General features: G+C 32.7%; 1 protein-coding gene across 1 annotated transcript; it reads right to left on the reverse strand.

Moving 5' to 3' along the window:
• Window positions 1-18,440: 18,440 nt before the first annotated feature.
• LOC128190686 (uncharacterized) lies at window positions 18,441-41,451 on the reverse strand. Its single transcript, XM_052862818.1, has 6 exons — window positions 41,410-41,451; window positions 39,566-39,776; window positions 39,042-39,164; window positions 38,778-38,850; window positions 23,821-23,934; window positions 18,441-18,745 (listed from the first exon to the last, which is right to left on the reverse strand). Exons 1-5 carry the CDS (start codon window positions 41,449-41,451, stop codon window positions 23,859-23,861), a joined length of 525 nt encoding a protein of 174 aa, XP_052718778.1. The 3' UTR covers window positions 18,441-18,745; window positions 23,821-23,858.
• Window positions 41,452-72,089: the final 30,638 nt, after the last annotated feature.

The following is a 72,089-nucleotide window of genomic DNA, read 5'->3' on the forward strand; positions in this document are numbered from 1 at the left end:
TGTGCAACAGTTCGCGTATGAAGGGAAATTTTTGAAACATGAAAAATATATTGGTGCCGATTTTGTGAAGTAAACTGAGGCTAAATATTTCAATGCGTTGACAGTTTTCACACATGACGTTGATGTTAGCTTGTTCTGATTTTCGTTTAGTTTTCATTATTTATGCTTTGTAACCTGGAAACTGTCGTCTGTATTTCGTGATTTTTACGTATCAAATCAAACAGAGACTTCGGTAAATCAAACAGTTACGTTAACTGTTTACCTGCGCAAATTAAGCAAAATCTGATGTAGGAGTACTGAAATACAATTCATTCTATCGGTAATTCGGCATTATCTTTTGCGTAATGGTAGATTAATGCTATAGGTTTTTGTTGAGATGCTCGGCATTTTCTCTAGTTTATTCAGTTTAAATAGAGTTTGATATCGCTTACGGAAATATGTAGGTATATACATGTATATATATGATTCATTTCGAAGAAATAAATTGTGTTCTTTATTTGTTATACATGTAGTGCATGTTTCTTGTGTTTAATTGTTTACAATTTCTATTTACTAACCATATTTGAGCGTTAAGCTTCGAATTATAAGCAAGATACAGAGATTTGCTCACAATTCTATGTTTGTACACAGATCTTAAAAGCTAAAGATTAAATAAAAGTACTGATAGTACTGAAAAGCGCTAACCCAGCTTCTGTATGTATATAACAGATATATGTATATAGCATTTCAGCTTCTGTATACGCACTATATTTCCTCATCACTGCATGACAGTCCTTGCAATGATGTATGTAAGCCCCGTACATTAATTTCACAATAGCCCGTAAATTAGATTCACAATAGCCCGTGCAGTTATGTGCGTAAACCCCTGAAACTGGTTCCCTACCCAGTTTAAATGATGTATACTTTTGCTTATAGGGGGCGGTTATTCGATGCACCGTAAGTTGAAGTCTAACGACAATAAAGCGCTGAGCTATGCTTAGCGCTTTAAAAAGTAAAAAAAATTGTCAATATTTATTACGAAAATTTTCAAAATCTGTTCTTTCTTCCAGAAACCAACTTATTGAATTGTAAACTTAACCTTTTTAGCTCACCTGAGGATGGGGCCACAATGGGGGGTCGAAGTTTAACAAATGAATATATAGAGTAAATCTTTAGAAATCCTCTTCTCAGGTAGTGTAGATTCAAATTTGTGAAAATCATGACCCCTGGGGGTAGGTTTGGGCCACAATGGGGGATCGAAGTTAAACATAGGAATAAACAGAGTCATCTTTAAAAATCTTCTTCTCAGAAACTAATCAGTCAGGAAAGCTGGAATTTGTGTGAAAGCATCCTCAGGTAGTGTAGATTCAAAGTTGTGAAATTCATGACCCCTGGATGTGAATGGGGCCACAATGGGGGGGGGGGTCAAAGTTTAACAAAGGAATATATAGGGTTAATCTTTAAAAATCTTCTCAGAAACTAATCAGCCAGATGATTCTTTATAATTGTTAAGACTTTGGCCCCAGGACAATTCTTTGGCCTCACGAGAAGGTTTAGAGTTTGATGTACGTTTATATCCCATATATAAACTATTGTTAGGGATCTTTTTTAGAACTGCAATACTCAACATATGATATGACTATAAAATCATCCTGTTAGAAAAGGGACTAATGATTATAAACATAAGGATATCCAGTAAAAAATGGATTTTATTTATACAGGATTTACATGAATTATTGTACATTGTCCAGATAGTTTGTATTATGACTCCACTGAGCTGATTTTATCATACCTATTGTTCCTCAGGTGAGCGATGTGGCCCATGGGCCTCTTGTTTTTTTTTTTTTTGTTTTTTGTTTGTTGATTGAAAACATTATTTGTACAGTTTTTAAAACATTTAAGACTTACAAACCAACCATTCAAATATGTCTCATGAGTATTTCCGATTTGGAGTAATATCGCTTTTATTAATTTTCAGAACGACTTTTTAATTTACTCTCCAATGTTTAATTAAACTAAATACAAAATGAACAAACTTTTATAACATAAAATTAAAACAGTGTACAGTGTATTAACGGCTATATAAACTCAAACACGATCATATTCATGTAAGTGTGCGAATCTTGTGTATTAGATAACCGTTTACCGCTAGGTAGTGCAGCCGTGGATGATTTCCTCGGCCGCGGTCGAAGGATAGATTACATAAAGGTTTAACGCATACACACGCACAGCTCAGAACCTAGGAAGATTTGAAAAGTTTGCAATTTAATGACTAAATTCTATCAAATAGAAATTCTTTTTTTTACTTTAAACCCACAATTGATATATATGACTGATATTGCATTAGATTGAGAATGGCATTGCTTTTATTAATTAACTGAACGATTTCTTAATTGACACCCTATCGTTTAATCCAATTGAAGAATAAACCTTTATGTGTAATCAAAACTGAAATAATTCTTCAGTTCGCAGCTAAATAAACTCGTATATGAGAGACGCAACTCTCGTGTATTAGATAACCGCTGACCGCTAGGTAGTCCAGCCGCGACCATGGTGACCGATTTTCTCGGCCGTGGGCGAGGGATAGCTTACGTAATAATACACGGTGGATTTTAAATGCATGCAGTATGATAACTAAAATGTAATGCATAGAATTTTTTTCAATAAGTATTTTGTGTTTTACTAGAAAAGAAAAAGAATGTTTTGTTTTTCGATTCTCGTCTTTAAGGATTGTGCACTATAAGAACTAAACAAGTTGCTGTCCTTTAAAAAAGGACTACAATACGTGGACCATTTGCATGTGTTTCCAACGAAAACGTGAAAGTCTTAACAGTATTTCAAAACATGGCTAAGCCAAAATAATTCCCGAATTTTCCTTTGAATTCGGGGTGTTTCCGCACGCGACAGGAGCTGAATTTTTTAATGAGATGAAAAACAATGTGTAAGAGGTCTAACTATCCCATTTTTGTAATAATGCGAGGTCATTTGAATTTTTGATGCGTCTTGTTTCCGGAGGAGGGTGAAAAGGCCCGGGCTTGATTTTCAAGCAAATGTGTAACTTCGAGGTAACAAAGTCTCACGCCTTGCTGGATGCACGTGTGTATTTTGCTAGAAATTGTAAATGAAGCGTTGTTTAAAAAGATGTCAAGAGGATTTTTTCCAGAAGTTCGTTTTGAATTTTTAATCTGTATGTAAAGTTGTGCAATTTTGGTAAATTTAATACTGTAGTGATACCTTAAGATTATCAGAGATTCCACTGACTCTAGCCCTTTGCTTTTAACCACTAAATTTGTACGTTTTATTACGTATACATGTATGTATATATAGCCCTGACTTTTTATCTCAGAATTTAAAGGATTCAAACTTCTAAAATAGTTATGATCTATCTATGAATGAAGTTTGCATGTATAGTATCAGGCATTCGGTGAATTCTACTATTTGCGCACACATTACGATTCGCACTACTTTGTTAACTATGCAGTGACAGCTTTGTGTAAATTAAAAATTGTCTATCCGTGAATCTTGAATTTTACAGGTACTGTTCTAATCTAGCACATGGGTTAGAGGTTATATTTTGATGCATTTTTCTTGAGATTTTAACTTTTATACAGTGACATAATTATTCAATCATACTTAAACGCTTAAAAAAATTCTATGAATCTTACTTTTATTCTTATTATGCTTACTTCTTTATTCTTCTTTACATTTACACTTGCATGTCACTTTATTGTTATCATACTCATGCTTATCTAATTTCACTTTGATTCTCTTTGATCCTTCATTGTTTGCTTATTTCTATGTTGCAACATTCTCTTCTTATTCGTGTTAATTCTTTCTTCTATCTCTGTTACAAACGTGAATTCAAACACGCAAACCATAAAGCACTTTCAATAAAGACGAATACATGTTGCATGAATCGAATGCTGCATTATGACGCCAGGCGGCAGTGTGCGCGCTATACAATTGCTGCTCCCTGGAAAAAAAACAACGTTACGGTAGCTTGCTAAATGTGGGATGTTTCGCACCATGACATTTCGCTCCAATGTTTATATGTTCAGATCAAGAAATGGAGAAGAGGTTTTATGTACTAAGGGATAATTTATAATTTTGTTAGACGGGGAGGGGGTGGGCGGGGGGTTGGGTGGGTAGGTCGAGTTCTATTTTCAGTAGGTTTACCATGTGAATTTAAAAAAGTTTGAATTTTCAAGGGTGGTGGGGTGACTGGACCCCCCTCCTAAAATAAAATAAAATTCTAAGTCTGCGCATCAGTTATTTACATGAGACTATATACTAGTAATCTTACAGTTCTCATAATTAGCACCCGTATCATAATTATCATCATCGCAAGCTTGATATGGAAGTCGGTCAATTCAACTCTTCATTTAATCGAGACCAGTTGACAGGTAGACATGTATGAGGTTCATGTCTCTAAGTTACATGTATCATAGCTTATAAATATAAACACCTTCAAATCTAAACATGGACATTCAGTTACATGTACATGATTTATATTAAAATAAACAAAGTTAACCTACAATAAGCATGGCTGTGAATGATACAGACATATTTTTATCACTTAATTCGAAAATTTGTGTAAATAAGAAGCATACATTAAATATGTTTTGTATTTTGGAAAAAAAATATTTCATTCATTAACTTTATATAAGAATTTTTATTTAAGGAATGAATTCAATATTTATTTGTTTTATACGATATAAAATGGTTTGGGGCAGTTTACGCTTTATAAACCGCGAAGCGGTTTATAAAAAAGCGTAAACTGTTTCAAACCATTTTATATCGTATAAAACAAATAAATATTGAATTCGTTGCTTATAATTTATTTTTTTTACTCTTCATTGTAGATATAAACGGTCATTTGAACTTTAAAATGACGTAAATTTTCACAAAATTCAAACGTAACGTCAGGCGTATTGATTAGTCTCGTTCAACCAGACGCTCGGCTGTCTCCGTAAATCTCCGACGAGCTCGAGCAACATTCTTTATACGATATAAAATAATCTTTTTAGCCAATCAGAAAGCGCGTTACAACCAGAATTGAATTATTAAAGAGACAGTACAGCTGAAAACACATGTGTGAATAACTTCAGATTTACCTATTGTATAGTTAGGAAATAAGAAATAACGCTTATTGTAATAGTTGAAATAACGAAAATCCCTTTCACATACTTAATTAACGTAATTATGAGCTTCCGGAAATTCAAGGGTCGTACAAACCTGAATAATCTTATATCGTTTATTTGTACCACGTGGACTTTGAATGACAGTAATTGACACGTGCTGAAAACTACAAGATCTTCGTCCGTGAAAACGAGGTTAAAGCGATTCTCTAAATGAAACATATCATTACTTACTCGATAATTTACAAATGGTTTATTAATTTAGGTTCATTTTAAAGTGAATAGACATAAATATGTCAAATAACCCCTCAAGAGGCCTCATTTATAAAAATAGATTTAGGTTGTAGCAACTCCTATGATAAACACGGAAAATACATGCTTACAAAATAATAATTGTGGTTATTTTAAAAACTTTGAACAGTTATTACCTATGAGAAGTAGAAAAGACATATTTTTATCAACAAACCTGTCCAGGAGATTCTTCGCGAGCCCTGCATGTGTTTTGTTTACATTAAATACGCATGCGTAATAGTATAGAAGGCTGAACCCCGAACACGTTGCGATGTATTTATGTGATAGGTTATACGTAATTATTAATTTTAATGAAATAATTAGATTTATTGCATGGAGAACTTTGTAATTTTCTGAAAGTTTATACATTCATGAGTAGTACAAAAATACCGAACCCGATCGGAAAATTTTTTCAAGTCGGTTTTTTGATAAGATGCGCTGTAATGTCTCTTTAAGATTTGATTTAGATTTTAAACCAAAACGTATAAACAGTTATATCACATACTGTATTTTAATATCTTTGCCTGGTTTGTTTTCGTTTACTTATTGTGTAATTAAGTCACTGATAATTTAGAATCGTTAATTTTACCGCGTATACGTATATTTACTTCTGCGATTCCACCGTTCTGTGCCGAATCGCAAGAATATAAAATCGCGTCCAACAAACTTTGTTTTCATATCACAAGTTCAAAACTTTTAGAAAAATAAGTGAGCCATGATTTAAAAACCTGCAATTTTTAGTTTTTTAACCCGGAATTTCACGCGGATATTAATTCATCGCATTTAATCAGGGGTACACAGTACTGTAGCCTAACGAGAGGTACATAGTGATTCATGCAAGTGATAATTTATACACGTACTAGAGTACAGGAAAAGCTACTTCTAAGCATTTCGTACCCCAGTCCTTTTATTGTTTTTTAAAAACATCTTTAAATTTGGTTTAAATTTATTTCTTTTTCATCTACATGTTCCACGGGTACCTCTGGACAGAACCGTGCATCACCCCACCTCTTTTCACCTCAAATGAAAATAAAGTCCTGTCGACAAATACTAATGACATGTTCCTCTTCTAAAAATTAACCGTTCCTGTAAATAATTTGCAAAAAAATTGTTACTGCATACATATACAATACATTGCATTACGGATCTAGAATGAGTTCAGATCCACCCCCAATGGAAAATTCACACTTATTTAATCAACCAATAAAAAAATAATACAAAATTATCTCTCAGACCCCCCCCCCCCCCCACCCATGATTTTTTTAGAACCGCTCGGAGACATTTTACATGTATACAAAAAAAACCCGTATCTTTTTGAGTCTGCGTATATCGGGGCTTGTTAAAAGTTGACTATATTAACATGTATTTCATATTCCTATACTAAGCCCTTAATTTGAGATGTTTTTTTACGAATTTATTAAATTTATGCCATTTGTTAGTTTCGTTTTAATAAATCTTCGGGAGCAGCAATTGTAGCGCACACACTGCCGCCTGACGTCATAATGCAGCATTAAATTCATGCAACTTGTATTCGTCTTTATTGAAAGTGCCTTATGGTTTGCGTGTTTGAATTCACGTTTGTAACAGAGCTAGAAGAAAGTGGGGGGGGGGGGGGGGGCAGACCCATCCAAAAAATCTTGACAAGCAAAAAAAAAAAAAAAAAAAAAATAAATGGGCGGAATTTAAAGTTCCGAAAAATCTTCAAAATCCTATTCCGTGGGGGGGAGGGGGGGGGGGGACTCAATTATACTTCCCAAAAAAAAAATTTCCCTGCCAAAATTATTTCCCCTCCAAATCATGAAATTCCTAATCCGTGGGGGGGGGGGGGGGTTTAACTTCAATTACATTACTCATTTCCTTCTTTTCATATCAATTTTTTACTAACTTCCAAAAAAGTGGGGGGGGGGGGCCCAACTCCATTATAATTTATTTTTTTATCTGTAAATTTTAAAAAAATTATTGCGGCGAGAAAAAGTGGGGGGGGGGGGGGCAGGCCCCCTGGCCCCCCCTGATGCTACGTGCCTGTTAAGTTACATGTGTATTCGGAAAACAACAAAACATTGCAAATTATGCTAGTTGATGCATGTTGTAGTTTCGGCTTAACATTAACTTATTTCATAATACTGATAGTTCATATCACATGCCAATCATTTCTTTAAATGTATACTTTGTTTCTGTACTGTTTACCGACAACTTTACAATTACAGGCGCCTTTGAACTTATTAGGTCACATACCACTATTTTTACCCCGTGCTCATTGACCACGCAAGTAGTTCCAGTCTAATAATGTATGTATTATTTCAAAAATTCCTAGGGGTACTAAATGGTCGAATTTGGTTCCTTTTATGGCATGGATGGAAAGAAGAAGGTTTGAAAAAAATACAGGCAGGAAAAAATTTAGAAAAATTATCTTCACAGGCGCAGTAGAAAGGGTGTAAAAAGGCCAATGTTTACACAAATTCCAAAGTGAAAGTGAATTTTTCATGGTAGGGGTTTTTTTAGGGGCCATTTCTCAGTCCCCTCTCTATTGATTTTCCTGTAGTTTGGATATATTGTTGGACTAGTTTCATTCTATAGGTATGCTGTATTTGAACTCATTTGAGCCGGTGGGATTTTTTATATGATTCATTTTTGTATAAAGGAATAAGAGGGAAAAATAATTGTGGTCTGTGTCCTTATGTGTGCATATGGCACGGAATCCCGATCCCGATAAACGTGTGCTAGCCTGGTTCCCTGAGCTACCCATTACGCACAGGAACCAGGCTAGCTCATGCGCAGACTGAATTTTCCCATAGCATCCGGTTTAACCTCGCTTATATATTTTCTGCGTGGACCTCAGGGTCCACGCAATAACAATGACTTTAACTTCTATAAAAAAAAAAGCATGTGTTCTAATTTTTTTCTCATGAATTAAAGCCTCCTGTACAAACCATCATACTTTCTGTGGCAACTTTTTGCCAGTTTTACGCGCAAAGACTTTCGTTAACTTGCCAAATGAAAGCAGGTACACGTTAACATGTTAAGCTTTTTACACTCATACTACACAAATCACTTACAAAATAACATTGTGACGACCCCAACAAACAACCTTTAAAGCGACAGCAATATCGAAATCCTAACCGTTTTAGAGTTATTAAGCAAAATCTTTTGAGGGCTACTGGCCCTTAATTTAAGGGGCCAGCCCTTTTTATTGGTGTCAAATGAAAGCCCTTAACATTATGCACAACTTTTGTTCTATATGTATTTAAGAATATTTCAAACTAAAAGGTTACGAAGCTAAAACATGAGAAAAATTTTGCTATTTTTAAAACATAGATTTCGATTGAATAATTGGAAGAAACTAAAATCCAAAAATCAGAGGACAATATTCAAAGTGTCAATAATAAAGACGGACCATTTCGGAGCCTTTGTCTGGAAACTAACGCCCCTAAAATTTTAGAAAAAGAGGAATAACTCAAAACCGGAAGTTGCGATTTCAATTTATTTTGTGCTCTAGAAACCTAATGCAATTATCAATATACCGTGAAAATTTGAATGAAATCAGATGACAAACAAAAAAGTTATTGAGGATTTAAAAACGTCTAGAAGAAGAAAAATTATAATGAAGAAGAACCATCAGAATCAGTACAAGGTCTTCCGTTGGAAACGGAAGACCTTAATAATAAAATACTTTAAAAAGTGAAATACAATTTATTAATGGTAGTCGCACTAAATACGAGCAAAGCATTAAGGTTTCAGCAACAATTTAAAAAAATATTCCAGTCCAAATTTCCTCTATCAGTTTTCAAATCCCTACCCATTTTTGATCCTATGTTTTCAAAAAATTGAATGCTGATAATACAAAATACTTGTAGTATTGAACTACTGAGTGTATATCGACCTTATTCTGTATGCATAAAATTTATATGAGGTCAATGATCAACATTTTGAGATATGGTGTCTTTTATCGTTTTTAAGCATTTTTCAATATTTTTGCAATGTGTGCCATACGATTATTTAAATGAACAAGTGAGGTAAAACCAACAGAAAATATGCAAATTTATATAGACTAAAATATAAAATCTTAATTTTCAATATTACAGTACTGCCAAAAATGTTTTAGCAGAAAACAAAATCTGCAATATTTATTCCAAATACCAGGCTGAAGCTAGCAGCCACTAACAGCAGCCACTAAGCCCGTAGAAGCTAGCAGCCAATAAGGAAATTCATCAAAGTACTGAGAGTACTCGAACAGAAAAATTATATTTCACTTAATTATCGACATATTTTAATTAATATCAAACTTATTAATGCTCAATAATTTGTACGAGCATTGACGACTTCCAAAGCAGTAAAGCTCGCCTGGATAAGAGTTATAAATGCTTAGAACTATGTTGGATAGAAATGAAATACGTCTATACGGGTGATAAGTTATGAAAATAATGTTATCCTAAGTGTAGACTTATTGATACAAATAGAAAAACTATATGCATCGTATTGAGTGATATGCAAGCGTATTGTGATATAAAAGAAATGATAAATTAAAGTAAATTAAAAGGCATAAAACGATACAAATACAATAAAAACTCAAAGCCAACTCAGTGTGGCAAGATAATTTGTTTACATCGAAGTTGAACATGTGCGTGTTTAAAAATTTATCCTCGGGCCTTTTTACTTCTCCGGAAACAACATCTATCGAAAATTAAAAAGACATCGTATTATTACGAATATGAGACAGTAGAACATCCAGCATTGTGATTTTATTCTCATAAGAAAATTATTATATGTCGCAGTCAAAAACAGCGAAAATCATCAGGTGAAATTGGGATTATTTTGTCTCGGCCATGTTTTGACGTGAACCTTCGAATACAACATTGACAGTGAAAAGGGTTCGGTTAGCTCACCCGAACTTTGTCATATTTTAGCATTTCACAATGATATAGGGGTTAAAAGTGGTCCATTATCTTCCTTATCTTGAAGTGTGCATCAACCGAATAACAGGGTAGTGTAGGGGGAATATGGGGCTATTATTTCCCGGTCTCAGATTTGGGCTGTAGGGGTACCACCAAGTGGCTCCTAGGGGATCTGGCTCATTTCAGAGATTTATATCTCACTTGAGATTGGCCACAAGAACTTGCAAACACTTGGATTAAGTAAAGGACCTCAAGAGGTATTCATAATAATCGTTAGAGGGCACCTATGACCCCTACAAGGGTTCGGTTAGCTCACCCGAACTTTGTCATATTTTAGCATTTCACAATGATATAGGGGTTAAAAGTGGTCCATTATCTTCCTTATCTTGAAGTGTGCATCAAACGAATAACAGGGTAGTGTAGGGGGCATATGGGGCTATTATATCCCGGTCTCAGATTTGGGCTGTAGGGGTACCACCAAGTGGCTCCTAGGGGATCTGGCTCATTTCAGAGATTTATATCTCACTTGAGATTGGCCACAAGAACTTGCAAACACTTGGATTAAGTAAACGACCTCAAGAGGTATTCATAATAATCGTTAGAGGGCACCTATGACCCCTACAAGGGTTTGGTTAGCTCACCCGAACTTTGTCATTTTTTAGCATTTCACCCCTATAGCAGTGTGAAATGATAAAATATGATAAAGTTCGGGTGAGCTAACTGGACCCTTGCAGGGGTCATAGGTACCCTCTATCGTTTAAAATGAATACCTCTTGAGGCCCTCTACATAATCCTAGTGTAATCAAGTTCTTGTGGTCAATCTCAAGTGAGATATAAACCCCTGAAATGAACCAGAACCCCTGGGAGCCACTTGGTGGTACCCCTACAACCCAAATTTGAGACCGGGAAATAATAGCCCCATAGGTCCCCTAAACTGCCCTAGTATCCGTTTAATACACACTTCAAAGATAAAAGAGATAATGGCCCGCCTTTCACCCCTATAGCAGTGTGAAATGCTAAAATATGACAAAGTTCGGGTGAGCTAACTGGACCCTTGCAGGGGTCATAGGTACCCTCTATCGCTTATTATGAATACCTCTTGATGCCCTCTACATAATCCTAGTGTTATCAAGTTCTTGTGGTCAATCTCAAGTGAGAAATAAACCCCTGAAATGAACCAGAACCCATGGGAGCCACTTGGTGGTACCCCTACAACCCAAATTTGAGACCGGGAAATAATAGCCCCATAGGTCCCCTACACTGCCCTGGTATCTGTTTAATGCACACTTCAAAGATAAAAGAGATAATGGCCCGCCTTTCACCCCTATAGCAGTGTGAAATGCTAAAATATGACAAAGTTCGGGTGAGCTAAACCGACCCTTTTAATTGTCATTGTTGTATTCTTCGTAGGTTCACGTCAAAACATGGCTGAGACAAAATAATCCCAATTTCACCTGATGATTTTCGCTGTTTTTAACTGCGACATATGATAATTTTTTTAGGAGAATAAAATCACAATGCTTTATTGTCTCATATTCGTAATAATACGATGTCTTTTTTAATTTTCGATTGATGTTGTTTCCGGGGAATGAAAAGGCCAGAAGTTAAATTTTTAAAAACACATGTACAACTTTGATGTAAACTAATTATCTTGCCACAATGGGTTGGCTTTGGGTTTTTATTGTTTTTGTATCATTTTATGCCTTTTAATTTACTTTAATTTATCATGTCTTTTATATCATAATACGTAGGCATATCACTTTATACGATGAATATAGTTTTTCTATTTGTATCAATAAGACTACACTTAGGATAACATTATTTTCATGACTTATGACCCGTATAAACGCATTTCATTTCTATCCAACAAAGACGCATTTATAACTTTTATCCAGGCGAGCTTTACTGCTTTGGAAGTCGCCAATGCTCGTACAAATTATTGAGCATTAATCAGTTTGATATTAATTAAAATATGTCGATAATTAAGTAAAATAAAAAAAATTGTTCGAGTACTCTCAGTACTTTGATGAATTTCCTTATTGGCTGCTAGCTTCTACGGTCTTAGTGGCTGCTGTTAGTGGCTGCTAGCTTCAGCCTGGTATTCCAAATTCCTCTGTTTGGCCAAAAGTCTACTTTTGTTTGAGCCTAATTTCATAATAATTTAATTCTGGTTGTAACGCGCTTTCTGATTGGCTAAAAAATTAATTTATATCGTATAAAGAATGTTGCCTAAGTCATAGTAAGACTATGGGTGCTTTCCATTTAACCGGCATCGCCGGATTAGCCGGTGTTGCCTTCGTCGCCGAGTGCTTGAACGCGCGTCGCCGGCGAGCGATTGTGGCAACGCATTATACCGTTACCGATTAGGAAACAATATGGCGTCGAGGTTATCATATTCTACAAAACCAGTATTTCTAAAACTATAATTTGTCTTACTACATTGAAATACATTAAAACTGCAAACAGACAAAATTTCTGGACACGGCACATAGAAATTCAAATATTTCTGGATCGAATTTTATAACAAATATCAGTTTTAAGCTTTAATCGTCATCGTTGGATCATTGTGACGTTGCCAACCGTTCCATTAACGTCACCGTTTTCCGATAACATCGCCGGCGAGGCAACGTTAATGGAAAACGCCCAAAATATATATTAAACGTCCAAAACGTATTTTAATACGCCTGACGTTACGTTTGAATTTTGTACACTTTTACTTCATTTTAATGGTCAAATGACCGTTTTTATCTACAATGAAGAGTAAAAAAATTATAAGCATAATAATAATTTTAGATCGTATAAAACAAATAAATATTGAAGTAAAAATATCGAATGTTTTGTCAATAATAATTCATTTCATAAATACTAAGAACAAATTTTACTCTTTACATAATTGACTTTTATAACAATCCGAATTTGAGAACTCAACAGGGAAACAGAAGCTATTTTTTTTTATACAAGTTCGATCTATGGGTACTTAAATTTACACGTATGTTCATTCGGGTACATATGTGTAGAAATTCGTCATTACACAAACTGATGACATAATGCACATATTTTCCTTTCTACACATACGTGTACATGTCGGTTTTTGCTAAACCTCTCTAATGATTAATAAACCCCTCGTATTAGATATACTGTGGTATTCTAATGAATGTCAATAAAGACGTTCAATTATTATGTTTGAAGATGAAAGGCCCCAGAAGGAGCAATGTTCCTCGAGTGCGCTACATGAACAACAAGTCGGAGATCTCCATCAGTGTTCCAACAGGGATTCAGTTTCCCTTCCCTCCACAAAAAGCAACGTAAGTATATTTATGGTATTTCATACGTAAGTAATATCCAGGTTATAATGATCTCTCTTTGGTTTTGATTATCTTTACTGCAAGTCTCTCTGCCTGTAGAGTAGACACACCATCTTAGTTTACACAATAGCTAAATGCTCATCCAGATTTTTAACAAGTGTTTCAAGCTGTATTTCAAATAATCTACTTCACACAATATATCTAATAATTCAAGTGATTAAACTCTTTAAAATATGCAGTATTTTGAATCTACAGTATTTTGTGGAGTTGTTGATTATTTTTAACTGTTGCAGGCCCCCCAAGCAGGCAATCAGCTGTGGGGTGGGTGGGTGTACCAACCAGAAGTACTCCTGCTCTAAGACAGGCACCCCTCTGTGTTGTCCAGATCCTGATTCCTGTCACATGATGGCTTATCCTCAGACCTTGACCCAGTTATGAGGGTACTGTGCTGTGTTATGCTGAAGATGGCATTCACATTGAACAGCCACTGAGAGAAATCTGACCATTGTGAGGGTAATGGAGGCTGGAGACAATCATCAGTGTTTTACTTACGTACAATCAGTGCCATACTGAAGCCAAAGAATGATCGAGTTGTACTCGTCTGAATAATAAAACTGTACTGTTTGTGGTTCATGGTTAACTGTGGTTTCATTAATTTTCGTGGGTATCAATTTTCGTGGATTTTCTGAAAACCACAGTTTAAAGGATACGTAATTTCGTTGCCAATAATCCTATCAATACAAAAAGTTAGTTGATATTGAACTTAAATGGATTTCGTGGATCAACCTAACAACGAAATCCGCGAAAATTGGTATTCAACGAATATTGGAGATACCTCCTGAAGAATAAAAGTTTAATGTTAAAGATATCCAATGCACGATGTTTTATCAATATTGTCGACATCGCAATGTTGGCAAATACAGAGTAGACATTGTGTTAATATCATATTAGTATAATTATTAAATTTGCATTTGCAGCGTACCATATATATCCTGTGTACATTTAGATCGCAATGTTGATTAACATCGAGTCAACACTGTGTCCACAACGTGTGTCTTGTTTCCTGTTTACATCATCGACATCGCAAATGTTGATTGATATTGGGTCGACATCATGTCTTCATCGTACCTCTTATATCCTATTAACATCGTCGACATCGCAATGTTGATCGATATCGAGTAGATATGGTGTATACATCGTGTGCCTTCTTTTCTGTTTACACCTTCGACATTGCAGTGTTGATCAACATCGTGTGGACTTCGTGTCTACATCGTACCTCCTATAACCTGTTTACACTGTCGACATCGTCGACATTGCAATGTTGATCGACATCGTGTAGACATTGTGTCTACATCGTACCTCTTATATCCTGTTTACATTGTCGACTTTGTCGATATCGCAATGTTGACCAACATCGAGTAGACATCGTGTCTACATTGTGTCCCTTCTTTCCTGTTTACATCGTCGACATCGCAATGTTGTTTGACATTGAGTCAACATCGTTTCTACATTTATCTCTTATATCATGTACATCGTCGACATTGTCGATATCGCAATGCTGACTTACATAGAGTAGACATCGTGTCTACGTTGTGTTCCTTCTTTCTTGTTTACATCGTCGACATCGCAATGTTGATCGACATCGAGTCAACATCGTGTCTACATCGTACCTCTTATATCCTGTTTACATTGTCGATATCGCAATGTTGACTTACATCGAGTAGACATTGTGTCTACATCTTGCATCTTCTTTCCTGTTTACATCGTCGACATCGCAATGTTGATCGACATCGATTCAACATCGTGTCTACATCGTACCTCTTATATTCTGTTTACATCGTCGACGTCGTCGATATCGCAATGTTGACCAACATCAACCCGATACGCAATGTTGATCAACATCGAGTTAACATCGTGTCTACATCGTACCTCTTATATCCTGTTTACATCGTCGACATTGTCAATGTCGCAATGATGACCAACATGGTGATATTCTATATGTCTAACATTGTATATTTCTACTCGTGACATAGACAATGTAAATTCGATATTGGTTCAAGATTGTCGACATTGTGATGTCGACAATGTCGACGATGTTAACAGCAAAGAAATATTGGCAATGTTAACGATGTAAATTTGATATCGGTTCAGCATTGTCGACGTTGCGATATCGACAATGTCGACGATGTTAACAGCAAAGAAATATCGGCAATGTTAACATTGTAAAATGATATCGTATCAATATTGTATACATCGCGATGTTGACGATATCGAAAAAAAAATATGCATTGGACATGAATGTGTTTCAGAGGCAATTTTCTATTGACTCACTGTAATTTTTCGTTGCAGCTCTACATCTTTAATCGTACTTTAATATGCGTTTTAATCCTATGATGTAATCTTGCTTTAGATCAGTGAAAAGAAAGGAAGTAAAGCACTGATAAAGCTATGTATATCAAATTAAAACTGTTGCCTTTTTGATTTTATTCATTAATAAATATAAACAACTGGACAGTGATGATACAAATATGATGTTATACTTGGATAACAAATATTGCTAACTTGTCAAGCAAGACTATCAATATGACTGAGTAATTAATTTGAATTTAAACCATGACTTCTAAAAACAGCTTGATAATTTTTAACAGTTTTCATAGAGGTTGATTTTCTGAAAAGAGATAATGAAGTATCATAGAACTATTCCCCGTACTATATGTTTTTATATGAATAATGTACAATGTTGATGCTCTTCAAAGTTGCATATAAGATAAAACTAGCTTCATTGATAGCAAACGTTTTATTTCTAAAAAGAAAATACAAACAGAGACAATGGATAGCCTGACAAAATAGCAGGTTAAAATGAACACATACATCGAAATATACGAAAAATGCTTGAGGGTTAGAAATAATGACTTCTAAAGGAGTTAGTTAAACAACATGATCACCGGGATAAACAAATGGCTTCTATTAACAAATAAACTACATTAAAATACATGAATACAATGTTGAAGGGTAAAGATTATCAGATGAAATGATCTTTAAAATTCACATCCACCTTAAAATAATAAAGAAAAAAATTAATTTTTATTTCAATATTAAACATAGGTAACAAAAAATTACAGGGCTCACCGAGATGACCCTTATGAAGTATGAAAATCATAGATTATGATCTATATCATTTTTGATACAAGATAAATGTAAAGTCGCGTTATCTTAATAATCAATATGATATATTTAATGTGATTAATTTCATTCAAAAAATGTTACCCGACGGAATAATTAATAATTTACATCGATAGTTATATTAACTTTGCATACCTGAATCGGTAATTACTGCAATGTTTAATAAGCCACAATCCTATAACATATTTAAAATTGCTCTAAAATCGTAAACCTGCCTAAGCATTTGAATAATCAAGATCACACTCTGTATCTGAAGCTACCACTGTACTTTCAAATGTGAATAAGGTAGACAATTGTTTACTTAGATATGTAACCTGCTTCGAAAACTTTAAAGTGCTAAACAAAACCTGAATCTTCTCCAGCATCTGAAACCAATAGCTCAAATAAAGCATCCAAGCGGTTATTTTGGATATCGAGGCATCAGTTATTGGTAAAAATGGAACAAATACTGAATTATAAATATAGCCATGTAAGGGCATCTGCTTAAAAAAAAACACCACTTTAACCTGCTCCAAAACCCTCCAATATCTGAAACTTGTTGCTCAGATTCAGCCTCCAAGTCTGTCAAGTTTTAAGTATGCTCAGAAGCACCACCCATGCATGTTTGGTGTTCTTAGGACTAGGAATAACTAGCCTATTAAGCATCCCCTAATTCGTCTGAGTGAGCTTAAAAAAGTACATGTACAGCGCTGTATACCAAATACATCTTTTTGTCTAAATCAAATGAAATATACATGTTTTTAACCTGTTTAATTCCAGGTTTTGAAGAAAATATTATTGCACATATATACATTTTTCTGTCAATGTCGTTAAGATTTTTTGAATGTGTCGGAATTAAAATATATTGCACGTCGTGCGTATATACGTTTTCATACTATTAATTTAACTAGTTTTGTTAACTAATTGTGCAGTCCTTATGAAGAAAGGACATTATTACATGTATCATCATGTACAGTTCTATAAGGATGCACATGAAGTACAAGCAAGCAAAGTTCATTTACTAAAAATATTAAAGAAAATAATCAATAAAGATAAAAAAAAAGTTTAAAGCATATATTTTTATTTCAGTAAAAAGATATATCATCTCGTAAAAACGACATTATCTCGTTAAAATGTCTTATTTTCTCGTGAAAACCAGATTTTATCTTGAAAAAAAAAACCCCGCAATTACTTATCGACTTTTTTAAATTTCTTAACACAATCGCGAACTTTTATTGTTGATCTTTCGTTTTCTAATAATCAACAGGCCACCAAACCCTCAATAAACTGAACTGTAATAAAACTATTATTTATTAATGCCTTGAAATTAAATCGTTTTCACGATATGATATGTCGTTTTCACAAAATGTTAAGTTGTTTTCACGAGATCTCGTTTTCATGAGATAATATGTTGTTTTCATTACGAGATAGTATGTGAATTAACACTGAATTTATGGCAGAAGCAGTGGTACATTTAGGACAATCGTTAGTCGTTTTTACAAGATATAATATCGTGTTTACCAGATGTTTAGTTTTCAAGAGATAATATTTCGATTTCACGAGATATTATGATGATAAGCTTTTCACGAGATAGTATCTCGTTTTTTAAGATAATTTTTTGTCCATATTTTTTGGAAAAAATTGTGTGGCCTAAATGTACCACATTAGAAATGTGTACTTTAATAGTGATGAAGTTTATTTGTAGTTAGTTAATATGATTTTGCACTAGTAAATGCCAATATTCGTCAATGGGAATTTCCTTTTTTTTTAAAATTGGAAATTAACAAGCTGCAGATTAAAAATGGAATAGGAATGGAACGTTGTTAAATGATAGCTTCCTTAGATAAATGAATGGGCATACAATGGTTTTAGTTGTTTTGTCGAAGAATTAGTACTAGGTACTAAAATGTTTATATTATCCATGGTTGCAGCGCCAAAAAGCCCGGATTACAAACTGTGAGAAAGTGTTGAAGGAAACCTAAAAAGATATAAAAAGCCAGGTAGTGTTACATAGTTAATACAGCTGTTTCTTGCAAATGTTGGGATTTGAAACAACGATAGGAAAAAACATTTTTCATCTTGTCAAAAAACCACTTTTCCAATAAAATTTAGTTTCTTTTCGAGTAGGTTAAAGAAATATTTCCTTTCTCAGCATTCGTATATCTAATCAGGATTATGCAAAAACTACTTATTCTGACTCTATTTGTTAAGCTGCTTAAAATCATAATTTTTATAGATTAACAATTGATATGTTTTCCTTATGGAGGCATCCTTGACTTACTTCAGTTCTTTGGTCAAAGTATCTCGAAGTGCAAAGGTGTAATGATGTCGATGCAATTTAATTTGATAATTTTGATGTGTCTCGCTGCCATTATATGGAATTTACAGAAAATCCTAAACTCTGAGATTTATGCAATTTAAAAAAGTGAGTTGCTTCTTTCCTTGTCACCACATGCATGCTTGGAGACACCGGGTCAAGGTAACACTTTTGCGTTCTGTTTGTTTGAGAAATACAGCTTCAAGTAAACTAAATATAATTGTTTCAAAAGATGAATTTAATTTTAAATTTCCTCTGTGTAAACAAGAAATACACGACTCAGTACGTCTTTAGATATTCTTTCTTCCTGATAATTTTTTCTTCTTTAACTTTTAAACATAGTAGATGGTTGATGTAAAACAATCTTGAACTACTTGCACTACTAAAGCCGTCATATAGTAGTATAATATACATGCCGGACGATAAATAGTATTGTTAAATTTACAACAACTTGTGGAAATGTGTTTAAAATTTCCAGAACATCCCTCCCCACCCGAAATAATCTTAACAAGAGGCCCATGGGCCACATCGCTCACCTGAGGAACAATAGGTATGATAAAATCAGCTTAATGGAGTCATAATACAAACTATCTGGACAATGTACAATAATACATGTAGATCCTGTATAAATAAAATCCATTTTTCCCCTGGATATTCTTATGTTTATAATCATTAGTCCCTTTTCTAACAGGATGATTTTATAGTCATATCATATGTTGAGTATTGCAGTTCTCAAAAAGATCCTTAACAATTGTTTATATATGGGATATAAACGTATATCAAACTCTGAACCTTCTTGTGAGGCCAAAGAATTGTCCTGGGGCCAAAGTCTTAACAATTATAAAGAATCATCTGGCTGATTAGTTTCTGAGAAGATTTTTTAAGATTTACCATATATATTCCTTTGTTAAACTTTGACCCCCATTGTGGCCCAACCTACCCCCGGGGATCATGATTTTCACAACTTTGAATCTACACTACCTGAGGATGCTTCCACACAAGTTTCAGCTTTCCTGGCTGATTAGTTTCTGAGAAAAAGATTTTTAAAGATTTACTCTATATATTCCTATGTAAAACTTCGACCACCCATTGTGGCCCCACCCTACCCCCGGGGATCATGATTTTCACAACTTTGAATCTACACTACCTGAGGATGCTTCCACACAAGTTTCAGCTTTCCTGGTCTTATGGTTCATGAGAAGAAGATTTTTAAAGATTTACTCTATATATTCCTATGTTAAATTTCGACCCCCAATTGTGGCCCAACCCTACCCCCGGGGGTCATGATTTTCACAACTATGAATCTACATTACCAGAGGATGCTTCCACACAAGTTTCAGCTTTCCTGGTCTTATGGTTCATGAGAAGAAGATTTTTAAAGATTTACTCTATATATTCCTATGTAAAACTTCGATCCCCCATTGTGGCCCCACCCTACCCCCGGGGATCATGATTTTCACAACTTTGAATCTACACTACCTGAGGATGCTTCCACGCAAGTTTCAGCTTTTCTGGCTGATTAGTTTCTGAGAAGAAGATTTTTAAAGATTTACTCTATATATTCCTATGTTTAACTTCGACCACCCATTAAGGCCCCACCCTACCCCTGGGGGTCATGATTTTCATAACTATGAATCTACACTACCTGAGGATGCTTCCACACAAGTTTCAGCTTTCCTGGTCTTATGGTTCATGAGAGGAAGATTTTTAAATATTTACTCTATATATTCCTATGTTAAATTTCGACCCCCAATTGTGGCCCCACCCTACCCCTGGGGGTCATGATTTTCACAACTTTGAATCTACACTACCTGAGGATGCTTCCATACAAGTTTCAGCTTTCCTGGTCTTATGGTTCATGAGAAGAAGATTTTTAAAGATTTACTCTGTATATTCCTATGTAAAACTTCGACCACCCACTAAGGCCCCACCCTACCCCCGGGGGTCATGATTTTCACAACTTTGAATCTACATTACCTGAGGATGCTTCCACACAAGTTTCAGCTTTCCTGGTCTTATGGTTCATAAGAAGAAGATTTTTAAATATTTACTCTATATATTCCTATGTTTAATTTCGACCCCCAATTGTGGCCCCACCCTACCACCGGGGGTCATGATTTTCACAAATTAGAATTTACACTACCTTAGGATGCTTCCACACAAGTTTCAGCTTTCCTGGTCTTATGGTTCATAAGAAGAAGATTTTTAAAGATTTACTCTGTATATTCCTATGTAAAACTTCGACCACCCACTAAGGCCCCACCCTACCCCCGGGGGTCATGATTTTCACAACTTTGAATATACATTACCTGAGGATGCTTCCACACAAGTTTCAGCTTTCCTGGTCTTATGGTTCATGAGAGGAAGATTTTTAAATATTTACTCTATATATTCCTATGTTAAATTTCGACCCCCAATTGTGGCCCCACCCTACCCCTGGGGGTCATGATTTTCACAACTTTGAATCTACACTACCTGAGGATGCTTCCATACAAGTTTCAGCTTTCCTGGTCTTATGGTTCATGAGAAGAAGATTTTTAAAGATTTACTCTGTATATTCCTATGTAAAACTTCGACCACCCACTAAGGCCCCACCCTACCCCCGGGGGTCATGATTTTCACAACTTTGAATCTACATTACCTGAGGATGCTTCCACACAAGTTTCAGCTTTCCTGGTCTTATGGTTCATAAGAAGAAGATTTTTAAATATTTACTCTATATATTCCTATGTTTAATTTCGACCCCCAATTGTGGCCCCACCCTACCACCGGGGGTCATGATTTTCACAAATTAGAATTTACACTACCTTAGGATGCTTCCACACAAGTTTCAGCTTTCCTGGTTTTATGGTTCATAAGAAGAAGATTTTTAAAGATTTACTCTGTATATTCCTATGTAAAACTTCGACCACCCACTAAGGCCCCACCCTACCCCCGGGGGTCATGATTTTCACAACTTTAAATATACATTACCTGAGGATGCTTCCACACAAGTTTCAGCTTTCCTGGTCTTATGGTTCATAAGAAGAAGATTTTTAAATATTTACTCTATATATTCCTATGTAAAACTTCGACCCCCAATTGTGGCCCCACCCTACCATCGGGGGTCATGATTTTCACAAATTAGAATCTACACTACCTTAGGATGCTTCCACACAAGTTTCAGCTTTCCTGGTCTTATGGTTCATAAGAAGAAGATTTTTAAAGATTTACTCTGTATATTCCTATGTAAAACTTCTACCCCCCCCCCTATTGTGGCCCCACCCTATCCCCGGGGGTCATGATTTTCACAACTTTGAATCTACACTACCTGAGGATGCTTCCACACAAGTTTCAGCTTTCCTGGTCTTATGGTTCATAAGAAGAAGATTTTTAAATATTTACTCTATATATTCCTATGTTTAATTTCGACCCCCAATTGTGGCCCCACCCTACCACCGGGGGTGATGATTTTCACAACTTTGAATCTACATTACCTGAGGATGCTTTCACACAAGTTTCAGCTTTCTTGGTTTTATGGTTCATGAGAAGAAGATTTTTAAAGATTTACTCTATATATTCCTATGTTAAATTTCGACCCCCCATTGTGGCCCCACCCTACCACCGGGGGTCATGATTTTCACAAATTAAAATCTACACTACCTGAGGATGCTTCCACACAAGTTTCAGCTTTCCTGGTCTTATGGTTCATGAGAAGAAGATTTTTGAAAATTTCTCGAAATTTTTCATAAATTCCTAATTATCTCCATTTGCAAAAGGGCGTGGTCCTTAATTTTCACAACGTTAGATACCCTTAGGCTAAGGATGCTTTGTGCCAAGTTTGGTTGAAATTGGCCCAGTGATTCTTGAGAAGATGTTGAAAATGTGAAAAGTTTACAGACAGACGGACAGACGGACAGACAGACAGACAGACGGACGACAGACAAAATGTGATCAGAATAGCTCACTTGAGCTTTCAGCTCAGGTGAGCTAATAAAGGTCTTAGAAAATATTTCTTTTCGCAAACTCATGATAGGTTTCATTGCTTCAGGGGCAGTGGGTGCAAATGGTTTGGTGCATGGGCTTATGTTTACAGACCTTAACAACAACAAAAACAACGAAAGTATGTTTTTTGTATACAAAAATTTTCAATAAATATTCTAAAATATCACACAAAGAGCTAGTTCTTTTTTTCTAGTGAAAAACAGTGCAATGCGATTTAGTATTTATCTCTCCATATTTAATGTTAATCAATAACGTCTAATCTCAATGAAAATGTCTTCAATCGAATTAAATTAATTTGAATCGAAAGATTTTCAGCTCCGTTATGGTTTTAATAATTAGTTGACAATTGCATTAAAGTTCAATCCATCTCCGAGCCATGAAGGTGCATAAGGCAAGTGCTTATCTCCAGTTCCTACGCTGCTAAGAAAGACACTGGAAGGGACACCAGTCCATCGCAGGTTAAATACCAGCGTGTGCCGGTACCCAATTTTACCTGAATGAACTGGGACAATAAAGATAGTCTTGCCTAAGGACACTAAACACAACATCACGTGACCACAGTAGAGCGCTTTAACCACCGACTTTGGGTTACTGACCAAACACATATGACTGTACGGAGCCACGTGATCCTACAATATCATTGAAACTGTACTTCTAAACTTATTAATAGTTTGATTCTAATTAATTAAATCTAAAAAAATTAATAGAATCAATATGTATAATGAGTTCTACTCTCGGATCAAATATTATACCTTTAATATTAGTTGATGAGGATTGTAGATGTTTGGTTCTAACTATCAACAGCGCTCCACAAGAGCAACATCAGAAGAGGCAGTTGCCATGTATTTGTGAAACCTTCGCCGTTGCTGAAAAGTAAAAAAAAAAACAACAATAAAGTAAAAAAATAGTGAGGATATGATGTTACCTTTGTACCTAACAAGATATTCATGCATCACATCGTTCACATAATTTCTCAATGAAACCTACATATAGTCAATGGGTTGGAAAAAGATATTTTTATGTTCATTTCACTATTTTATTCAGATTACTCTCATTAAAGAATGTCATTAAAACGGGACACTTTCAATATTATATTCCATATATACCGCTGGGTTCTTTAAATTCGTTTGAAAGATATAAAACATTTTGTTTTAAAAGCAATTAATTGTATTTTTTTTAAAAGGAGCTCCCCATCTCACCAAGACCTGATGTTATAGCATGTTTACCAAAAGGTGATAAGCCTAGACAATTTTTAAAAAATTGGCGACCAATTACTCTTTTAAATGTATTGTATAAAAAATTTTCAGGATGTATAAGCTTGAAAATTAAAAAAATATTTAGACTCGCTGATATCAGATACACAGTCTGGCTTTCTAAAGGGTAGATGCATAGGGGAAAACACTAGATTTATCTATGATATAATGTCTTATACTGAATTAAAAAATATTCCAGGTTTTTTTAGTACTTATAGATATTGAAAAAAGCCTTTGAAATAATGTCTTGGTCATTTATATATAAAGTTCTAGAGTTTTTTGGTTTTGGAGGCAATATTATACAGTGGATTAAGATTTTAAGCACCAACTTTTGAGTCACTATATTACAGAGTGGCTTTTTATCAAAACAATTTGATATACAGAGGGGTTGTAGACAAGGGGACCCTGTTGCTCCATTTTTATTTATCCTATGTGCTGAGATCCTTGCAATACTGATTGAGCAAAACAAGGACAGAAAGGGTATTTGTATAAATAATAAAGAACACAAAATATCACAATATGCAGATGACACTTCTCTAGTCCTTGATGGTTCACCTAAATCTCTTTTTGCAGCTTTAGATACCATTGGTTTTTATTTCAGGCTTGAAGACAAAAATAATCTGGATTGGTTCCAAAATATTCAAGTTTATCATCATACAAAATGGAAATTGGATTGGGGATCTAAAACTTTTAATTTTTAGGTATTCAGTTTTCAGTTGATCTTAACAAAACAAGATATCTGTGAGCCAATGCTCACTAGTGATACCCCCGCTCTGATGTGAATATGCAAAATAAGCAAAGTCGACATTTAACAGAAAGCTGGCATCCGATTGGTACAGAAATATATCCCACAATATGGCATGCCTAAACAAATAGTGTGTTAAAATTTCAAGCATCTGCGATAAATAACTGCTGAGAAATCTTTGAGGAAAATTTGTTTGAAAATTTTGGCTAAAAATAAACAAAGTCCTCATTTAACAGGAAGATGACGTCCGATTGGTACAAAAATATATCCCACGATATGGCATGCCTTAAAAAATACTGTGTTAAAATTTAAAGCATCTCTGATAAATAGCTGCTGAGAAATCTTTGACGAAAATTTGTTTGAAAATTTTGGCAAAAAATAAACAAAGTCATTATTTAACAGGAAGTTGACGTCTGATTGATACAAAAATATATCCCACAATATGGCATGCCAAAACAAATAGTGTGTTAAAATTTCAAGCATCTGCGATAAATAGCTGCTGAGAAATCTTTGAGGAAAATTTGTTTGAAAATTTTGGTTAAAAAATAAGCAAAGTCGTCATTTAACAATAAGTTGACGTCCGATTGGTACAAAAATATATCCCACGATATGGCATACCTTAACAAACACTGTGTTAAAATTTCAAGCATCTGCGATAAATAGTTGCTGAGACATCTTTGACGAAAATTTGTTTGAAAATTTTGGTTAAAAAATAAGCAAAGTCGTCATTTAACAATAAGTTGACGTCCGATTGGTACAAAAATATATCCCACGATATGGCATACCTTAACAAACACTGTGTTAAAATTTCAAGCATCTGCGATAAATAGTTGCTGAGAAATCTTTGACGAAAATTTGTTTGAAAATTTGGTTAAAAAATAAGCAAAGTCGTCATTTAACAGGAAGTTGACGTCTGATTGATACAAAAATATATCCCACGATATGGCATGCCTTAACAAACACTGTGTTAAAATTTCAAGCATCTGCCATAAATAGTTGCTGAGAATTTGTTTGAAAATTTGGTTAAAAAATAAGCAAAGTCGTCATTTAACAGGAAGTTGACGTCCGATTGGTACAAAAATATATCCCACGACATGGCATGCCTTAACAAACACTGTGTTAAAATCTCAAGCATCTGCAATAAATAGTTGCTGAGATAAATGCGACAGAAATTTTTGTTACGGACGGACAGACAGAGGGACGGACAGATGGACGGACGGACGGACAGACAGACAGACACACAAGGGTAAAACAGTTTCCCCCCTCTCCTTTGGAGCGGGGGTATAATTAAAGATATTAATTTTGTGCTTCAAATCCCAAAAATTATTGCACTCATTGAACAGTGGAAACGAAGAATTCTTACTCCTATTGGTCACTGTTACTGTTATTAAAAGTTTGCTTATCCCAAAACTAACTGCCTACTCCAAAAAGGGAGACAATTTTATACTTATATAAATGTATCTTTGAATTTTTGTGGAAATCTAAGGTACATAAAGTTAAGAGATCATTTATACCACAAGACTATTTTGCAGGAGATATGAAAATGGTTGATATAAACAACTTTATTACAGTCCTTGGATAAAAAGGTTAACAAAATCATATAAACCTTGGACGAATATTTTTTACACCATCAATGGAAATGCTTTTTTACAGAAATTATATGATTTTGGAGACACTTTTGTTTTGGAATGCCTACATAAAGAAAACAATGCCTTTTGAAAGATGTTCTATATTCTTGGTCATGTTATATAAAACTATTAATAACCACCCAACCATTAAAGAAAACATTTTCTATGTTCCAGTATGGTATAATTCCAATATAAAAGTAGCCAACAAAACATTTTTTTTTATGAATTCTGGTATAAAAGTGGGGTAAAGGTAGTGCAAGATTTTCTGGATGAGGATTGTAATCTTTTAGTTTTTGATGTATTTAAACGCATATATAACCTCAATGATATATGTATTATGCAAAATAATAGCATTACAGCATCAATTTTTAAATATTTGAAATTATTATCTATTGGCAGGAGTTCTGTCAAAAGAATTCCTAATCCATGTATGCAAGTTTTTTTGCAACCTGTTTTAATATTAGAAAAATGTACTAAAATTATTTACAACTATTTTAACGAGAAAGAGGATGTCCCAACGGCTGTAAATAAATGGAGGACAGAACTAACTCCATATGGAGTTGATGATATTTCAGTAAATGATGTTTTTAAGATTTGTTTTAAAACAACTCATGATTCTTCTGTTCAGTGGTTACAGTTTAGAATTTTACACAGAATTCTCCCAGTTGGGTATTACCTTAAAAAAAATCAATATCAAGTCTTTTGACAGCTGTGGGTTTTGTAAGAAAAATGTAGAAACCATAGTCCATGTTTTTTTTTCTTGTGATATAATTCATACTCTGTGGAGTGAACCTAGTCTTCATATACAGAAATACTACTTCTGAAAGGATTGGGTTTCATGTATTAAATATCATATTCGGTAAAGTTCCATTGACATGTCATAACAAAATTATTTATTTTATTATTCTTTCTATGAAACAATACTTATTTTCTTGTCTGATGTTGAACAAGATGCTAACACTGATTGGTTTTCTTGGTCATTTAAAAATAAAATTTTATATTGAAAGGTATGCTGCAATTCAAAGTTCTAAAGTGCATAAATTTGAGAAACAGTGGGATAGTTGGAAAGAAATATTTGACTTTTCTCTCTGTTTCTTGTTTGTTTTATGTTTTGTTTTTTCCTCTTGTATATTATTAACTTCAATTTACAGCTATTCTTTCCATTTCCTTACTTTTTTGTTTTTACTGGGGTTTTTTTCAAGCAAGTAACCACTGCTTAGCGCTATTAAAGTGCATCTGTACATAAAGTTTATTATTTAAAATATGCAGGTGAGCATGTGAGTTGGTGTGTTAGTTTGTGGTTTTTGTGGGTGTAATTGTGTGTATGCTTGTTTTTCATAAATAAATAAATTATAAAAAAAAAATATTTTCTATTGGTCCTGCCTATGAATAGTTACACAGGCAATAGTACCTCGCATGAAATTCCCATTAATTTCACGTGAAAAAATCACATGAAAAGAGCACTCACACGAATTTACGCGAAATTTTTCACGTGAAATTCATGTGAATGTGTTCACGTGAAATTTAAGTGCAAAATGTGTGAAATTTTCACGTGAATTTCACACAAACAAATTCACTTAACGCGAAATTCAAGTGATTTCACGTAAAGCTCATTTCACATGAAGATCATTTCACGTGAAGATCATTTCATGTGAGGCAAAATTGGCTGAGTAGTCCCTTTAAACTAAAATTCTAGTGACTAAGAAGGGCGGAGGTAGCGATGTGATGTAGTGTGATGTACTTTCTATCGAAATAAACAATAAAATCAAGTATCATTTTATATACCCCCCACCCATTCTTACCCAACAGCGAAGTGCAATGGTTTACAGCGTTAAAGGGACTTGGACACGATTTGACTTAAAATTTTTAAATTTAGTTTTTCCATTTTCAATGTTTATACTGATAAATATAGAAGTTGATAATAATATGTCAAAATTTGAAACTCAAATATCAAGTTATAAGCAAGATACAAGGTTCACAATTCTTTGTTTTGTAAACAAAGCTCAAATATTGTCATTTTTACATATGTGTTGTATTGGTGTAAGTTTTAATCAAATGTAACTTTCTTTTGTTGATAATAGTATTTAATATGAAGATATTAAATTAGTTATACCCGCACTTTCTAAAGAAAGTTCGGGTATATTGTTGTTACCCTGTTCCGTCCGTCCGTCCGTCCGTTCGTCCGTCTGTCACGTTTTACTTTCTCAAACTGCTCTTACATCTTATAAACCAGCAAACTGAACTCTTGGAGTTTGATTTGGGGTATTAAAAAATTATACTTAATTTTATTGTTTATTTCGATAAATAATACGACACAACGTGAAGGTGTCACATACCACATTACTTGTAAGTAATGAATTTTCCAATTATGAATTCAATCTAATCATTTAACAAATTTTTCAAAAGAGCGGTCACCACACAATTTGCCTCAGTTTAAATCAGCCAGTACTGGAATTGCATGCTTCCAGATTTACTTTTTTGCGTACTGCGTCATCAAAAAGTGGTGTATAGAGCCACCTTAATTCAATTTTTAAGATTTATATAAACAAAATGTTATATGCATCACTTCCATGTGTATTCGACTATTTTGGGAAATTTTAAAGTCTCCTTAACAAAGCACTGACATCATTAGGCTAGGAATTACCCACATGGACCAAACACTACTGTATAACATATGAATAAGATAAAATACATTATTATTTCTAGTTCTAAAATGTCAGGGTTTCTCCAAGGGGACATAATCTATATACAATTTTACGCGCAATGACACAAAGAGCAAAAATAAATTATATGGTTTAGGGATGAGGATCTCAGATCTCAGAAGTTAACAAAATATACAGTGTATCATATCATTTCCTATTTCATAAAGGTGGGGGGGGGGGGGGGGGTTAAAGACAACACCTGGGGGTCATTAATGTACTTTACACCATTAGATGCATCATAATGACATTAGAAGATATTTTGTATTTTCCTGTTTCGTGGGGTCAGAACAGTCCCATAAGGTCATGACCTACATTGTATTTGATGCATAATATAATACATTAAGAAAGAAATACTCCTTCCTTCCTATTATAACTCATATAAAAATTATAAGTGTCTACACCTACTTACATGTAATACACAAATTTAATAAGAAATTATTTATACAGGGTCAATATGGGGTCAACTCAATAGTGCATGCAGTCTGACAAATGAAAAAAATAACTTTTGCAACTAAAATGACAGAAACTTTACAAATGCGATAGGATAGGTAACGATGATAAACTTATTTAAATATTAAAAGATGATGATACAGTATGCTGTCAAAGGCCTAGGGAGATCACATTTAGAAAGTGAAAGTAGAACTTATATATGTATGCTGGCATCTCATTATATTGTGCTACTGCTACTACATGTATTATGCTTACCTAAATTGGTCAACATCATAATGATAATCCAATTAAAACACAATAATGAATTCCTTTAGCTGATCTTAACAAATCCTTTCATGCATACGGAAAACACAGACATGTATGTATGGGTGTTGCTAAAACGCGGAACGGAAAACGGAACGGAATGGAAAATATCATCACGTTTATCGCTTAAAAAGGGTATAGACTGGCCAGAAACGATTTACTTTGTATCTTTTATTTATATCTAATGAATGATTATCAACATGTTGTTATCTTATTAATATTCATAATTATGAATATCTATCAATTATAGCATTGTATTCATTCGGCTTTAGTTGAGTCCGAAACGGAAAAATCAAATGTATTCGAATTGTGAAACATTAACATGACTTTAAACGAGCAAATTAGCTATAACTTTTTACTTATTTTTCTTATATGGTATTGCTGGCATATCAGCGTAACGTACGCAGTTAGTGAAAGCGTTTTATGCGTGTTTTGAGTATTTTTATATTTCAAATACTAGTATGATGTACATGTATATATACTTACATCAAAATTGAATTTTCGGTGTTCTAGACGATCTTTTATCATACAGACGATACAGTATCATTGAGATGGAAGAGAAAAACCCGTAGGACTGACGACATTAAAAATTAAAATACAGTAAACATTAAAATACCCGGTAATTTGTGAAACTAGTATTTTTAGCAATGCAATTTTGTTTACGTTTGCATTACTAAGCAGTTGTTTATTCCAGCAGCTATATACATATGATCCGAATAGAAAGCTCTAGAGGTTGCCTGGTTTGATTTTCCGATTATATATTGGGACTATAGTCTGTCGATCCCAAAATATTCATGCAGCACATTTGGACGATTTATAATGGAAAATGTTGACATCTTTTCTTCATTTGGAAGTCACTCAGAAGACCTTGCACAATTTTTCAACACTATCATTCGGGTCTGTTGAAATGCAAAACCCCGTAGACTTCTTTATTTTTAGCCGTGTATTTATGCCAGCTGATAAGCTAGAGGGGACGTTTTAAAGAAAGAATAATGAGAATGTTAAATGCTTCTAAGAGAGAATCGCTTGAACCCTGAGGTATATATAAATATACAGCAAAAAGTGAATCGAGGATATTTTGGGACAGAATATAGTGGTCAATGCATGTACTGTTAATTTTTAGGAAATAAATATTCTTGAATAAATAATCTAATATTGCTAATCTTTCAAAAAAAATTAAAAAGGTACATAAAGTATATCGTTTTAGCATGATTAACAAATCTATGAGGTAAATAACATTAGATAAGATTTTCCGTTTTCCCTTCCGTTCCGCTTTCCGTTCCGTTTTCCGTTCCGCAATTTATCAACACCCATGTATGTATACACGTGAACCCATCTAATCGAAGAGCTGGGTAAAACTAGTACCCGCTAATGAGACATGCAGACCTGTGTTGTGTACGTAACTTCAGACAAAGATCATTCATTTGTAACATTCATGTATTTTTATGACCTATTCTTCAAATCCACTTGCACTATTTTATTAGGTAAATAACAGCTTTAAGGTGGTGCAGGACACCTGCATATTGTGATGTACATGTATACTTTCTATTGAGATAAACAATAAAGTATATCAAATATTGATTAAATATTTGCCCCCCAAATAATGTTACCTAACATTGAAGCGCAATGGGTTAGAGCGTTTACATGTCTGTAAGAGCATTAGGGTCCAAGGTGTATTTTTGGTAATTTTACAATTGATATAAATGAATTTTCATGGGGGGGGGGGGGGGGTCCGGACCCCTCACTCCCACCCCTTCTCTAAATCTGTGCACACGATGATGTTCATGTAGGCACACAGAAGCATATAATTTAATTTTTAATTTTGTTTGTAATAATTATATAGACCATTATACTTTCTATGACATAAAATGTTAAGATTATTGATTAACTGAAAATTCACTGCAAACAGTTCTACCCCAAATTGCACATAAAGTGCTGCTCATGTCACGATGTGTATTATCATATGGGAAGGGATCTCATCCTTCAGTTATGAAAATTATGAATTTTAATTGTATTACCGGAGCTTGCATATAGCCTTCATTTTTAATTAAACTGGTACAAAACAGTGTTATTTAGGGGCAAACACATGGTGCGGGTATTACTGTCTAATGACAGCATCTAGTTTAAATTGTTTTTTACTTGTCATTTTGTCTAAGAAATGGTAAAATTCTACATTACATTTTTTGTAAACAACTATAAGACTCAAGCTTTGTTTACATAACTATCAATTCTTACCTCTGTATATCGCTTGTAACTTGACTTTAACATTTAATATTTTGGTCAATCATTTAAAATGCACAAGTAAACCATTTTATACATAATAAATAAAAATAAAAATTTTGATCTCAAATCGTGTCCAAGTCCCTTTAAATACGAATCTGTTAGTAATGAGTTCAAATCCAGCTGGGCCTTTAATAATTTTTACTATTCCAAAAAATTGTTAAACCAAATTTTTTGGTCAAATATTGTAAAATTTAGAAATTCTAAAACGGTCAATGTATTTCGATTATAATTGGTTTTGTTTACATTAATATTGACAGGTGTCTCATACAACCTTAAAAGATATATTTTACGACGAAGAACATCACTTAAGAGACTTGATAGAAGATAAAGCGACTGCTGATAGGATGAACAGGTGGGTTTCGTTCTAAAACGAAACTTATCTATGGTGATAAGTTAAAAATTACTAAAGAGTAATATTTTTAAACTCTTTTTATCAAAGCCAACACACATAAGTAATGCCCCCCCCCTCCCCCAATTTTTGAAGTTTCCTCTAATGTTCAGCAAAATTTATTTGATAAGATGTTATATTGTGCTCATTTAAAATATTGGGTTAAGGGATATTGATGCTATTTAACATCTTTGAGAATCTACAACTTCGATTTATAGACGTTATTTTAAGGCGAATAGCTTACACACGTTGTGAAATGGTTTGAGAGAACGGAAAACAAATTATTGTTTTAGAATAGAACTGTTAGCAAGGTGTTACCATATATCGGTATTTAAAAGATACGTATATCCGCTGCAAGGATTCATATCCTTTAAGCTGAAATGTTTAAAGCGACAAATAATCCGAGAGAAGATTGAATAGGGAACAAAGCGAAGACAAACGACCATGCAAGGATAAAGCATAATATTTACAAGAGGCCCATGGGGCCACATCGCTCACCTGAGCAACAATGGGCGTTCAAAAGATATTGTGCCATATGGTCCCTCGGTAGAAAAACAAAAAATAAATATTTTAAAGTATTCAAATTTTACACTTATTTTTGTATACATGTAATCTTTGACATTGTACCTTCTTGAAATACTATTTTTTACCAGAATAAGAAAATCCTACGCAAGATATAAACCTAAACATTTGGTAGAGGTATACTGTTAAGTTGTTAACTTCCAAATCCCTATATTTTCGTTTTGCCCCCCCCCCCACTTTGTAAAGCGATTAAAATATATGAGAGCATATAGGTACATTTTTTTCATTAACTACTTACTAGTTATTGTATTTTAAAAAAAATAATAGTTGTTGTTCTTTATTTTAAAAACCCTACATGTATAGATGTGAAGAAGAAAATTGTACCTCAATGTGCTCAATTCCTCAAATTAAAAACATTCAAAAATTTTATTTGTCTTCTCCATCATAATTAAATGACTGTTATTTACTTCGCGTACAAACCAGGATAATTTTCCGCTGTGATATTCTTAGGAATAGCGATAATTACTTTATCCCCGCAACAGAAATGTGTCAGAAATATGGAAACTGTTTTAAAGATGTCGTTTTTATTTACTCGTGTCTGAAAAACTATCAAAATTGATGTAGATTTCACATTATTTATTGTATAAAGAGAGGGCCCCAGAGAGTAGATATATACAGAATATCATTCTTTTATTTTGTTTGTACAAGTATTAAACATACTCTAATTCATAGAGATTTTCTAATGTTCAACCAAAATTTCAGCGTCAATTGTAGAATTATAAGCAAGATACAGAGCTCACAGTTCGCCTAGGTTTGATTCATATTTTGTTCACATGAGTTTATTACATTCAGCTTATGATTTTTAACTTGGTACTTCCTATTCAGCATTTAAAATGGAAAAAAAGAATGGCCTAAGATTTTATATTCTTTTAATCACTCAAGACCAGTTCACTGGTATTTGAGGTTCAAAATCAGTTTATACAAATGTACACAAACACAGTGAAGGATCACATGTACAGTAGGAGTAATAATGACGAAAAAATGTTAAGTTTACAATACAATAAGATGTTAAAGTTGGTTTCTGGAAGAACAGACTTTGAAAATTTTCTTAATAAATATTGACAAATTTTTTACTTTTTTAATCTTTAGTTTTTAAGATCTGTGTACAAACATAGAATTGTGAGTAAATCTCTGTATCTTGCTTATAATTTGAAGCTTAACACTCAAATATGGTTAGTAAATAGAAATTGAAAACAATTAAACACAAGAAACATTCACTATAACAAATAAAGAACACAATTTATTTTTTCGAAATGAATCATATATATACCGGTACATGTATACATGTATACCTACATATTTCCGTCAGCAATATCAAACTTTATTTAAACTGAATAAACTCGAGAAAATTCCGAGCATCGCAACAAAACCTATTGCATTAATCTACCATTACGCAAAAGATAATGCCGATCGAATTACCGATAGAATGAATTGTATTTCATTATTTTTTGATACATCAGATTTTGCTTAATTTGCGCAGGTAAACAGTTAACTGTTTGATTTACCGAAGTCTCTGTTTGATTTGATACGTAAAAATCACGAAATACAGACGATAGTTCCCAGGTTACAGGCAGAAATAATGAAAACGAAACGAAAATCGGAACAAGCTAACACCAACGTACGTCATGTGTGAAAACTGTCAACGCATTGAAATATTTAGCCTCAATTTACTTCACAAAATCGGCAACAATATATTTTGCATGTTTCAAAAATTTCCCTTCATACGCGAACTGTTGCACAACAAGCAAATTCATCATAGTTAGATCGACCCTTTTTCGTGTAATGTCATGGCTGCTTTAAACAAAGAACCTCGTTTTAGAAGTATGGAATACGAGTCTTGGTAAAATGGGTATGCAAACCCGGGCCGTGGCAAAATAAAAGCCAAGGCAGATCGACAATCGTCAATTCCAAATACGCATTATATTGCAGCAATATTTACAGCGAATACAAATATACTGGTCCATCAAATATCCTGAAATTTTAATGAGATTGGCAGATTAATAACTGTCAATCTTTGTTTTGCCCAGGCCAAGTCTTGCCTACCCATTTTACCGGATGCCGGATTACCGGATGCCGAACCCGAAGCTATTAAACTGATTGAAACACGCCTTTCCTTTATTATTATTTTCGTAATAACTCAGATTTGAAACAGAATTAGCACTTAATTTTGGCAATTTATATTTTCCTTCCCATAAGGATAATTTATGCTAAACTACGTTGAATTGGAATCAGTAGTTCTTGAGAAGAAGATTTTTAAAAATGCACCCCCCTTCTTCTACAGTTTCAAGGTTTTCTCCCCTTTGAATACAGATCGGACTTTTATTTTTGCAATTTATATTCGCCCTCCCATAAGGATGCTTTGTGCCAAATTTGGTTGAAATTGGATAAGCGGTTTTAGAGAAGAAGTTCAAAATGTAAAAAGTTTACAGACGGACAGACAGACAGACAGACGGACGGACAGACGGACGACGGACAAAATGTGATCAGAATAGCTCACTTGAGCTTTCAGCTCAGGTGAGCTAAAAACCAAACAACGCTTTGTGAAACATAAGAAATTTAAGTTTTTAAGCAGAGTTGACCGTAAAACTTTGTATATTTAGAAAATGTTGTGAAATAATGCCAACAATAAACGTTTCAAACCTTGAAAAATATGTACATTGTTAACAAATTCTAATTTTCTTTCTTATCGTTGCCTATTTACATTAAACTATGCCTCTTGTAACATTATACATGTTTTTGAAAGAAAAAAAAGAACATGAACTTGAAGGCTTTTGTGTATTTAAAAAGTAAGTTGAATGACACGGAAACATTACCTACCCATACCTAGCTATACTCAGACGAGTAGACGCCAGGAATTGTGCCCAACAAGATTTATCTTGGCATGCTGGATCTCTTCGAGGTAATATATTTAGGTCTTTCCACCTTTCAGGTGCTTTAAAGACCTTTTGTATTTCTTATGTTTTTTATTATTTTTTTTTCTTCTCTTTTTTCCCAGGGACAGCTTTTTTGTTTCTATAGATATTAAAACAATTATTTCTTTATGTAATTGAGCATAAAAACTTATGGTACCAAATGACCCTTTGGTTCAGATAACTCCCAGAACTTACAAAGTTATTGCCCTCGTGTACGAAAGGGCTACTCCTCTGAAACCAAAAGTGATAGAGACTTGAAACTTTTGCCAATGTCTTAAGTACAGTTAGAGGGTTTTTCAATCTATTCATACCGAAAGGATCTGAGGCCCCCTTCTAGTAGTTATTGCCCCTGAAAGTATTTAAATTTCTATAAAATCACTTCCAACTTTTTTTTATTATTTGTCATACAGACTTCGGACTACTTGGGATGGAAGCGTCTACCATGGCCGAACAAAATGACATAAAGGTCAAGGTCATTTGGAAATTCGTTAATTAATGAGTCTTTAGATCTCTTTTGTTTAGGATGGTAGAGAAAAACTTTTTCATGGATGTAGTAAGACTTCTTGAGACATTTCAAAATATAACCCTTCAGCTCATACCTGGAAACAATACATTGAGAGGCTTCTTCAATCTATTCATACCGAAAGGGCCCGAGGCCCCCTTCTACCAGTTATTGCCCCTGAAAGTTTGTTAAAAGCATCTACAACCATTGAACCTTACATCGAAGGGCCATCAAACCACTTTAAATTGAAATGTTGACCTTTGCCAGTCAATATGACATAAAGGTCAAAAATGCATATTTAAGTTTTTGGCTTTTTTTCATAAAGTAACACAGAGAAAATAATTTATTAACTATATAAGAATGAAAGTTGCAACAAAATACTTTATCTATATTTAGGTGTGATATTTATTTAAGTGTAATATTTACATGTCTTATAAAATTGGAGAGTTTTCCTTACTGTATGAAGTGAATATAGAAAAGGAAAAGGCATTCAGGCAACGTCGCTCATCTAAGCTTTCAGAGTTTTGACATAAGAATATTGCTTTATGTATATGTAACTAGCTTAAATATAAAACAAATTGCAATGGTATGTCGAAATATCACCCTATTTTAAACATTATCTACCTCAAATCATTGAAATGATTTTTTGTTCTTACTTCTTCGTGCTTCCTGTTTCATTTCAATAAACATCTGGAAAGCAAAATTTTCCTGGTTCGTTGGGATATAATTTCATTGGTAGCAAGTTTGTGATAATTTTATGTAAATTAAACAAATACTTGTATATACGTTCGGGAGAATGTAAATTCAGGAGTTTAACATTTAACAGTTTAACAGGAGTGTAACAAGAGTTACTTTGAAATTCACGAACATTGGTCCTCACGATCAATGAATGATGATACACAGTATGTCCTCTTGTCTTTTTTAAAATCATTCATTTCTCTATATATTAAAGGGACATGATCACGATTTTAGTCAAATTCAATTTTACTATTTTTTTTTATTATTTACAATGCTTTATGAATGCATTTCTATAATTTTTTATAATGATCATTTTGAGAGTCAGACGTAGAGTTATAAGCAAGATACAAGGCTCACAATTCTTTGTCATGTTATCAAGGCTCGTGCCCTGTATTGTTTACATAGGTTCAATATACCAATAACAATCTTTTCAAGCTGATTTGTCTATCTTTTTATTCATTTTAAGCATAAATAAACAGTTCCAAACGTTTAACTTATTAATTTTAAGTCTTAAACTGAAATTTTCACTTCAACATTCAAAATATAAACAAAAGCTATGTTTACGTAGCAAAGAATTGTATGATCTGTAACTCACTTATAACTCAACGGATGATAATCACATTTTGGTTGCCTATTAAAAATGCCTTACTAAAGCATTGTAAACATTAAAATTGTACAAATAATCTTGACCAAAATCGTGACCATTCCCAGAGATAATTCTTCGATGTAAATTGAGTTTATGCTCTTTCACTCTCTTTATCCCCACAAAAAATCGCCCAAAACAACAGCAAACAAAAAAATAAAAACTTCAATCTAGTACAACCCCTACCCCTACCCCAATAAAATGAACTTTGAAGTAAAAGACTTCAAATTTAAACGCAAATCAATTCACATGCGATCGATTACTCCTAGTTAAAAACCTTCATAGGCAATTGCAGAAAACGTAACTGTTATAATTGAAAAATCTATATATTGGTTCGTATTTCCTCCAGTGTGGTATGTCAGTTGCATAAACAATGCTGAGGAAAAACGAGTAGAGCGCAACTGAGCGATTGATTTAACAACTGACTACAAAACTGAGACAAACGTCGGAGACGAAATATATTTTACATGTTAAACAGTAAGTGACACACCACGGTCGTGTGAAGTGGCTTTTTGTGAACGTTATCATATTCCAGGGGTTTTAAATGACTCCGAACTATATCTATCCATTTCATACTTACCTAACGACATTCGGACAGGTAGGATCGTCAAGATAACACCTCTTCAAAGGATTTATTTTCAGACAGGATGGATCTGTTCAAGGTAAATTTAAATATAAAAACAAAAACACCATTTAATTATGCATCTTTAAATTATAAGTTTATTATCAACTTAACAAAATGTGAAGTCAAATCAGAGCAAGTTACAACATGTATATTCACTTTATCAAATGTAAATAACGTATTATCTGCTGTTATATAACAACACTCAATAGTGACACTTACATCGATAAATTTCATTGGAAGAGTAAGCGGTTATCGGACAGCTGAAGTTTGTCTTTCCTTTGCAACTACTGATATTGCCAAAAACTGCTGTGTTTGAAAACGTGTTGTAGATCGCACAATAATCTACAGAATTTAAAAGTAAAATTGATTATAATAGAAAATCTTATATCATGCTGTTGGATTGACTAAGTGCGATATTTGATCATGAATTTTTTATTGAAATACTCGTAACATAACAAATGTAAAATGAATGTGGTTCCCTTTATGGGCTTTAAAAAAAACCTTACTACACAACAATCATTGGAATGTCTTCCTACAAATCGCAAGAGGTCTATATACTTAAAATAGAAATTATATAGCAATGTGTGTGTGTCTGTGTTTGTGTGAATGTGAATCTTAACAATGTGAAACATTTGTTACAAGTTGAATACTATCACTGTGAACATAGTCGGCCTACTACCGTTGAACATGCAACCCCCCCCCCCAAACAAAACAAAAACAAAAACAAAACCCCGAATCAGTACCTGATTGAATTGTTTTGACTTGAAGACAACCTTCAACTGATCCATTTAGAGAGTCTATAGGTAGACAGTGATAGGGTGTATCTTGGGTGTTATTGCATATTTCCTTGGATTTCTCTGTCCATAATGTTTCGTTCATAGGACATTCCTCCACTTCTTTCACAAGAGGGGAATTAAGCAAATTTCCAACAGCATAGTGGCATATCATCACATTCTGTAAATGAAAGAATTCCAAAGTTTACTCATAGCATGATTAGTATGTACCGTTGTCCTATCGGAAAACTGCACACATATTTAATTTAAATAAGTAAAAATATAATATCAATGTTGAATATCATTTATCTAAACATGATTCTTTATCATATTTACTAATTGAATCAATCGATCGAAGTTCAATTCAGATCAACGTTATACCAATGTATAATCAATGGCATGGCAGTTTAAACAAGCATTCTGAGAGTATTGCATAAGCAATACACGTCCCCTACCGGTTTGTAGAAATTTGTGAAAACAATGCACTTTTATGCAGAATATGATTTCTTACCGTCTCAACAGGCCGACCCGATAACGAACCCGATTGTAATAAAATACCCTGACGACTGAATTTACAACACAATGCTTGACACTATTTAACAGAACTTATTTGTTTGTTAGTAACAATAAAAGGAATGGTCCAAGTAATACACGATATTATTATTGAAAACATACTATCCTCGTTTATTTGATACACACCGAGCCCGATAACGAACCCGAAAAATTGGAATAAAAAAAATTAATTTTCTGGAAAATATGTCAACCAGACGCTACAAAAGTGTAAACTTGATCTGAAGTTGAACTTTTTTAAACTGTTTAGCAAATTTCATATTATTCCTCAAACGCATAAAGAAAAAAAGTGTGGAAACTGAGGTGGGACAGACAGACGGACGGACAGACAGACGGACCGACGGACAGACAGACGGACCGACGGACAGACAGACGGACCGACGGACAGACAGACGGACTGATGGACGCAGAGGAAAGCTATAGTCCCCTCCGGTAAAAACCGGTAGGGGACTAATTATTGTATGGTATGTGAACTAAGAACTTATGAGAATAAAATCACTATGTAAATTGTTTGATTCTCCCACTTTAGTAATGTTACGAGTATTTCTATGATTTCGATGCACGTTATTTTCGGAGAGGTCAATTTCTTAGCATACATTTATACAAATACCGATATTTGATTGAAATTAGTAGATACAGACACATTTATAACTCTATCCAGGCAAGCTTTACAGCCTCAAAAATTGTCAATTCTCAGAGAAATTATTCAGTCATAAATTTTCTTGCTATTAATTTAAATATGCCGGTAATTAAGTAAAATATAATTTTCTATCCGAGTACTCTCAGTACTTTGATGAGTTTCCTTGTTGATTGCTAGCTTTTACGGGCTTAGTGGCTGCTGTTAGTGGCCGCTAGCTTCAGCCTGGTTTAGTGGTCATATCAAATAAGCGTTTGGTTTTCAAATTGACACATCAAGCTCCGTCCCCTGTACCGTCTGGTTTTCCAGAGAGTCAACAATAGAATTTACATGTACAATTAATCTCTTTTATGAAATAGATAGTAAAAACCTCTTAAAGTTACTGATTGTATAAATGTGGGAATTAGACCTATTCCTTTGTAAAACATAACATTCAACATTGTAAGTAGATGTACAATCCAGTCTTTCTTTTATATATCTGTAATCAACCAGCCATATCGAGCTACATCAATGATACGCCATAATTACAGAGAAGATCTACTTACAAAAGGCGCATCATTGTAGACAGACATATATAAAGAAAGGCTGGTCTGTACAGTCAACTTACCAGAACAAACGCCTTTATATACAGGAGGAGGGACATCGACATAATATTGAAATATTGATTTTTTTGAAGAAAAAAAATGTGTGCGTTTGAATATGTAGACTGGTTCTCTGTCTCGAAAGCGCGCTGCCAATCTAATAAATATGTATTGAAGGTCAACGATAAATAGCTAAAATAAGGAACGACCTGTCTAATGAAACAAACCCACTAACTTTTGTCAACTTGTATCGGAAAATAGTAATACCAACATTGTTATATGAATGTGATCTTTGGAATAATTTGAAACAAGCAGATCTCAAAGTTTCAAATAAATTTCAACATTTTGTGATGGAAGATATTCAAGAAATTAAAATTTCAACCAGATCCGACATTTGTGAGAGTTTGTTTAGCTTAATTTATCCAGTATTTCAGAAATTGATAAAAGAAAATTATGATTTTTGGAAAGCTATGTAATCTAGATACCGATAGTTTAAAGAAAACATTTTCTTATCAAGGCTATACGACATCATAAACAATGACGGAAGACCTTTTTCTGGATTCCTGAATGACATGTATGTAATTTTAAACAAGTATAATATATTACAGCACTTACATACATTTACTAAAAATGTTAGTTCCCGGGAAGGATTGAGTGGAAATGGAAATCAGTAGTTGAACAGGCCATCTGTCACCACCAAACTGAGGAATGGAGAACCCGAACACAAACTGACCCACCCAGAATTCAGAACTTTTCGAATCTTCCACTCAAGTATTACTACTATCAGCATTTGGAAATCTAATTATTCTTTTGATAAAGTCCAATTTATCAGATTCCTCGCCAAACTCTGGACTACAGTATACATTCTTTATTTGCACAAGACATATATCATATGGCATGAATTATTACATATACTTAATAGCAATATTGAAATAATGGTATGGTACATGTAAAGTACATTGACAATGTATATAAAATAACATTTTACTAACAAGCGAAAAAAAAACCCCAGAGAATTTTTCTTAATTATCATGAATATTGAAAGCTAGTTGGAGATACTTCCCCAAATTATACACTTTTTTAAAATTTTTAATAATTGTATAAATTTGTATACAGACGGTTTTTTCCAAAAATATTTTTTAATTTATTTTACTCGGATTTCTCTACACTGTCGGCATTTCAAAACAAAATGGAATCCATCTTCAATATCTGAACAAAATTTACACAAACGTCTTTCCTTTGGTACATTAGTGTGTCGTCCACTTTCAATTGCAAGTCTATGAGATGACAATCTAATTCTTGCAATTTTTTCTTATATGTAGAAGGTATTGATTTTGTTAAATAATATTGTAATGAAAACTGATCAATAATATGCTTGTAAAAATAACATAAAGAACATACATGTATGAATTTTAGAAGAGTCAAAGAACATAATCATTAGACCACAATAAATAATCAGAAGAGGGAAATCTCTGTCTGTGTGTCGGTATGACAAATAAACAATATACAACACACTAAGCAGATGTGTCTCAAATTTGCTCTTGATGGTCAGATCAAATAAGCGTTGGTTTTTCAAATTGACACACCAAGCTCCGTCCCCTGCACCGTCTGGTTTTCCAGAGAGTCAACAATAGAATTTACATTTACAATTCATCTTTTTTATGAAATAGATAATAAAAAACTTTTAAAGTGACTGATAGTATAAATGTATGAATTAGACCTATTCCTTTGTAAAACATAACATTCAACATTGTAAGTAGATGTACAATCCAGTCTTTCTTTTATATATCTGTAATCAACCAGCCATATCGAGCCACATCAATGATACGTCATAATTACAGAGAAGATCTACTTACAAAAGGAGCATCATTGTAGACAGACATATATAAAGAGAGACTGGTCTGTACAGTCAACTTACCAGAACAAACGCCTTTATATACAGGAGGAGGGACATCGACTTAATATTGAAATATTGATTTTTTTGAAGAAAAAAAAATGTGTGCATATGAATATGTAGACTGGTTCTCTGTCTCGAAAGCGCGCTGCCAATCTAATAAATATGTATTGAAGGTCAATGATAAACAGCTAAGATAAAGAAAGAAAGATTAGGAACGACCTGTCTAATGAAACAAACCCACTAACTTTTGTCAACTTGTATCGGAAAATAGTAATACCAACATTGTTATATGAATGTGATCTTTGGAATAATTTGAAACAAGTAGATCTCAAAGTTTCAAATAAATTTCAACATTTTGTGATGGAAGATATTCAAGAAATTAAAATTTCAACCAGATCCGACATTTGTGAGAGTTTGTTTAGCTTAATTTATCCAGTATTTCAGAAATTGATAAAAGAAAATTATGATTTTTGGAAAGCTATGTAATCTAGATACCGATAGTTTAAAGAAAACATTTTCTTATCAAGGCTATACGACATCATAAACAATGACGGAAGACCTTTTTCTGGATTCCTGAATGACATGTATGTAATTTTAAACAAGTATAATATATTACAGCACTTACATACATTTACTAAAAATGTTAGTTCCCGGGAAGGATTGAGTGGAAATGAAAATCAGTAGTTGAATAGGCCATCTGTCACCACCAATCTGAGGAATGGAGAACCCGAACACAAACTGACCCACCCAGAATTCAGAACTTTTCGAATCTTCCACTCAAGTATTACTACTATCAGCATTTGGAAATCTAATTATTCTTTTGATAAAGTTCCATTTATCAGATTCCTCGCCAAACTCTGGACTACAGTATACATTCTTTATTTGCACAAGACATATATCTTATGGCATGAATTATTACATATACTTAATAGCAATATTGAAATAATGGTATGGTACATGTAAAGTACATTGACAATGTATATAAAATAACATTTTACTAACAAGCGAAAAAAAAAAACCCCAGAGAATTTTTCTTAATTATCATGAATATTGAAAGCTAGTTGGAGATACTTCCCCAAATTATACACTTTTTTAAAATTTTTAATAATTGTATAAATTTGTATACAGACGGTTTTTTCCAAAAATATTTTTTAATTTATTTTACTCGGATTTCTCTACACTGTCGGCATTTCAAAACAAAATGGAATCCATCTTCAATATCTGAACAAAATTTACACAAACGTCTTTCCTTTGGTACATTAGTGTGTCGTCCACTTTCAATTGCAAGTCTATGAGATGACAATCTAATTCTTGCAATTTTTTCTTATATGTAGAAGGTATTGATTTTGTTAAATAATATTGTAATGAAAACTGATCAATGATATGCTTGTAAAAATAACATAAAGAACATACATGTATGAATTTTAGAAGAGTCAAAGAACATAATCATTAGACCACAATAAATAATCAGAAGAGGGAAATCTCTGTCTGTGTGTCGGTATGACAAATAAACAATATACAACACACTAAGCAGATGTGTCTCAAATTTGCTCTTGATGGTCAGATCAAATAAGCGTTGGTTTTTCAAATTGACACACCAAGCTCCGTCCCCTGCACCGTCTGGTTTTCCAGAGAGTCAACAATAGAATTTACATTTACAATTCATCTTTTTTATGAAATAGATAATAAAAAAACTTTTAAAGTGACTGATAGTATAAATGTATGAATTAGACCTATTCCTTTGTAAAACATAACATTCAACATTGTAAGTAGATGTACAATCCAGTCTTTCTTTTATATATCTGTAATCAACCAGCCATATCGAGCCACATCAATGATACGCCATAATTACAGAGAAGATCTACTTACAAAAGGAGCATCATTGTAGACAGACATATATAAAGAGAGACTGGTCTGTACAGTCAACTTACCAGAACAAACGCCTTTATATACAGGAGGAGGGACATCGACATAATATTGAAATATTGATTTTTTTGAAGAAAAAAAATGTGTGCGTATGAATATGTAGACTGGTTCTCTGTCTCGAAAGCGCGCTGCCAATCTAATAAATATGTATTGAAGGTCAATGATAAACAGCTAAAATAAAGAAAGAAAGATTAGGAACGACCTGTCTAATGAAACAAACCCACTAACTTTTGTCAACTTGTATCGGAAAATAGTAATACCAACATTGTTATATGAATGTGATCTTTGGAATAATTTGAAACAAGCAGATCTCAAAGTTTCAAATAAATTTCAACATTTTGTGATGGAAGATATTCAAGAAATTAAAATTTCAACCAGATCCGACATTTGTTAGAGTTTGTTTAGCTTAATTTATCCAGTATTTCAGAAATTGATAAAAGAAAATTATGATTTTTGGAAAGCTATGTAATCTAGATACCGATGGTTTAAAGAAAACATTTTCTTATCAAGGCTATACGACATCATAAACAATGACGGAGACCTTTTTCTGGATTCCTGAATGACATGTTTGTAATTTTAAACAAGTATAATTTATTACAGCACTTACATACATTTACTAAAAATGTTAGTTCCCGGGAAGGATTGAGTGGAAATGAAAATCAGTAGTTGAACAGGCCATCTGTCACCACCAAACTGAGGAATGGAGAACCCGAACACAAACTGACCCACCCAGAATTCAGAACTTTTCGAATCTTCCACTCAAGTATTACTACTATCAGCATTTGGAAATCTAATTATTCTTTTGATACAGTTCCATTTATCAGATTCCTCGCCAAACTCTGGACTACAGTATACATTCTTTATTTGCACAAGACATATATCTTATGGCATGAATTATTACATATACTTAATAGCAATATTGAAATAATGGTATGGTACATGTAAAGTACATTGACAATGTATATAAAATAACATTTTACTAACAAGCGAAAAAAAAAACCCCCAGAGAATTTTTCTTAATTATCATGAATATTGAAAGCTAGTTGGAGATACTTCCCCAAATTATACACTTTTTAAAAAATTTTAATAATTGTATAAATTTGTATACAGACGGTTTTTTCCAAAAATATTTTTAAATTTATTTTACTCGGATTTCTCTACACTGTCGGCATTTCAAAACAAAATGGAATCCATCTTCAATATCTGAACAAAATTTACACAAACGTCTTTCCTTTGGTACATTAGTGTGTCGTCCACTTTCAATTGCAAGTCTATGAGATGACAATCTAATTCTTGCAATTTTTTCTTATATGTAGAAGGTATTGATTTTGTTAAATAATATTGTAATGAAAACTGATCAATAATATGCTTGTAAAAATAACATAAAGAACATACATGTATGAATTTTAGAAGAGTCAAAGAACATAATCATTAGACCACAATAAATAATCAGAAGAGGGAAATCTCTGTCTGTGTGTCGGTATGACAAATAAACAATATACAACACACTAAGCAGATGTGTCTCAAATTTGCTCTTGATGGTCAGATCAAATAAGCGTTGGTTTTTCAAATTGACACACCAAGCTCCGTCCCCTGCACCGTCTGGTTTTCCAGAGAGTCAACAATAGAATTTACATTTACAATTCATCTTTTTTATGAAATAGATAATAAAAAAACTTTTAAAGTGACTGATAGTATAAATGTATGAATTAGACCTATTCCTTTGTAAAACATAACATTCAACATTGTAAGTAGATGTACAATCCAGTCTTTCTTTTATATATCTGTAATCAACCAGCCATATCGAGCCACATCAATGATACGTCATAATTACAGAGAAGATCTACTTACAAAAGGAGCATCATTGTAGACAGACATATATAAAGAGAGACTGGTCTGTACAGTCAACTTACCAGAACAAACGCCTTTATATACAGGAGGAGGGACATCGACATAATATTGAAATATTGATTTTTTTGAAGAAAAAAAATGTGTGCGTATGAATATGTAGACTGGTTCTCTGTCTCGAAAGCGCGCTGCCAATCTAATAAATATGTATTGAAGGTCAATGATAAACAGCTAAAATAAAGAAAGAAAGATTAGGAACGACCTGTCTAATGAAACAAACCCACTAACTTTTGTCAACTTGTATCGGAAAATAGTAATACCAACATTGTTATATGAATGTGATCTTTGGAATAATTTGAAACAAGTAGATCTCAAAGTTTCAAATAAATTTCAACATTTTGTGATGGAAGATATTCAAGAAATTAAAATTTCAACCAGATCCGACATTTGTTAGAGTTTGTTTAGCTTAATTTATCCAGTATTTCAGAAATTGATAAAAGAAAATTATGATTTTTGGAAAGCTATGTAATCTAGATACCGATAGTTTAAAGAAAACATTTTCTTATCAAGGCTATACGACATCATAAACAATGACGGAAGACCTTTTTCTGGATTCCTGAATGACATGTATGTAATTTTAAACAAGTATAATATATTACAGCACTTACATACATTTACTAAAAATGTTAGTTCCCGGGAAGGATTGAGTGGAAATGAAAATCAGTAGTTGAACAGGCCATCTGTCACCACCAAACTGAGGAATGGAGAACCCGAACACAAACTGACCCACCCAGAATTCAGAACTTTTCGAATCTTCCACTCAAGTATTACTACTATCAGCATTTGGAAATCTAATTATTCTTTTGATAAAGTTCCATTTATCAGATTCCTCGCCAAACTCTGGACTACAGTATACATTCTTTATTTGCACAAGACATATATCTTATGCCATGAATTATTACATATACTTAATAGCAATATTGAAATAATGGTATGGTACATGTAAAGTACATTGACAATGTATATAAAATAACATTTTACTAACAAGCGAAAAAAAAAAACCCCAGAGAATTTTTCTTAATTATCATGAATATTGAAAGCTAGTTGGAGATACTTCCCCAAATTATACACTTTTTTAAAATTTTTAATAATTGTATAAATTTGTATACAGACGGTGTTTTCCAAAAATATTTTTAAATTTATTTTACTCGGATTTCTCTACACTGTCGGCATTTCAAAACAAAATGGAATCCATCTTCAATATCTGAACAAAATTTACACAAACGTCTTTCCTTTGGTACATTAGTGTGTCGTCCACTTTCAATTGCAAGTCTATGAGATGACAATCTAATTCTTGCAATTTTTTCTTATACATGTATGTAGAAGGTATTGATTTTGTTAAACAATATTGTAATGAAAACTGATCAATAATATGCTTGTAAAAATAACATAAAGAACATACATGTATGAATTTTAGAAGAGTCAAAGAACATAATCCTTAGACCACAATCAATAATCAGAAGAGGGAAATCTCTGTCTGTGTGTCGGTATGACAAATAAACAATATACAACACACTAAGCAGATGTGTCTCAAATTTGCTCTTGATGGTCAGATCAAATAAGCATTGGTTTTTCAAATTGACACACCAAGCTCCGTCCCCTGCACCGTCTGGTTTTCCAGAGAGTCAGCAATATTACTTATTAGGTTCGTTACTGACTGTTTACAGAAATTTGTGGGGTCGGTAAAGTCCATAGAAGGCGAGGCGGAGCCGAGCCTTCTATGGTCTTTACCTACACCACAAATTTCTGTAAACAGTCAGTAACGAACCTAATAAGTGTTTGGTTTTGTCAAGGATCTACAGTTTGATATGTAAACAAACAAAAGATAATATATAACGATTAAATTCATAGCTTAATTCTCTAATTTTTTACCTTCCTCGTCAGTCGTTTGTGCAAACCTCGATGCTATTGTAGGATCATAATATCACGTCACGGGCAAGGGGGGGTCACTCTAAATATTTGGGGGCTTAAAAATTAAAGGTATGGTTGAACGTTTGTGTAAAAATTCAGCTCAAATAACGTTACGTCCGCCATGTTGCCGTTTAAATTTTGACGCTTGCCCTGTAAAGAAATTTATGAGGCAACCCCGTGACGCGATTCATCAAATGAAGTCGAGACATTCTAGTCCGAGGCAAAATAATAGAATTTACATTTACAATTCATCTTTTTTATGAAATAGATAATAAAAAACTTTTAAAGTGACTGATAGTATAAATGTATGAATTAGACCTATTCCTTTGTAAAACATAACATTCAACATTGTAAGTAGATGTACAATCCAGTCTTTCTTTTATATGTCTGTAATCAACCAGCCATATTTAGCCACATCAATGATACGTTATAATTACAGAGAAGATCTACTTACAAAAGGAGCATCATTGTAGACAGACATATATAAAGAGAGACTGGTCTGTACAGTCAACTTACCAGAACAAACGCCTTTATATACAGGAGGAGGGACATCGACATAATATTGATTTTTTGGAAGAAAAAAAATGTGTGCGTATGAATATGTAGACTGGTTCTCTGTCTCGAAAGCGAGCTACCAATTTAATAAATATGTATTGAAGGTCAACGATAAACAGCTAAAATAAAGGAAGAAAGTTAAGGAACGACCTGTCTAATGATACAAACCCACTAACTGTTGTCAACTTGTATCGGAAAATAGTATTATCAGCATTATTATACGAATGTGATCTTTGGAATAATTTGAAACAAGTAGATCTCCAAGTCTTAAATAAATTTTAACATTTTGTGATGGAAGATATTTAAGGACTTAAAATTTCAACCAGATCCGACATTTGTGAGAGTTTGTTTAGCTTAATTTATCCAGTATTTCAGAAATTGATAAAAGAAAATTATGATTTTTGGAAAGCTATGTAATCTAGATACCGATAGTTTAAAGAAAACATTTTCTTATCAAGGCTATACGACTTCATAAACAATGACGGAAGACCATTGTCTGAATTCCTGAATGACATGTATGTAATTTAAATTTTCATTGTAGACAGACATATAAAGAAAGACTGGACTGTACAGTGAACTTACCAGAACATACGCCTTTATATAGATGAGGGATATCGACATAAATACTCAGTAGTTCTGTCAATCTGACACAACCATGATGACGTCAACATACGTAACGGAACGGATACACCAACACCGTATTATCTTTCTATAATAACGCTCAAAACAGAAATTAAGAACAAGTGGGGGTTTTCCTGTGGAGGACAAGTACTAGTATATAAACACTTATAGTGGGATTTTATAGTATTCATATGTAATGAACACAAACACTTTACTTATATACATGTATCCTCCAGTTGAAAACCATGACAAAATAGCTGTACTTAGGTTGTCAATCGTAATGACCATGAATTGATTTTTTTTTTCATTCCTGGACACGACTCCGTGACGTACAAACCAAACCAACTACAGAACCAAAAAAAAAAACATACGGGAAGGTAAGGCAAAGTTTAACTCATCATTAAACATTTTGATTTTTACAAAGAAAGATATCAAAAGCTTTTTAATGGACAGGCGATTCAACTGTTTAAAATCTTTTTAACGGATGGAGATTCACATGGGGGGGGGGGGGGGGTGTAGTCCCTAGTCGACTTTGATACAGCCGGCTGCCATGATCTTAATTAATACGTGGTGATGGCCTTAAATAAAGCCGGTGTGTTATGCCTTGTCGCACTCTCCTTTATCGTAGTCAGGAGATACAGATGGAATATAAAAAAATACATACATGCATGCATGTAAAACAGAGTCACTTCTTCCCCAGAAATCGGGCGCGAAGACTTCTTCGATGGATTCATGGCATATAACACACATGACCAGAAATGAATCACGGCGGAACTGATCGAACACACGTAAAAAAGAAACATAACTACAAACTCTGTTTGCACGAACGAGGCATCATTTCAGGCGGGGTGTATGTCGAAGATGTTCTTGAAAGTATAGATCTCAGTCGCACGTTTAATTTTTTTTTTAAAACTATTATTATGTTAAAGAATAATGATATTTTTGTTTTAAAAAATCTCTGCATGGTGTACAGGAAATAGTATCTAAAAATTTCTGTAAAACTATTTCATTAGATGCGTAAAAGTAAAACATACAATTCGTTTATACCGCAATATTGTTTAAATAGGATGCATCTATTTTTAAAATATGTATTCCTGTGTTCCTTAAAAAGAAGATGAAAAATAATTAGAGCTTGTAATTGGTGTCCAAAAATACAAACATCTAGCTGTCTATATTTATTTGGAATTTCGTTTTATAAGAGTTGCATAATCATTTACCTGTGTGAAAAGTTGTTGATAAATAATGGATTGCAGATGTTTTCTGAATAGTTCCTTTAGTACCTTGAAACACATATTTAATATATAGTTGTTCAAATAGACATACCAATTGATATAATGAATTTGTTAAAAGTTGTTTTTACCTTTAAACAGCAATCATAACTTCAGTATAAAATACTTTAAAATTGTATGCAAGCAAGAGGTACTTTTTCACACACTTGCGGTCGACTGAGTAGAAGAAGGTGATAAAATCAAAGAAAATCACAAAACAGCTTTACTAAGATAAGACTAACGCCGTGTCAAATCAGTACTCACTGGTCACAGGACACCCCTGGACGTGGTGGCAGTCCTCCTCAGAACAGTTACAGCGACCCTCACACAGAGCTCCGTATGATGGATAACCACACGGTAAACTGCAGTTGATATCATTGGTTGGGTTAAAGTATCCTGGTGGACATTCTTAAATTAAACAGCTTGCATTGGTGTGGGCATAACAGTTTAAAATTTATCCCTGCGAACTATATTTATTCCGTTTATTTCTTACTGCTTAATGTAAATAGTAAAATAGATTTTACAAAGCCACATATTTTAATGGTATCTGTTATTTGCGACACCAACGTCGTTAATACCGATTTTTGATAGCAAACAAGGTATGGATCTTGTCTGATATTATGGCATATATTACTTGTTATTCTAGGTTATGATTCAACTTTATGCAATCACATTATGATAAATGTTAACAAGAGGCCCATTGGGCCACATCACCTACCTGAGAAACAATAACATTAAATAGGCGTTCAAAAGATATTGTGCCATATGGCCCCTCGGTAGAATAACAAAAAATAAATATTGTAAAATATTCGAGTTTTACACATTTTTTCATACACGTAATCTTTGACATTGAACCTTTATGTAATATTATTTTAACTCAGAAAAAGAAAATCCTACACATGATATAAAACTAAACATTTGGAAGTGGTGCACTGTTAACTTCCAATTCCCTATATTTTATTTATAAAAATCCGATAGATGTGAAGAAGAAAATTGTACCTCAATGCGCTCAATTTTCTCAAATGAAAAACATTCAAAAATTTAATTTGTTTTCCCCAGTATAATTAAACGACTGCTGTTTACCTGGCGTAAACTCGTGTGACTTTTATAACCTTACTCACACTTGATTGATGAATACACTGGAATGGAAAATATTGTCAAGTGACATGTTAAAGAGTTAGAGAGTAGTTACAGTTACATCATATCATCCTTTAATTTTTTCTACAAGTATTTAACGTTTAGCAAGACATTTCTAAAGATCAACCAACATTTCAGCGTCAATCGTAGAATTATAAGCAAGATACAGAGCTCACAATTCTGCTAGGTTTGAGTCATATTTTGTTCACATTAGTTTATTACATTTAGCTAAAAAAAATTAACTTATTTCCTATTCAGCATTTAAAATGGAAACAAAAAATTAATGGCCTCAGATCTATATACAAACATAGAATTGTGAGAAAAGCAGTGTATCTTGCTTATAATTCGAAGCTTAACACTCAAATATGTTAAGTAAATTGAAACTGTAAACAATTAAACATATAAGATAAGAAACATGCATTATAACAAATAAAGTGCACAATTTATTTTTCAAAATGAGTCATACATATACATACATATTTCCGTCAGCGATATTAAACTCTATTTAAACTGAATAAACTCGAGAAAATAATGAGCATCTCAACATTACATTAACCAGTGGTCAGCTGTCTGATTTACTGAAGTCTCTGTTCGATTTAATACGAAAAATTACAAAATACAGGCGATAGTCCCCAGGTTACAAAGCATATTTAATGAAAACTAAACGAACATCAAAACAAGATAACACCACCGTCATATGTTTAACCTCAATTTATTTCACAAAATCGGCACCAATGTCTTTTGCTTGTTTCAAAGATTCCCTTCGCACGCGAACTGTTGCACAACAAACAAATTCATCTTTGTCAGATCGACCCGTTTATAATACGTCGTCATGGCTGCTTATTTTACCAACTTGGAAATCAACAATCGTCAATAAATTGCAAAATACGCAATGTTGCCTATCAATATTTACAGCAAATACAAATATACTGGTCTGTAACATATCCTGAAAATTACAATGATATTGGTTTATCATTATCGACGTAAATTGAAAAGCTCGATCTGCCCCGCTTTTATTTGTTCCGGCCAGGGTTTCGTATGGAATACCGAACCCGAAGCTATAAATCGATTGAAACACGCCTTTCCTTTATTATTATTTTCGTAATAACTCAGATTTTAAACAGAATTAGCCCACAATTTTTGCAATTTAAATTTTCTTTTCCATTAGGATTAGTTATGCTAAATTACTTTGAATTTGAATCAGAAGAAGATTTTTAAAAATGCACCCCCTCTGATTTTACAAAAATTTTAAATAAGGAAATTTACCAATTTTTATGGGGAAGCAATATTCACAAAGTAAAAAGAAACACTATTACACAGGAATATGGATATGGTGGTTTAAAAATGATATATTTTACAGATTTTAGCTCTGCTCTAAAGTCTAGTTGGATAAGAAGAATGATTTTCTCAGAAACAAAATGGATAAATCTCTTAGAGGCAGAATTACAAACAAAAATTAAAAACCTACGGGTTAAAGGTATGGACTTTACATCTAATTTATGTAAAAATACAAAAAATATTTTTTGGAAAGAAGTTTTTAACAGCTGGATCTTAATCGTAAAAGCAACTAGACAAGAAGTTATGAATTTGAAAACATCTGGCTCAACCCAAAAATAAAAGTTAGTTACCGTTCTTTTTTCCTAAAACACTATTTTAATGCTGGTTTTATACATATACAAGATCTTTTTGATAATGGGTTTTTTTTAGTCTAGAAACAATAGAAAACCAAAATATAAAAACAAATTTTATTGAATATGCAAGCCTAAAGAGAGCAATATTTGAAAGATTAGATAAAGACAATATCAATGAAATCAAATACAAGTCTGGCCCAAGTATACCCAGTCACATAAATATCTTCTTCACCAATAAAAAAGGTTGCACAGATATGTATAACAAACTTATTAAGGAGAAAAGAGATCCAATTACATCTGTAAATAAATGGCTAGAAAGGGGTTTTGCAACCACTATTGAAATAAAACCACTATTGAAATAAATTATTTCAATACTGGTTGGGAATGTATTTCATTTGAAGAATCACTTTACAACCACTATTGAAATACAACCACTATTAAAATAAAATATTTAAATAGTGTTCCGGGATGTATTCCATTTTGAAAATCAATTTACAGACACTGTTGAAGTACAACTACAATTAAAATTATTTCTTCAATCATAGCTTAGAATGAATTTCTTTATTAATATTTCTTTGAAAATTTACATTTTTTTCCTTTAGATTTCTCTTTCTACAAACATATCATGTCGTATGATATTATTGTGAACATCTTGTAAATTGCCAGAACTATTATTCAAACCCCCTGTATATTGAATAATTATTTATTGATAAATATTATTATAAATATCACTATTAATATAAATTATTTCAATAGGGGTTGGGGTGTACTTCACTACGACCACAATTGAAATAAATTATTTTAATAGTGGTTAAGGATGCGATTCATTTCAACCACTATTGAAATAATTTATTTCAATAGTGGTTGGGGATACCTTTAATTTCAACCACAATTGAAATAAAGTATTTCAATAGTGGTTGATGATGCATTTCAGTTTCATGTCTATTAATATGTCTGTTTGTAACACTTTCCATTCTGCTAGGAGAGTTTCTTAACAAAAGAAGTATGTCTTATGAGGTGATGAATTCCTTTTTTATTCTGATGTTCTTTGATTTACCTCTATATATATGGTCATGTTTCCCATACCACCTGTCATCTTGAACCGAAAGTGTTATACACAAACGGAATAATGAAATTAAATAACATCCAACCACTATTGAAATATTTCATTTTAATAATGGTTGTAATGAACCGCATCCTTAACCACGATTGAAATAAATTATTTCAATAGTGTTTGTAATGAAATGCATACCTAACCACTATTGAAATAATTTATTTCAATAGTGGTTATAATGAAACGCATACCCAACAACTATTGAAATAATTTATTTCATTCAATATTGGTCTTAATGAAGTACATCCCCAACCATTATTGAAATTATTTATCTTAATAGTGATATTCATTATTACATAAATCTATAATGATAAATAAGCTATAAATTATATTTTAATATGCAGGGGTTTTGAATAGAAGTTCTGGCAATTTACAACGTTGTCTTCTAGTACAAATGATTAGCAATTTCCAGAAAACATGATATATCTATTGAAAGAGAAAGGTAAGGAAAAAAATATGTACATTTGTAAACAATTCTATATGTTAATCTGCGAGGATTGGTTATTTCTGCAGAACAGTGAAAATCCTAAAATAAGTACATTTATATCATAGTCTTGATTACTATAACCGTAAAGTATGGAAGTCTATAGTACCTTAATTGTGTAATTGAATTGTTTGTTACATAAAAACAAATTATATATATATATATATATATATATATATATATATATATATATATATATATATATATATATATATATATATATATATATATATATATATATATATATATATATATATATATATATATATATATATATATGTGTGTGTATGTTTATCTGCGAGAATTGGTTATTTACTTCTACACAGCAGTAAAATTTGTAACATAATTGTGTATTTGATATTATTCGTTAGATTTCTTGCATTTCAAAATAGTTTGCAAACATGATATACAACTTCTCTCTTTCCAAATGTGTTACATAATAGTGATTACATAGTTATATTTATAAATAATTCATTCCCATCTACGATTAAAAAAAATAAATTTAATAATCATGAAATACATCCCCAACCTCTATTAAAATCATTACTTAAATAGTGGTTGTATTTCAATAGTGGCTGCAAAGTGATTTTTCTAAAAAAAATACGTCCCCAACCACTATTGAAAATTTTTTTTTAAATAGTGGTTTTATTTCAATAGTGGTTGCAAGGTGATGATTCTAATGAAATACATTCCCAACCACTATTGAAATAATTTATTTCAATAGTTGTTTTATTTCAATATTGGTTGCAACAAATGGGCTTTATTTTTAACAACAAAGACTGGAACAAAAATATTTGAACTTCCGTTTAAAATGACTAAAGATTCAAAACTACAATGGCTACAATTTCAAATTTTACACAGAATAATACGAACAAATGATTATCTTCACAAGATTAAGGTTAAAGAATCCCTAGTCTGCTCCTTTTGTAAAAGAGTTAATGAGACTATTGAACACTTATTTGTAGATTGCTATTGTGTAAAAGAACTTTGGGAACTATGTGAGGAGTGGTTGTTGAGGAGATTGGAAATGCAAGTAACATTTGACAAAAACTCAATTTTATTTGGAAAATATAAAAAGAGAAATTTGTATAAAGTACATAATCTTTTAATTCTAATAATAAAACAATACATATTTGTAAGTAGATATAAAGAAGTTGCAAAGCTGAATTTTGGTGCACTTGAAAATATAATGAAAAACAGAATATCCGTGGAGAAATATATTTTGCTTAAAAATTGTAGATTCTCAGAGTTTGAAAGGCACTGTCAAAAAATATGTGACTTATTATTATGATATACTAGCTATATTTATCAGATTCAATATGTTATATAATGTACTACCACCCCCCCTACCTCGCACACAAACACTTTTCTTTCATCTTATTCTCACTAACTTCCTTTTTCAAGTAGTATACAGGTACATTTGTAAAGAGTTATATGCATAATATATAGACCTACATTATGTTCTTTCTCTTTAAGAGACAAGCTATTACATTGTGAGATATGTGTACTTGTATCCTTTGTATCTTTTTCTGCTGTCTTTGTCTTTGTCAAATAAATCTTTAAAAAAAAATGCACCCCACCCCCCTTTTTCTACAGTTTCGAGGTGTTCTACGCTTTGAATAAAGATCGGTCTTTCATTTTTGCAATTTTTATTTGTCTTCTCATTAGGATGCTTTATGTCAAATTTGGTTGAGATTGCCAGAATAGTTTTAGAGAATAAGTTCAAAATGTAAAAGGTTTACAGACGGACAGACAGATTGACGGACAGACGGACGACGGACAAAATTTGATCAGAATAGCTCACTTGAGCTTTAAGCAAGAAATATCAGTAATTATCCCAGGGTACTTGATGAAAAAAGTAATGATAGAACCCTTCTGCTAGTTTTTATAAAATAAAAATTATATAGAATATAATTGTTCGCAATATCAAAAAACAAATACACCTTTGTACGGTTTTTCAAACTTTCTGACTCGGACGCTCAATTTTTAAGTCCATGATTTTTCACAACTTCGTGTCTCATGCACCCAATCTTTTTTTTTCAGGAAGTTAATGTTCACCATGATGCAGTCTTCATGTCATGCACACACTGTCTCTTATAAATTAATCAGCAATCACCCCGACTAAGGTAAATCAAAGGGCTCAAAGTACAGATATCCGGGCTCTATTTGATGTGTATTGAAAACGTTTACAAGATAGTCATTGTTACAGATTAATAACACACTGAGTCGTTACTAATGATGTAACTAAATTTATAAACATGTTGATACATATTTATATAGATATCGTAAATGTAATAAACTTGAGAAGGTCAGATATATAAAACAACTTCTGCCACAATTTGACTACGCTAACGGAATGATCCTGGCTACATTAGTGTAAACAATGTATTCCGCTGCTCAGAAACTTTACATTGCAAACTTGTAGTATTTCAAACATTATAGAGAAAAAGAGTACCATGTGATGTGTAAGTATATCTGATGTAAACCTAACATGACTTGATGCCATGCTATGCATTCAACGTTCTATTTTAAGCTTGAACTACACTTTTGTGCGGAGAACGATTTCAAAGGTTGTTCAGTCAACATCCGTTATCGTGCATCGTAACTAGAGTTAACGAAATGAGCCCGGCTAAAAAAAACCCCTTTTTTTCATATCCTCAGCAAAAATAAAACATACCTTCACAATTATTGTTCTTGGGAAAATAATATGGACAGCAAACTGGTCTTCCATCAGTTCTAAAATTAACAAACGTAGTGTAAAAAGGACATTATCTAGATGTTCATACAAATTATATTTTAAATGGATTTAACTTTAAAATCAACCATATTGGGTACTAGGAATAAATGCCTTGACATAAATCACTAATATACCAGCAGAAAATTACATCTGTTCGTGAGAGGACCGGATGTGTTCACAAAGAAGTCCCACGAAACCAATACTTAGAGTATTGTTGTGCAACAGCTGCATGGAAAGCAAAGAAAAGAATGTATACGTTTACGTTAAATTAATTAATTCATTAAATTAAACTTAAACACTGATCAATTTGTACACAGATCAACAAACACAGATCAATTTGTAAAGCTTAGCGATGAGTAACACTAGAAATATACACTTACTTATTCATAAGTGCATTTTGACAAATAAATTCTAATTTATAGGGATAAAAAACCAATCATTATGTTTAGAAATAAAAAATTATCATTATTATAATTATGGTTCATTTGAATCTATTGCTATATAGGTAAATCAGTTCATTCTTATAAACTGACACACACTCTTTATTATTTGCTCCATATCTTTGCAATCATGTTTTTTGTGTACAAAATGATTCGAAAACAACATTTAAATTATCGGTGTTGATGGAAAATGAATATAACTTACTCCCGTTTCTGAGAAACTTGAGATGATCTGGAAACTTATTTCGGTTAGAAATAATGATATTATATATATATATATATATATATATATATATATATATATATATATATATATATATATATATGAAGTCATCAAGAGTATTGTTCAAATTTTCAATGAACATCACAGTTTTCTAACTTCTACTATCTATACAACAAAGCAGAAAACAAAACCAAAAAATACCCCCCCCCCCATTAAAAAAAAAACCTTTGGAATTTTTTTACAACAACCAGAGAAGCGGCCAAATATAGATCAAAATGGCTTACGGGTTTGATATGACTATATTTACATGGATCGAGTATGAATCCCTCTATTTCTTACGGAAACTTTAGTTTTAGTTTATTTATAGCTCTATAGAAAGTAACTAGCTACATGTAATTCATAGATCTATAGAAACTAACAGGACCGATATTAACATGCCCCATTTGTTGATTGGTCGAACCTTAGTGACCGAAACAGACAGGATTGAAATCTAGATGCCTCTTTTATCAATTGGTTGAAACCACCATTGCTTTTAGGGAAATCATAGACTGCATAAAATAATAATGATGATGTCAGACTCAAACTCCACTATGAGACAATTTGTTTCTTTCTTTTATCCAACGACTGAAGTACATTAACTGTAAATTCATTCAACTTTATATAGGACACAAAAACACTTAAAACCAACATGCTCTCAAATATCAGTATACCTTGTATTCCTACGCACTATGAACTTGCGCGAGAGTTGATGCACGGTGCGACGTAACAGCGCCACAGCCAGCGCGAAATCACTGCGCGTAAAAATAATATAACCAAATGATGAAATGTACTGCATGTTATGTACTATAATTAATGAATTCTCATGAAATCTACACCAAAAAGTATTATTCCATTTTATTTGTATTTCATAAATGTATAATTGTTCATATTTTTCTGGATTTTTTCTACTTTTTGAAGAGGCTGACCTTCACAAGCTTTTATAAGAAATATAGATTCACAAGGCAGTTCTAACACCTTCTGTTTTATTTTTTTCCCTTTGTACAGAGATAAACTCTTTGGAGGGGGGGGGGGGGGGGCAGGCAGAACTATGCAATTACAGCAAACTTGTTTTGACACCAAATTTAATTAAAATTAATTACTGCACTATAACTAAAATTTGCATCCAGTCTCTCTTCACATGACATGTATAACGTTACACAGTCATTTTCAGAGGCATACTATACGATGTCTCTATATTATAGTAATGTGACATCGCTTCCGTATATGACTTGCAATCAAGCTTAACTGTATATTGTTTTCTTATTTGAGTACATTTGGTCTCAAGTTTTCAATATTTTTACGACAAATAAACAGTTCAATCATAGCACAACCAAGGTAACACCATTGAGGGAACATTGTGCTATTTTTAGATCTTGGAAAATCCCCAACATTCGATAATGGCGGAGGTGTCGAAGAAGGCACATTATATTAAAACAAGTAGTAATTGCCCCTCTATTTATGCATTTATTACCGATTTATACTCCCAGTTTCAATATACCTCAATCATAAGTTCAGTTCTTTAACCGTTAAACACTCTCCCCCTTGCTGAGATCGATGTCGATCGAAGTAAGCGACGCTCTCTGCGGGTTCAAACGTTTTTATGAAGATTGAACGAAATAACGACAACTTTACATTTACTTATCACTGTTAGGATCTAAAATAATTGAGAAAAGATTGTTTGCTTATAATACATGTAAGTATGCATAGCGGAAAGCATGGCGACACTGTGTGATGCATGGCGGGGGCCTATATATACCTCTATGCAAAAACGGCCTAGGGAAAACACTGCAGTTAATATTCATTCGCGTTAGATTTCGAGTTTATTTAAATAAAGTCAATTCATATTGGTTACAATAAAATAAGTGATAATAACATATGGAAAGTATAATCTTGCTTAAAGATATTTATTATGAACAACAAACAGTTAACTTTGCAACATTCGAATAGAACTATTTTTTGTCGCGCATGTTCAGATAACTGAACTCTTTGCCGTAAAGATTATCCGGCAACTACATGTAGATGGCCGTAAGCCATAAAAATATTGGAACAGTCATCAGAAATTCTATCGATGGAGCCGGGATTAGGATCGAGGAAATTTGCGAGGAAGTTTCTGCGTCGTTAATTTTGTATTCACTTACTATTATAACTAAAACTTAAAGAATTAGTTGGAACTATTATTTATAAGACATGACAAGGCAAGAGACAGAGTAGCCGGAATCGCGTAAACCTGTGTTTAATAATCAAGACAGTAGCTAGCTGTCCTTATAACAGATTAAATACACTGCCAACCAATCATCATAACCTTGTGCCTATGAAATATTAAGTTAAAAATGTTCATATTATCATTGAATATTTGTGGAAGTATTTTATCCACACTATGTAATTTATTTTTGTCAATGACACCTGTGGCATTGCAAAAAATCACTTGAAAATGTATTTTTAAAAATCCCGATTTAGCTGTCGGAATACAGTTATTAAGGTATTGTTTTGAAAACTTTACTTTCTTATCCTTAACAGTTTAAATTGCGTTTGAGGGGTGGTCATGTTGATTTACTTTTACTAAGTATTACACTGTTTCTGATTATTATGTAGAACTAATATAAATTGTAAAAATATACTATTTTGGCTTTATATGCATGCAAGTGTATAAGGATAGGTAAATTCGAGGCCAATGACCGTATCAATACAAAATCATAATAGAAATTGCACTTCAATAAACATTTAATTTCGTGGATCAACTAAACAACGAAATCCACGAAAATTGGTATTCAACGAATAATGATGAGAAACCACAGTAGCCATTTAATTTAACAGTCGAGAACGTAAAGACAAGCACGAATAAGAATTCATTCAAATTTCTGAAAGGATCCACAAATTAAGAATCAAAATAATTACAGCTTTTGGGCTAAGTTATGCCCAAGAACTATTTAAAAAGTTTAAATCTAAAAGATCTTTGATACAAGATGTGGTGACACCAGTGCCATATTTTCTCTCAAATTTCGATTTTCTTCTTGTAAAGAGCTAAAGGAATATATGATATTAGTATTGTCAAAAAAGAACAGCAAGCAGTAGGGCAGTTTTTTTCTTCTTCTAATTTTTGTCAATATTAAACAGCCTATCGGAAATGACTGGCAATTAAAATATTTGTCTCACCTATTGCGATTGACTATTTGTCGCAATTGGAACCTATATTACATTTCCGTAATGAAGACACTCAATTTTTTCCAAAAGTGTACATTGTAAAATTTTATCTCTTGTCTGTGATACACGTATGAGTAATAAAAATGACACTGGACACTACCTGGGCACACGATGTAAACATATATCAAAGAGATGATAGATAGTCAGACTAGATTATTATTCATCTGAGTGTATATGGTCAGTTTAATGCTTATATTTACATTTCACATATTTTTTGCTTGTAAAGTGTATTGAAAGCTTCGACAGTTATACATTATAACACATGGTACTTAAGGGCGTTGGATCCTGCGATCAAAAGTCTCTAACTTTTTTTCTAAAGTATTTTCTTAACATCTACACACATATCTAAACTAAAATTCAAAACAAAATTTTGGGGTCTATATGCTCCTTTCGGTGCTACGGTGTATTAAATATGACTTTTCTGCACTGAAAATGCGAATTGCACATAAATTGCTTTTCGCTCTATAATTTTTTTATCGAAATGAACCATGGTATCAAATACTTTACATTATTTGGAATTAATAAAATTAAATTTATCATAATGAAAAAGTTTGCAATTACATTACCTTATGGATATTCTGACCTTTTTGCACTGAAAAAATACTATTTTTATTCATAAACGAATCAACATGCAATTAAATAATTAAAAAGTCTCAAACTTTTTCTCAAATTCTGACAGACTTGTCAAAAGAAACTTAAATATTCAGAAAATAAAACCAAAAGTATGGGTCTATAATGTAAATTTTGAGACATGGCATGAAATAAGCTAATTTTAGGGGGAAATTGGAGTTGATTTTTTCCTTACTTTTATGGAATATCACTTATACATGCCAATATATGTCGATAGAAATATTGAAATATTGTTGAAATATGTTTTTTGAAACAACACGAAGATATCCCAATGCATAAACTATCTGAAAATTTGGTATGCACGGAAAACAAGAAAGCCAAAATGACGGTACTCTAAAACAAAGTCTGAGTTATGAAAAATGTTCATTTTCTTATTAAAAACCTTCCGCCACAAAATATAGTCCCTTACTACACTCTATTAATATGGAATTTTTCCTTCACTATTTTATTCAATATAGTTTATTTGGCATTGTAAAAAGGGAATTTACAAGTAGAATTCATATATGACACAGAATGTCCAGACTAGAGGTGACACAAAATGGCTACCCAAAATCAGAGGATCGAACCTCTTTAAGGAAGGAGTCTTCTCATTATTAAACATACTTCTTATAATAAGAAATTCATGAAATTTTAATACAGTCAAACGGATCATATTACCAAATGATTCTATCAGTTTAATCAAATTTGACCTTTTTGTTTACGCAATAAGGTCAGGTCAAGATCACTACCTTTTTCCTCAACATAAAGGATGATAGAAATAAGTGCAGCTCTTTGTAGTTCTGTAGACATTTGTTTAAGATTTGAAGATTCTAGTATTCAATGAAATGATAGAATTTCAGAATGTCTATCAGCTTATATATGTACTACTAAATTGGAAGATTTATTTTAAAGAGGTTCGCTCCTCTGTTTTGGGGTAGCCATTTTGGGTCACCTCTATTCTAAAAATTATGCATCATATATTGATTCTACCCATAAGTTCAAATTTTATAATGCCAATTAAACTATCTTAAATAAAACAGTAATAGTAAAATTACATATTTTGGAATTCCTCTACTTCACGCGTGTGTTTCTAAGTTAGTGTGATCAAAATCAAGGGGGATATAAACCTTCAAAATGAGCCCTTAACCCCTTATATTTACATTTTCCAGTGTCTTCGCCTGTGATAACACTACGTATCGATTTTGTACTATATAACCCATAATACAAATGACGCCAAATCGAGGCGCCAGCGGGGTTTGTTTATCTATCATTTAAATATATAATGGTACGATGACTTAAAATTATATAAATATAAGTAATAAGGAATCATTCTTTGAATATTATGAGATGATAATTTCGGTCGGGGTGTGATCAAATCTATCATAAAGCCCTTCGGGCTTTATTGGATTTGATCACGCCCCGAACGAAATTATAACCTCATAATACTCAAAGAATGATTCCTTATATCAACGCTTTTATAAATAATAACTTATTATATTCGATCAATGTTTATTAAGATTTACTATAGTCAGGTACTCTTCACACATTTGCTCTGAAAAAAGTATTTACATGATCACAAATACAACACTAGAACTTTTTTTGTCTTCAACAAAAAGTAAGGGCTTTTCGACAGCCCCATTATCCCTTTTTAATTAAATGTTCCAAAAAAAAATTATTCTCTAATTTATTTCCAAGTGTTCTAAACGCCTTGGTATCCCCAGTTGCTTAGATAGGAACTTACGAGTAGTTCAATGTGAAAAGAAAGATAACTCCAGAACTTTACAGGTAGCTTCACTTCGAATTTCCAGAGGAATATTTTCAAAAAATCATACTGAAGTAAGTATTCATTCCTCGGACACAAAAATTGGTATGCCTATAGTATTTATGCTCTACATTCTTACAGCAAAGCGAGATAACTCTTCTTAAAAAAAAATTGAAATCTAAACAAGTGATGATCTTTGGGCCTTCCAAACCCCTATAAGGAGTCAAAAAATGGCCCCTCGGACCATAAATTTAAGATTGTACTTTTAATTTTCAACAATAGACTGAAAAAATTTTTAAAATCGGAAGAGAAATAAAAAAGTTACAGCTAAAGGGCTGTTTTGTACGTTGGCCCCTGCAGATCCCTAATTTTCTCGAATTGTGTACCCAAAAACTTTTTCCGGTCTACGCATTGTGTTTATCATTATACATCTGAAATATTGTAATGTTAACTTGTAAACTTTTTGAGAAAACGAACGACGCGTTATTTTAGTTTAACATTGAAACTCCCATAGACAATTTTTCATAGGCTCATAAAACCGGAAGTACCCAATATATTTTATTGAAACTTGAAATGTCTCTTGAATACTTCTATCTGAACAATGTCTAGGCGTCTTATAAAATTTCTAAGGTTTTTTGAATTTTTTTTCTTTTTCATCCCCCTTATCTCAAGTTTGAGCCCTAATATCTCAAAAACAGTAAGAGATAGAGAAATGGCTACGCTTATGATTTTGTACAATAAGACAAGATGCATCTAATTCTGAAATTTGAATGCTCTAACTATAAAAACAATAAAGATATTGTGCTTCAATGAAATTTTAGTTTTTCCCTTGTAAAAACCGGAAGTGCCGGAACCGGAAGTCCAAAACCTTACATACGCGTGCCATTTAAAATTGCTATAAGTGTATTGCATTGTTGTTTTAATATGTCTTTCCGTTTTCAAAAAATCGCTGACGAAACTTTGTCGAGAATAATAAAAAATAATAAAACAGAACAAAAACAATAGGTCTTTTCGACCGAAAGTCGAAAAGCCCTAATAACTAGACCTGTTTTTGTCTCCAACAAAAAAGAAGGGCTTTTCGACAACCCTTTAAATCCCTTGTTTAAATTTTAAATATTTTTTCTCAAAATCTGTATATTATAAAATGAGACTAAATATCAGGAACATATATCCAGACGTTAACATTTAAGAAATAAAATGCCCAAAGAAAGACAACTCCAGAATTTTATATCCAACTACATCGTTTGTTTCTAAAAGAAAAGTTCTAAAAATTCATATGTAAGAAAGAACTCAACTATGATTCATGACTTTTGGTAGGCCAATAGCTCTAATGCCAATCATTCATTAAGCAAAGCGAGATAACTCTTGAAATTTAATTTTTTTTTAATTGTGATAAAGTTATCATTTTCAGGACCTTAAAACCCTTATAAGGAGACAAAAAGTGCCCCCTCGGACCATTTTCTTAAAATTGTACTCTTTATTGTAAACAATAAACTGAAAAGATTTCTAAATTCGGATGAAAGGTAAAAAAGTTACGGCTAAAGGGCTGTTTTGAACGTTGGTCCCAGCAGATCCCTTATTTTTTCGAATTTTCCACCCAAAACCTTTTCCTGTCTGCGCATTATATGTGTCATTACACAGATAAAAAATTGTAATATTTAATTGAAGACTTTTTGAGAAAACGAATGATGCGTGATTTTAGTTTAACATTAAAACTCCCATAGACGAGTTTCATCGACCTATAAAACCGGAAGTAGTGAACAGATTTTAATGAAACTCGGAATGTATATTAATTTCTTCTATCTTAATAATGTTCAGGCATGAAATAAATTTTTAAAGGCCATTTGAATGTTTTCGTTTTTTCATCCCCCCTTTTTTAAATTTGTGGGCCTTATATTTCAAAAACGGTAAGATAAAGATCCTTGTCAACGCTTACAATTTTGTATAGCTAGACAAGATAGATCTAATTGTAAAATTTGAACGTTCAAACTCAAAAAATAAACAAAATATTGGGATTTTTTAATTTTTAGAATTGTCTCTGTAGGTTCCGGAAGTACCGGAACCGGAAGTTCAAAACCTTACATTCCATACTTTGAAAGGATGGCTTTATAACAGTTGCATTATTGATTCAATATATCTGACAGCTTTTAAAAAATCGCTGTCAGAAAACTGTCTAGTATAAAAATAAAAAAAGACGAAAACAGTAGGTCTTTTCGACCGAAAGTCGAAAAGCCCTAAGTAGACCTGTTTTTGTCTCCAACAAAAAAGAAGGGCTTTTCGACAGCCCTTTAAATCCCTTGTTTAAATTTTAAATATTTTTTCTCAAAATCTGTATATTATAAAATGAGACTAAATATCAGGAACATATATCCAGACGTTAACATTTAAGAAATAAAATGCCCAAAGAAAGAAGACTCCAGAATTTTATATCCAACTACATCGTTTGTTTCTAAAAGAAAAGTTCTAAAAATTCATATGTAAGAAAGAACTCAACTTTGATTTATGACTTTTGGTAGGCCAATAGCTCTAATGCCAATCATTCATTAAGCAAAGCGAGATAACTCTTGAAATTTAATTTTTTTTGAATTGTGATAAAGTTATCATTTTCAGGACCTTAAAACCCTTATAAGGAGACAAAAAGTGCCCCCTCGGACCATTTTTTTAAAATTGTACTCTTTATTCTAAACAATAAACTGAAAAGATTTCTAAATTCGGATGAAAGGTAAAAAAGTTACGGCTAAAGGGCTGTTTTGAACGTTGGCCCCTGCAGATCCCTTATTTTTTCGAATTTTCCACCCAAAACCTTTTCCGGTCTATGCATTTTATGTGTCATTACACAGATAAAAAATTGTAATATTTAACTGAAGACTTTTTGAGAAAACGAATGACGCGTGATTTTAGTTTAACATTAAAACTCCCATAGTCGAGTTTCATCGACCTATAAAACTGGAAGTAGTAAACAGATTTTAATGAAACTCGGAATGTATATTAATTACTTCTATCTTAATAATGTTCACGCATCAAATAAATTTTTAAAGGTCATTTGAATGTTTTCGTTTTTTCATCCCCCCTTTTTTAAATTTGTGGGCTTTATATTTCAAAAACGGTAAGATAAAGATCCTTGTCAACGCTTACAATTTTGTATAGCTAGACAAGATAGATCTAATTGTAAAATTTGAACGTTCAAACTTAAAAAAAAAACAAAATATTGGGATTTTTTATTTTTTAGAATTGTCTCTGTAGGTTCCGGAAGTACCAGAACCGGAAGTTCAAAGCCTTACATTCCATACTTTGAAAGGATGGCTTTATAACAGTTGCATTATTGATTCAATATATCTGACAGCTTTTAAAAAATCGCTGTCAGAAAACTGTCTAGTATAATAATAAAAAAAGACGAAAACAATAGGTCTTTTCGACCGAAAGTCGAAAAGCCCTAATAATAAAACAGAACAAAAACAATAGGTCTTTTCGACCGAAAGTCGAAAAGCCCTAATAACTAGACCTATTTTTGTCTCCAACAAAAAGGAAGGGCTTTTCGACAGCCCTTAAAATCCCTTATTTAAATTTATCATATTTTCTCTCAGAATCTGTGTATTAAAAATTAGGAAAATATCATGAGCATATACCCACACGTTAACTTTTAAGAAATTAAATGCCCAAAGAAAGACAACTTCAGAATTTTTATCCAACTATATCGTTTGTTTCCTCATATAAAAGTTCTAAAAATTCTTATATAAGAAAGTACTCATTTAAGATTCAAGAGTTTTGGTATGCCAAAAGCTCTAATGCTAATCATTCATTGAGCAAAGCGAGATAACTCTTGAATTTTAATTTTTAAGAATGTGATAAAGTTATCATTTTCAGGCCCTTAAAACCCCTATAAGTAGTCAAAAAGTGGCCCTTTTGACCATAATTTTTGAATTGTCTCTTTATTTTAAACTAATAACTGAAAAGAGTTTAAGAATTGGGTGAGTAATAAAAATCTTATAGCTAAAAGGCTGTTTTTAATACTGACTCCTTCATGTCCCTTATTTTTCTGAATTTTTTTCCTCAGACCTTTTCCTGTCTGCGCATTTAGTCCTTCATTACAAGTACAAAATATAAAAATATTTGCTTAAAAACTGTTTGAGAAAACGTTACATGCGTGATTTCAATTTAACATAGAAACTCCCATAGACAATTTTCATCGGCTCATAAAACTGGAAGTACTAGACACTATTCAACGAAACTTGAAATATATCTTAATTACGTCTATTAACACAATATCTACCCTCATCATTTATTAAGCAAAGCGAGATAACTCTTGAAAATTGAATTAAGATAAAGTTATCATTTTCAGACCCTTAAAACCCCTATAAGGAGTCAAAAAGTGCCCCCTCGGATCATGATTTTTATATTGTACTCTTTATTTTGAACTATAAACCGAAAAGAATTTGAAAATCGGATAAACAATAAAAAAGTTACAGCTAAAGAGCCGTTTTTAATATTGACCCCTCCAGGTCCCTTATTTTTCGGAATTTTTTTCCCAGGACCTTTTCCGGTCTGCGCATTAGGTCCCTTATAACAAATACAAAATATAAAAAATATTTGCTTGAAAACTGTTTGAGAAAATGTTACATGCGTGAATTCAATTTAACATAGAAACTCTCATAGACAATTTTCATCGGCTCATAAAACCGGAAGTACTCAATACTATTCAATGAAACTTGGAATATATCTTAATTACATCTATTTAAACAATATATATCCGTCTAAGAACATTCCTAAGCTTTTCTGAGTTTTTTATTTTTTCATCCCCCCTTTTCTCAAGTTTGAGGTTTAAAATCTCAAAACTGGTAAGAGATAGAAACTCGCCGCCGCTTTACTTTTTAAACAACTCGACATGGTTGATCTAACTGTAAAATTACAACGAATTTCCTTTGAAAATAAAAACAATATATTGATTTATTTAATTTCTACTATTTAGCTTTTATGAACCGATAGTACCGGAACCGGAAGTCCAAAACCTTACATACTGGTGACATTTAAAAATGCTATAAGACTATTGTATAGTTATTTCTGAAATCTTTTCCGTTTTCAAAAAATCGCTGACGGAAATTCTGTCGAGAAAAAGAATAATAATAATAACTAGACCTATTTTTGTCTCCAACAAAAAGGAAGGGCTTTTCGACAGCCCTTAAAACCCTTATTTATATTTATCATATTTTCTCTCAGAATCTGTATATTAAAAATTAGGAAAATATCATGAGCATATACCCACACGTTAACATTTAAGAAATTAAATGCCCAAAGAAAGACAACTTCAGAATTTTTTATCCAGCTATATCGTTTGTTTCCTAAAATAAAAGTTCTAAAAATTCATATATAAGAAAGTACTCATTTAAGATTCAAGTGTTTTGGTATGCCTAAAGCTCTAATGCTATTCATTCATTGAGCAAAGCGAGATAACTCTTGAATTTTTATTTTTAGAAATGTGATAAAGTTATCATTTTCAGGCCCTTAAAACCCCTATAAGGAGTCAAAAAGTGGCCCTTGGACCATGATTTTTAAATTGTACTCTTTATTCTAAACTAATAACTGAAAAGAGTTTGAAAATTGGATGAGTAAAAAAAAAGTTATAGCTAAAGGGCTGTTTTTAATACTGACCCCTTCAGGTCCCTCAATTTTCAGAATTTTTTTCCTAAAACCTTTTCCGGTCTGCACATTTAGTCCCTCATTACAAGTACAAAATATAAAAATATTTGCTTAAAAACTGTTTGAGAAAACGTTACATGCGTGAATTCAATTTAACATAGAAACTCCCATAGACAATTTTCATCGGCTCATAAAACCGGAAGTACTCGACACTATTCAATGAAACTTGGATTATATCTTAATTACGTCTATTAACACAATATCTATCCTAATCATTTATTGAGCAAAGCGAGATAACTCTTGAAATTGAAATGTGATAAAGTTATCATTTTCAGGCCCTTAAAACCCCTATAAGGAGTCAAAAAGTGCCCCCTCGGACCATATTTTTTAGATTGTACTCTTTATTCTGAACTATAAACCGAAAAGATTTCGAAAATCAGATAAACAATAAAAAAGTTACAGCTAAAGAGCCGTTTTTAATATTGACCCCTTGAGCTCCCTTATTTTTCGGAATATTTTCCCCAGGACCTTTTCCGGTCTGCGCATTAGGTCCCTAATTGCAAAGACGAAATATAGAAATATTTCCTTGAAAACTGTTTGAGAAAACGTTACATGCGTGAATTCAATTTAACATAGAAACTCCCATAGACAATTTTCATCGGCTCATAAAACCGGAAGTATTCAATACTATTCAATGAAACTTGGAATATATCTTAATTACCTCTATTTAAACAATATATATCCGTCTTAGAACATTCCTAAGCTTTTCTGAGTTTTTTATTTTTTCATCCCCCCTCTTCTCAAGTTTGAGGCCTAAAATCTCAAAACTGATAAGAGATAGAAACTCGCCGCCGCTTTACTTTTTAAACAACTCGACATGGTTGATCTAACTCTAAAATTACAACGAATTTCCTTTAAAAATAGAAACAACATATTGATTCATTTAATTTCTACTATTTTGCTTGTGTGAACCGGAAGTACCGGAACCGGAATTCCAAAACCTTACATACTGGTGAAGTTTAAAAATGCTATAAGACTATTGTATAGTTATTTCTGAAATCCTTTCCGTTTTCAAAAAATCGCTGACGGAAAATCTGTCGAGAAAAAGAATAATAATAATAATAATAATAATAATAAAACATCAGAATAACAATAGGTCTTTTCGACCGAAAGTCGAAAAGCCCTAATAATAATAATAATAACTAGACCTATTTTTGTCTCCAACAAAAAGGAAGGGCTTTTCGACAGCCCTTAAAACACCTTATTTAAATTTATCATATTTTCTCTCAGAATCTGTATATTCAAAATGAGGAAAATATCATGAGCATATACCCACACGTTAACATTTAAGAAATTAAATGCCCAAAGAAAGACAACTTCAGAATTTTTTATCCAACTATATCGTTTGTTTCCTGAAATAAAAGTTCTAAAAATTCTTATATAAGAAAGTACGCATTTAAGATTCAAGAGTTTTGGTATGCCAAAAGCTCTAATGCTAATCATTCATTGAGCAAAGCGAGATAACTCTTGAATTTTAATTTTTTTAAAATGTGATAAAGTTATCATTTTCAGGCCCTTAAAACCCCTATAAGGAGTCAAAATTGGTCCT

This window comes from Crassostrea angulata, chromosome 6, assembly GCF_025612915.1.
Source record: "Crassostrea angulata isolate pt1a10 chromosome 6, ASM2561291v2, whole genome shotgun sequence".
In the NCBI taxonomy this organism is placed as follows: domain Eukaryota; kingdom Metazoa; phylum Mollusca; class Bivalvia; order Ostreida; family Ostreidae; genus Magallana; species Magallana angulata.

Coding starts and splice junctions, on each gene's coding strand:
- LOC128190686 (XM_052862818.1), bottom strand. CDS start 41,451: ATGTCGATGTCCCTCCTCCTGTATATAAAGGCGTTTGTTCTG. Junction 39,165..39,565: donor AGTCAAAACAATTCAATCAG/GTACTGATTCGG, acceptor TAAATTCTGTAG/ATTATTGTGCGATCTACAAC. Junction 38,851..39,041: donor TTCCAATGAAATTTATCGAT/GTAAGTGTCACT, acceptor TACCTTGAACAG/ATCCATCCTGTCTGAAAATA.